General features: G+C 43.8%; 1 protein-coding gene and 3 long non-coding RNA genes across 4 annotated transcripts; 2 read left to right on the top strand and 2 right to left on the bottom strand.

Moving 5' to 3' along the window:
* Positions 1–17,326: 17,326 nt before the first annotated feature.
* LOC120026313 lies at positions 17,327–17,902 on the top strand. Its single transcript, XR_005473076.1, has 3 exons — positions 17,327–17,365; positions 17,477–17,551; positions 17,864–17,902. It is a non-coding gene; the product is annotated as an uncharacterized LOC120026313 (long non-coding RNA).
* A 14,870-nt stretch (positions 17,903–32,772) lies between these two features.
* Positions 32,773–34,789, bottom strand: LOC120025450. The gene is made up of 3 exons (XR_005473016.1): positions 34,737–34,789; positions 33,551–33,682; positions 32,773–33,217 (listed from the first exon to the last, which is right to left on the bottom strand). It is a non-coding gene; the product is annotated as an uncharacterized LOC120025450 (long non-coding RNA).
* An 18,653-nt stretch (positions 34,790–53,442) lies between these two features.
* LOC120025658 lies at positions 53,443–53,866 on the top strand. Its single transcript, XR_005473028.1, has 3 exons — positions 53,443–53,541; positions 53,648–53,704; positions 53,809–53,866. It is a non-coding gene; the product is annotated as an uncharacterized LOC120025658 (long non-coding RNA).
* Positions 53,867–57,630: 3,764 nt separating this feature from the next.
* Positions 57,631–67,124, bottom strand: LOC120025644 (solute carrier organic anion transporter family member 1B1-like). Its single transcript, XM_038970190.1, has 5 exons — positions 67,056–67,124; positions 59,493–59,591; positions 58,476–58,611; positions 58,040–58,172; positions 57,631–57,751 (listed from the first exon to the last, which is right to left on the bottom strand). The coding sequence occupies exons 1-5, from the start codon at positions 67,122–67,124 to the stop codon at positions 57,709–57,711; spliced, it is 480 nt and encodes a 159-aa protein (XP_038826118.1). The 3' UTR covers positions 57,631–57,708.
* Between the last annotated feature and the right edge of the window lie 4,965 nt (positions 67,125–72,089).

The raw sequence follows: 72,089 nt of genomic DNA, 5'->3' as shown, positions 1-72,089 counted from the left end.
TTTAAATTGCAGTAACTATTCAGTCATTGTGCCTTGTTTTTCATCGGTTCATTAAAGAATAGGTCTTTGATTAAGTCGTGGTAAACTGTAAAAATGGTGTTCCTTTGAACTTTTTCTCTTGCATTACTGATATCGAATAACGTGTTCCATCATGACCTGTTACATGACTCTTACCACTTGATCCAGTTGTTTATGCAAAATAGCTATTTGTATATAAACAGTATAACTTGAAAACATGCATTTGTAAAGAAATAATAATCATTGATTTGCTATACTTAGTCTTGGTTGTAATTTATGGCTTCTCTTTACTGTGCACAACGACCAATTATTATTTACTTATTTTTTGTACTTTTATAAATTTTTTCTCTCACAATTTTCAATTGGTAGTTACAGTCTTGTTCCATCGCTGCAACTCCCCTATGGACTCGGGAGAAGCGAAGGTCAAGAGCCATGCATCCTCCGAAACAGGACCCTGCTAAGCTGCACTGCTTCTTGACACACTGCTCGCTTAACCCGGAAGCCGCACCAATGTGTTGGAGGAAACACCGTCCAACTGGTGACCAAAGTCAGCGGGGCCATTTGTGCGCCGCCTCATGGGACTCAGCCTGAGATCGAACCCGGGTCTGTAGTGACACCTCAAGCACTGCGATGCAGTGCCTTAGACCGCTTCGCCACTCGGGAGGCCTGACTACCTCATTTCAACATATAACAAATGAGAGAGCTCTGTCATTCAATGAGTTTTCTATGTCATCAATCTGTCAATGAAGACACAGGTGCCCCTGGGTGAACCATCACAGACTCGGGCATGTTTGCTGTGAAACTCTGGCGGGCACTGACAGACAGACTGGAGAGAATGTTGAGAATGTAGATGTTGAGCCACTGGAGCCCAGTGACTGCTGGTTTGAGAGGCAGATGTCTGCCAATGACTGTGTCCGTGACTATGTCCATGACCTTGACTGTGGCTGCAGCTGTGTTCATGTTTGTGACTTTACCCAAAGCTATGCTTGAGGGCATATCCATGGTTGTGAACATAATAACCTGAGAACTGAACAGGGCTCCCCTGTGTACAGTAGGAGTGGGCCTAGCCTTCAAATGTCTTTGGTGTGGTCTCGGTAGCCTGTAGGTTGGAGGAAACGTAGGCTTGGAGGAGCGTAGGCTTGGACTGGGTAGAAATGATTCTGCAACCAATGAGAATGTGGAGAGATTACAGAGAGCTTATCTAACTAAACAGTGATTCTCTATCTAATAATGGGGGACCACAAGGTGCCTATTGTACAGTATTCAATTACAGCTGAGGATCATCTATTGAAACTGCTCCTCATTATAATGTAGTACATCATGTACTCTGGCTTGCACCCAGCAACCATGTTAATTAATGCCCTCTCGTCTTGTAGGATAAATGATGCGTCTAGTGCTTTCTCAGTACTCAGTCTGGGTGGACCATCTTCCTTCTCTTGCTCTTCTCTCTATTGATGCAGGGTCATACAGGGCATCAATATTCAGGGGTGCAACTTTCACTGGTGATGGAGGGGACATTTTGTCCCCCCCCAGATTTATCATTGAAAGGTGATACAAAACGAGGCAAAAGTGTGCTTTAGGGCCATGAGGACGCGGTTGGGTAGGCTGTTTGGAGTATTTATCCAACCGGATGAAAAAACAAACACTTCTAAAACCAAAGTTGTCCCTCAGCAGCCTGAAAGGCATCTTCTTGTCCAGCACTGATGCTCTAGCATCAGACATGTCTAGAAGTGGGTGCCAGCCCTTTCCGTATGTTTCACCAGAGCAAGATAAGGAGAATGTGTGACACAGTAATGGTAGAGTTTCCTAACCAAACATCCCATTATGTTCAGCATGAGGACTCAACACACATTTCAAGCATATTATTTATTTTTATTTAACTTTTATTTAACTAGGCAAGTCAGTTAAGAACAAATTCTTATTTACAATGAAGGCCTTCCCTGGCCAAACCCAGACAGAGCTGGGCCAATTGTGCACCGCCCTATTGGATTCCCAATCACGACCGGATGTGATACAGCCTGGATTCGAACCAGGGACTGTAAACTGAGATGCAGTGCCTTAGACCACAGTGCCGCACATAAACACATTACCACTCAACTACACTACTAAGCACACTTAAAGATGTGACATACTGCAGTGTATCACGGTTATTTTCAACCACAATAAGGTTGGAGTAAGGATAGAGATCCCCCCTGCGATGATTGGGTTGCAGAGGAAGACAGTGTGTGGGACCAAAAGTGTTACGATGACCAGAAACAGCCATTTCAGGCCTAACATGGGTACACTGACCCCAAAAAGAAAGCCCTTAACCATAAGTGAGTACACTGTGGCCATACCCATATGGGAGAGGGATACAGGAACTAACACCTCCACTTGATTCTGGGCAGATGCACCAAACAGTACCAGCCCCAGGATTGTGTACAACACCCCTGTGTACAACACCCCAAACAGTGTCCACACTCTAATCAATCCCACCAGAACCCCAAATGCTGAGGAGTAGCTGGGTCACTGTCTTGTGGTGGAAGGAGTATGTGATGAGCTTGTGTACCACAAAGGAAGAGGAGAGGATTAAAACTGAAATAAACGGGGTGACAGACATCCGCGGCATTGATGTGTTGTGCTCTAGCTTGCTGCTGTAGCCTACTGGCACCATCTGTTACAACATTAACGTTAGCTACGAGTTGTAGCAAGATAGATAACGTTACAACAGTCCCATTCAAAGTAGCTAGCTACAGTAGCTACCGAGCATATGATTCTTAAATCACGCTGTCCCTCCTTGCTAACGTACCATGCCCATTGGCAAAAACTGTAGTTCCAAGACTTTAGACATCCTCTGATAAACCGAAATATGTAGTGACAGTAAACAAAACAAATTATACTATAACGACAGCAACAATGACACTTGTTAGCCTGAACTCAGGAGTACAACTCTTGAACCTCGGGTAATCATTTTGATGCTCAGTGCATACTTGTCAAACTACTAGAGGATAATCAAGCACAACACAAAATGTCAGTTACGACACTTTTCCTCCAATATTGCACAACACTTGAGCCAAGACTTGAGTAGCTAGCTTGCTAAACCAAAACAAAAGTACTGGACCTCCGCATTTGGACGAATCACTTTCACAACCACACTGTTGCGCAGATCATGAAGTGCGCTAAGGCAGTGCTGCATTTAAAGACATTTCCACCTGCTGGCTTGTGCCTGAAATGTGATGACCAAAGAGTCCTCAACAGCTCATTTGAGTTAGATAGAAAGCTAGATAGATATATTTGATTTGACAGTTTAATAAAATAATAAAAAACGTTTAATTAAATAAAACATGACAGGCCAGGGACAACACAATAAAGTAAACGGCTTCCATTGTGGTCCCTTAATGTTACTCAAAGTAAAACAATAATACAAAAAATATTTGGCAAGGAATGGTTTCTTTCTATTGATATCATGTTGGCCTATCTATGTAAAACGTCCAACCAACCATCGATACAACCATTACTCAGGCAGTAGGTTATAATAGGCACATCACGTTCGTTATTGAGCTACAACCAGTGAGAAGATGATACCACCAGTCCGGCTCCAAACAGGCCTTTTTCTTGTGACGTATTATGCGCAGTCATAAAGTAGTGGCCTAAAATGACGTAACCATGCATTCATTCACTACATAAACTGTGTTCAGATTTTATTTAATCTGTACAATAGTTTTCTTCACTCAGGTTGTTGCAGGTAATCTTTGGCCTTTTGGGGCACCTCCTTCCCAACATAAATATACATATATAGGGAATAGGGTGCCATTTGGGATGCCAACTTTGTGTGTGTGTCTGTGTGTGAGTCAGGGTGTGTTTTGTGTCAATTAATTGATGGAAATCACACCTGTGTTAACGAGAGAATCACTGACATGATGTCAGCTGGTCCTTTTGTGGCAGGGCTGAAATGCAGTGGAAATGTTTTTGGGGGATTCAGTTCATTTGCATGGCAAAGAGGGACTTTATTTCATCTGATCACTCTTCATAACATTCTGGAGTATATGCAAATTGCCATCATACAAACTGAGGGAGCAGACTTTGTGAAAATTAATATTTGTGTCATTCACAAAACTTTTGGCCACGACTGTATTTACAAAAGTCAACATGGCTGCCTATTCAGATGCCCTAGAAAGGTTGTGTAAATACAGAGAAGAGTAAGATTAGTGTAAAATATACATACTTGTAGCACATTCATATTGTACCATGTATTGTTAAATTCGTACATTTAAATTGCAGTAACTATTTAGTAATTGAGCCTTGTTCTTCATCGGTTCATTAAAGAATAGGTCTTAGATTAAGTGGTGGTCAACTGTAAAAGTGTCCTGGTGTTTTTTTTTTCACGCTCTCTGACTTTAAGGCTTAGTGCCAACTAGTTACGTTTAAATGGACACTACCACAGCATATAGGCAATGCAATATGTGTTGGTTGTATGTCCACTTTCAGTACAACATGAATACGTCTATTAACTGTCATTTATGTGTGTTCTGATAATCACTACCTCTGGTGTGTAGTATACAAAACATTAGGAACACCTCCCCAATATTAAGAACAGCCTCAATTCGTCAGGTATGGACTCTACAAGGTGTTGAAAGCGTTCCACAGAGATGCTGGCCCATGTTGTCTCCAATGCTTCCCACAGTAGTCAAGTTGTCTGGATGTCCTTTGGGTGGTGGACCATTCTTGATACACACGGGAAACTGTTGAGCGTTAAAAACCCAGTAGCGTTGCAGTTCTTGACACAATGAACCCGATGCACCTGGCACCTACTACTTTCTATGCTGATGGTTGGAGGTCCAATACAAAATATTTACTTCAACTTGAGGTTCTGCTGAACATTAACTGTATGAAATGGAATGAAGTGGATGATATAAGGGTGATGTTCAGCAGTCCTTTTGGTCTTTCTTTTAATAGAGAAACCCCTAAACTATTGTAGTGATATGGCAGGGTTCATGTTTTCATTTGTGTGCCTTTGAACTTTTTCTCTTGCATTACTGATATCGAATAACTTGTTCCATCATGACCTGACTTGATCCAGTTGTTTATGCAAAATAGCTATTTGTATATACACAATGTAACTTGAAAACATGCATTAGTAAAGAAATAATAATCATTGATTTGCTATACTTAGTCTAGGTAGTAATTAATGGCTTCTCTTTACTGTGCACAACGACCAATTATTATAAAAATGGTTTGATACTTTTATTCATTTTTCGTGATATCCAATTGGTAGTTAGTCTTTTCCCATCGCTGCAACTCCCCTACGGACTTGGAAAAGGCAAAGGTCGGGAGCCATGCGTCCCCCGAAACCCAACCCTGCCAAGCCACACACCATCTGTTACGTCATTAACATTAGCTACAAGTTGTAGCAAGCCAGATAACGTTACAACAGTCGCTCGTTAGCCTCAACTCAGGAATAAAACTCTTAACCTCTGAACCACAGTTGTGGAAAATTTCATTCAAAGATTAAGGCAGAGACTAATTACTTACTGACTTTATTGTCCCCATGGGGAAATGTTGTTGCAGTGTCATGTACACGTTTAAAGTGGCGTTTAAATACAAAACAAAATTTACAACACAACTTTCATACCAATTAAACATTAATAAAAAAATGACTAGCCTGCTGGCCTTACTGATTCAATAGGAACATCAGCCCGAGCTATTTAGGAGGGATATCACACCTGGCACAAATGATTGTCTAGTTCTGTTTTTCTTGCTGAGGGGTGCCCTATACCTGTGCCCAGAGGGGAGTAGTTCAAAGTCCAGGTACAGGGGGTGGCTTGGGTCTAAAATGATTTTGTGAGACTTGAGGAGGGCCCTGACCTTAAAGACGTCATCCAGGCCTGTCTGTTTGACTCCAAGTACCTCCAAGACACTGCCACCTGCTGGCTTGTGCCTGAAATGTGATGATCAGAGTTCTCAACAGCCCATTTGAGTTAGATAGAAAGCGAGATATATATTTCACAGTTTAGTAAAATAATAAAACAGTTTAATAAAATAAAACATGTCAGGGACAACACAATAAAGTCAACGAATTCCATTGTCGTACCTTAATGCTTGTTACTCAAAGTGCAAAAAAAAATTGGGCCAAGGAATGGTTTCTTTCTATTGATATCCTGTTGGCCTATCTATGTAAAACGTCCAACCATCGATACAAGTGAATAGGATATATGCACATCACTTTCGTTATTCAGCTAGCTACAACCAGTGAGAAGGCAATACCACCAGTTAGGCTCCAAACAAGCCTTTTTCTTGCAATGTATTATGCGCAGTCATTAAGCTGTGACGTATTATGACATAATCAAGCATTAATTTACTTCATAAACTATGTTCAGATTTGATTTAATCTGTACAATCTCTTTCTTCATTCAGGTTGTTGCAGGTAATCTTTGGCCTTTTGGTGCACAGCCTTCCCAACCTGTATAATATTTACAGGGTACCACATATACACTTCTGGAATGTGATCAAGAGGAAGATGGATGGTCACAAGCCATCAAACAAAGCCGAGCTGCTTGAATTTTGAGGCCAGGATGGCAAAAAGCCACCCAACATCAATGTGAAAGACTGGTGGAGAGCATGCCAAGACGCATGAAAGCTGTGATTGAAAATCAGGGTTATTCCACCAAATATTGATTTCAGAACACTTCCTAAGTTAAAGTATTAGTATTATTCGAGGTCTGACAACATTGCATCTTTTTTGTTATTTTGACCTGTTGTCATTTTCTGCAAATAAATGCTCTAAATGACAATATTTTTATTTGGAATTTGGGAGAAATGTTGTCAGTAGTTTATAGAATAAAACAAAAATGTTCAGTTTACCAAAACACATACATATAAATAGTAAAACCAGAGAAACTGATAATTTTGCAGTGGTCTCTTAATTCTTTCCAGAGCTGTGTATATATACATATCCAAATAGATGGAAATATTTCCCTCAGAAAGCTATGGATCGTAATAATGAGAGAATCAAAAGAGCGTTAAGATGCCGCCCTTATTTGGTAAATATAAAATACACATTTGTTTTGTCCTGTTTTTGTTATATTAATCACCTTTTAAATTGAGTGATGTGTTGACGGATGAATCCAATGAGGGTTAACACCCCTGATTCTGTGATGTGGCCAACCGGCAAGGTGCACAGAAGAACAAAGCCTGTAAGTCATTTCAAACTGAAATCAGTAACACATGCACATTAGTTATGCATTCTGCAATGAGCAAAGCAGTGTTGAATTCATTATTTACTGTTTACAGCCAATCATCGTGAGCTGTGGGCAAGACCAGACATCTAGGGACAGATGGAACATCAATCCAGAGCCTCTCAGCCAGGTCAGACATCTCTGCTGTTCCCATAAAGACACAACAGATAATGTAAATCAAACTGTTGATTCATATGGCCATTTTGGTTGGCTTGGTTGAATTGACAATCATCCATTTGAGATGCTAAAGAATCCTATACTATGGAAGGTCTTTAGCCCCACCCCTAATGTTATGGGAGTTGCATTTATTGCATTTTCAGTTACCCATGTACTGCTCACTACTTGTACAACCATGTTGGATTGCCTACGTATTCTACATTTCCTTGAGGGTCAATGCCAGTGTATTCTATGGCTGCCATGAGTACATGCCTTTCTCTGTCTACTCAGTCTGGAAGGGTGACTCGGCTGATAGAGAGAAAAAATGATGACGTGATCTCATCCTCCAGTTCGGATGACTTTTCGATCTACACCTTCACTGGCTGTGAATCGGAGGTAAAAGAGTTGTACCCTATCGTCCATGTCTTTGTTGAGTGACATCACTGTGAGGAGGATGGTCTCTGACTAGTTGACTCTGATACAGTGTGATGATCAGGATCATGAAAGGAGGACACCACCGCTGAAAGTTAAGGATGGAAAGGTGACAAAGTTTGAAGTGAGGGATATGGACGAGGATGATGACCTGTCTATCTCCTCCCCCCCCCACACACACACATTTTTGAGTAACTCTTCCATTGAATGTGGAGAATAGACTATGACTAGCTAGCTCTCTGACACACTACTTGATGATGGCAATGATGCCTCTACTGAGGACAGTCCAGAGCCTCCAAAGGAACCACAAGGACCACTGAAGGACCATCGACTGGTAGGCATCTTTTAAATTTGTGTGTGTGTGTGTCACATCTCAAAGGTTTGACACTATGTCTGTTGAGATTGTGGCCAAGCCCAACATCCTCCTCCCTGCCTCTGTGAGTGCCCTGAAGAAGGTGTCACGCCAGATGGAGGTGGTCCCCACTGTCCGGCCCTGCAGGCAGCAGCTGGACAAGAAGACACAGTGGACCAACACCAACGAGGAGAGCCTGAGGAGGATCAAAGAGAACCTGACCTCAATAGAACTCAACCTGGAGGAAGGCCTGGAGACGCACAATGACAATCAGGACATCAACCAAGAGAGGCAGAAGAAGAATGAGGGATGCTGTAGAGGATGGATTGCGAAGTGGATAGGGAGGAGGAAGGAGAGACTGACGGATGAAGACGTGGCTAGGGAGATCAAGAGGATGGGCAAGGAGGTGAGGGCACTGATCCAAGAGATGAAGAGAAACTGCAGCGAAGGTGATCTTAAGGCAGTAGACCTGGACAGTTGGCTGAATGACTTGGAGGTTGAAAGTGGCGTTCAAGAAATGCACTGGAGATGGACGAAATTATAGACAGCATGGCAGAAATGCAGACCAGTATAGCCGAGAACAGACTCCTCAAGTCATAAAAAATAACAATGTCCAGAGCTTTGTAAGTTACTCTTACTTATTGAGTGTAGTCATGTATCTGTAATGTGTTTAGTTATAAAGTATATCTACAGATTGTTTTTAACATAGCACTTTCCTGATATTTGACTTGTTTCTGGTCCTACAGAGCCCAGGGAAGGTCTCTGGTCCTGTGTCTGGCAAGACTGGCCTCTCTCCTCTTGTGACCTCAGCACCCCGGACACTGGCTGAAGCCCTACGGGCCCTGCCCTCTGCTGTAGGCTCTCCCTACCCAGTAAATGTCCCAAGGCCTCTGACTCATCTCAGCCCTGTCATTATCGCTCCGCCCCGAACAGAGAACTTCCCATACCGCCACAGCCCTCAGCTGGCCCCCATAACCATCCTGAGTGTGACCGCCCCCATAGGTGAGAGGAAATACAAGAAGGGAATATTGGCCGTAAGTCCTTCTATAGTATAGCATAGCTCTAGATATAGTAGCTCAAGAGAAGAGAAAACCCATAAGCTTACATTACTTTATCTCCTTGTCCAAAATATTCAGGAAGGGAAGGTCAATAAGAAAAAGAGCAAGGCCAAAAAAGTAGTGAAGCAAGAGAAGGCCAGTAAGATTCAACAGATGGGAAATGTTGGAGAAAGTAAGGAGGAGGACAAGAAAGAGGAAAAGAAGAGTCTGAGGAAGAGGTGAGGAAATAGAGGAGGGAGAAGTGGAACATAACCAGGGAATACTAGACTAGGGAATTAGAGAAATAGAATGAGGTAGCAGAGAAAGAGAAGCTATCTGATGTGTAAGTGCAAACTTAAGCAATAAGGCACGAGGAAGTGTGGTAAATGGCCAATATATCACGGCTAAGGGCTGTTCTTTAGCACGACGCAACACGGAGTGCCTGGATACAGCCCTTAGCCGTGGAATTTTGGCCATATACCACAAACCCCCGAGGTGCCTTATTGCTATTGTTAACTGGTTACCAACGTAATTAGAGCAGTAAAAATAAATGTTTTGTCATACTCGTGGTATACGGTCTGTTATAAACTATGTGGTTCGAGCCCTGAATGCTGAATGGCTGTCAGCCAATCAGCATTCAGGGCTCGAACCACCCAGTTTATAGTACTATGTATTCTGTTGTTTTTGATTGACAGGTTTCTTCAGTGGCTGCTGCACAAATAAATAATGGCCAACTATTACTACTACTACTGCTACCACACACACAGCTTTTGAGTATTGGTTACTCCTACAACACACACAAATGTAATTTCAGAGACAGGAACTATGATTAGCAAATACTTATATTGGTCTCATTCTTATATTTTGAGACATGCAGCATTCTTAAAAAATAAAATGATATTGATGCCCATACAGCCTATGATAATGAGTTGGATTTACATGTTTAGGCTTGGAAATATAGCCAGGAGAAGCAGGGTCAACACCTCTACTCATGCCATAAGTGCCATGACATCTTTACAGAGAGATAAGACCTCTGTCTCCACAGTCTCATCCAAAGGACAGCACCAACCTTAGGGCAGTGTCACTGGTATTGGGGTCTTAGGTCTCCTTTGGCCAAAGTGAAGAGGTGAGGGCCCCTTACTGGTCTCCTTGCAATATCTGGTCTCCCACACAGAGATGGAAATCTACACCTGTTTAGACCCTGGAGGATATGGCTTCAGATGAAAGACAGCAGAGAGATGCAGGACGTAAAAGCTTGAAACACTGATATGCAAGTTCAGGACCATTGTACACTGAAGTGTAGCATGCATCTGGTCTGAAGCATGTCAAAAGAGTGCAAATGAACTGGGACTGGAGGACTGCATCACATTTAAACTAAATTAGCATGTATCTGATTTAGCTACATTCATCTGTACTTGAATTGTGCTGTTTGAAACGTGTATTTCCAATAAAACTTTTTAAATTCCAATTATTTGTGTCAGACAGATTTGTCTTAATTAATTACATCGGGGGTTCTTAAACTTTTTACAGCAAGGGAATATTATTGTACTGACATTACCTAAATGTTATCAGTGGGGGGGTTTATTCTGCTGTTCTGGACTGTATCCCACAGTAGGTGGTGGTAGTGAACCAATACATAGTTGGATTTTCCACCAGAAACCCAAGAAGGCAGGCAGAGACTTTTGTTACCATGCAACGAGGAGATGCTTGTGAAAAGTACTAGTTCCAAAATTGGCTGCTGTATGTGTGTGTGTATGTTGCTGGTACCTGTACTGTACTGATGGCGCAAAAGGCATGACATGGAGACGTAGTGGAGTGGTAACGCGCATGTAAGTAGTTGCACCCGACGCCACTTGGGTACACTGCAGCATCCACCGAGAGGCTCTTGCTGCCAAAGGAATGCCTGACAGCTTGAAAGACATTTTGGACACTATAGGGCAAATGGTTAACTTTGTTAAAGTAAGGCCCCTGAACTCTCGTGTATTTTCTGCATTATGAAATGATATGGGCAGCGACCATGTAACGTTTGTACAACAAACAGAAGTGCGCTGGTTATCAAGGGGCAAAGTATTGACACATTTTTTAGAATTGAGAGACGAGCTTCAAGTTTTCTTTACTGACCATCACTTTCACTTGACTTGACGACTGACCTATCTGGGTAAAGTTTTTTCTCGCCTGAATGATCTGAATCTAAGATTACAGGGACTCTACGTAACTATTTTCAGGGTGCGGGACAAAATTGATGCTATGATTAAGAATTTGGAGCTCTTCTCTGTCTGCATTAACAAGGACAACACACAGGTATTTCCATCATTGTATGATTTTTTTGTGTGCAAATGAACTCAAGCTTACGGACAATGTCAAATGTGCCATGCACGACTCCAACACCATCATTAAGATTGCAGACGATGCAACAGTGGTAGGCCAAATCAACAACAACGACGAGACAGCCTATAGGGAGGAGGTCAGAGACCTGGACGGGTGGTGCCAGAATATCAACCTATCCCTCAACGTAACCAAGACTAAGGAGATGATTGTGGACTACAGGAAGAGGAGGATCGAGCACGCCCCCATTCTCATCAATGGGGCTGTAGTGGAGCAGGTTGAGAGCTTCAAGTTCCTTGGTGTCCACATCACCAACAAACTAGAATGGTCCAAACACACCAAGACAGTCGTGAAGAGGGCGGCAAAGCCTATTCCCCCTCAGGAAACTAAAAAGATTTGGCATGGGTCCTGAGATCCTCAAAAGGTTCTACAGCTGCAACATTGAGAGCGTCCTGACTGGTTGCATCACTGCCTGGTACGGCAACTGCTCGGCCTTCAACCGCAAGGCACTACAGAGGGTAGTGCGCATGGCCCAGTACATCACTGGGGTTAAGCTGCCTGCCATCCAGGACCTCTACACCAGGCGGTGTCAGAGGAAGGCCCTAAGAATTGTCAGAGACCCCAGCCACCCCAGTCATAGACTGTTCTCTCTACTACCGCATGGCAAGCGGTACCTGAGCGCCAAGTCTTGGACCAAAAGGCTTCTCAACAGTTTTTCCCCACAAACCATAAGACTCCTGAACAGCTAATCAAATGGCTACCCGGACTATTTGCATTGTGTGCCCCCCCCCCAACCCCTCTTATGCTGCTGCTACTCTCTGTTTATCATATATGCATAGTCACTTTAACCATACCTTCATGTACATACTATCTCAATTAGCCTGACTAACCGGTGCACCCGCACATTGGCTACCCGGACTATCTGCATTGTGTCCCGCCACCCACCAACCCCTCTATTACGCTACTGCTACTCTCTGTTTATCATATATGCATAGTCACTTTAACCATACCTTCATGTACATACTACCTCAATCAGCCCGACTAACCGGTGCCTGTATATAGCCTCGCCACTGTTATAGCCTCGTTATTGTTATTTTTCAGTGTCTTTTTTACTGTTGTTTTTATTTCTTTACTAATCTACTGTTCACCTAATACCTTTTTTTTACTTAAAAATTGCACTGTTGGTTAGAGCCTGTAAGTAAGCATTTCACTGGGTCTACACCTGTTGTATTCCGCGTACGTGACAAATAAACTTTGATCTGATTTGTAAGTGAAAGTAGGCAAAAACAGAGATGATTATGATATGCAATATTGCGTCAGGACATCTATCATGCTGTGAAGTTCCTTCTTGTATATTAACTCATTTCAAATGTAAGGTATTGAAAGCATTCTATTTTTGCTGTCTGTAAATGTATTTACAAAATTCAACGTGGCTGCCTATTCAGATGCTCTAGGAAGGTTGTGTAAATACAGAGAGCAGAGTAATATTAGAGTAAAATATCCATACTTGTAGCACATTCATATTGTACCATGTATTGTTCAATTCGTACATTTAAATTGCAGTAACTATTCAGTCATTGTGCCTTGTTTTTCATCGGTTCATTAAAGAATAGGTCTTTGATTAAGTCGTGGTAAACTGTAAAAATGGTGTTCCTTTGAACTTTTTCTCTTGCATTACTGATATCGAATAACGTGTTCCATCATGACCTGTTACATGACTCTTACCACTTGATCCAGTTGTTTATGCAAAATAGCTATTTGTATATAAACAGTATAACTTGAAAACATGCATTTGTAAAGAAATAATAATCATTGATTTGCTATACTTAGTCTTGGTTGTAATTTATGGCTTCTCTTTACTGTGCACAACGACCAATTATTATTTACTTATTTTTTGTACTTTTATAAATTTTTTCTCTCACAATTTTCAATTGGTAGTTACAGTCTTGTTCCATCGCTGCAACTCCCCTATGGACTCGGGAGAAGCGAAGGTCAAGAGCCATGCATCCTCCGAAACAGGACCCTGCTAAGCTGCACTGCTTCTTGACACACTGCTCGCTTAACCCGGAAGCCGCACCAATGTGTTGGAGGAAACACCGTCCAACTGGTGACCAAAGTCAGCGGGGCCATTTGTGCGCCGCCTCATGGGACTCAGCCTGAGATCGAACCCGGGTCTGTAGTGACACCTCAAGCACTGCGATGCAGTGCCTTAGACCGCTTCGCCACTCGGGAGGCCTGACTACCTCATTTCAACATATAACAAATGAGAGAGCTCTGTCATTCAATGAGTTTTCTATGTCATCAATCTGTCAATGAAGACACAGGTGCCCCTGGGTGAACCATCACAGACTCGGGCATGTTTGCTGTGAAACTCTGGCGGGCACTGACAGACAGACTGGAGAGAATGTTGAGAATGTAGATGTTGAGCCACTGGAGCCCAGTGACTGCTGGTTTGAGAGGCAGATGTCTGCCAATGACTGTGTCCGTGACTATGTCCATGACCTTGACTGTGGCTGCAGCTGTGTTCATGTTTGTGACTTTACCCAAAGCTATGCTTGAGGGCATATCCATGGTTGTGAACATAATAACCTGAGAACTGAACAGGGCTCCCCTGTGTACAGTAGGAGTGGGCCTAGCCTTCAAATGTCTTTGGTGTGGTCTCGGTAGCCTGTAGGTTGGAGGAAACGTAGGCTTGGAGGAGCGTAGGCTTGGACTGGGTAGAAATGATTCTGCAACCAATGAGAATGTGGAGAGATTACAGAGAGCTTATCTAACTAAACAGTGATTCTCTATCTAATAATGGGGGACCACAAGGTGCCTATTGTACAGTATTCAATTACAGCTGAGGATCATCTATTGAAACTGCTCCTCATTATAATGTAGTACATCATGTACTCTGGCTTGCACCCAGCAACCATGTTAATTAATGCCCTCTCGTCTTGTAGGATAAATGATGCGTCTAGTGCTTTCTCAGTACTCAGTCTGGGTGGACCATCTTCCTTCTCTTGCTCTTCTCTCTATTGATGCAGGGTCATACAGGGCATCAATATTCAGGGGTGCAACTTTCACTGGTGATGGAGGGGACATTTTGTCCCCCCCCAGATTTATCATTGAAAGGTGATACAAAACGAGGCAAAAGTGTGCTTTAGGGCCATGAGGACGCGGTTGGGTAGGCTGTTTGGAGTATTTATCCAACCGGATGAAAAAACAAACACTTCTAAAACCAAAGTTGTCCCTCAGCAGCCTGAAAGGCATCTTCTTGTCCAGCACTGATGCTCTAGCATCAGACATGTCTAGAAGTGGGTGCCAGCCCTTTCCGTATGTTTCACCAGAGCAAGATAAGGAGAATGTGTGACACAGTAATGGTAGAGTTTCCTAACCAAACATCCCATTATGTTCAGCATGAGGACTCAACACACATTTCAAGCATATTATTTATTTTTATTTAACTTTTATTTAACTAGGCAAGTCAGTTAAGAACAAATTCTTATTTACAATGAAGGCCTTCCCTGGCCAAACCCAGACAGAGCTGGGCCAATTGTGCACCGCCCTATTGGATTCCCAATCACGACCGGATGTGATACAGCCTGGATTCGAACCAGGGACTGTAAACTGAGATGCAGTGCCTTAGACCACAGTGCCGCACATAAACACATTACCACTCAACTACACTACTAAGCACACTTAAAGATGTGACATACTGCAGTGTATCACGGTTATTTTCAACCACAATAAGGTTGGAGTAAGGATAGAGATCCCCCCTGCGATGATTGGGTTGCAGAGGAAGACAGTGTGTGGGACCAAAAGTGTTACGATGACCAGAAACAGCCATTTCAGGCCTAACATGGGTACACTGACCCCAAAAAGAAAGCCCTTAACCATAAGTGAGTACACTGTGGCCATACCCATATGGGAGAGGGATACAGGAACTAACACCTCCACTTGATTCTGGGCAGATGCACCAAACAGTACCAGCCCCAGGATTGTGTACAACACCCCTGTGTACAACACCCCAAACAGTGTCCACACTCTAATCAATCCCACCAGAACCCCAAATGCTGAGGAGTAGCTGGGTCACTGTCTTGTGGTGGAAGGAGTATGTGATGAGCTTGTGTACCACAAAGGAAGAGGAGAGGATTAAAACTGAAATAAACGGGGTGACAGACATCCGCGGCATTGATGTGTTGTGCTCTAGCTTGCTGCTGTAGCCTACTGGCACCATCTGTTACAACATTAACGTTAGCTACGAGTTGTAGCAAGATAGATAACGGTACAACAGTCCCATTCAAAGTAGCTAGCTACAGTAGCTACCGAGCATATGATTCTTAAATCACGCTGTCCCTCCTTGCTAACGTACCATGCCCATTGGCAAAAACTGTAGTTCCAAGACTTTAGACATCCTCTGATAAACTGAAATATGTAGTGACAGTAAACAAAACAAATTATACTATAACGACAGCAACAATGACACTTGTTAGCCTGAACTCAGGAGTACAACTCTTGAACCTCGGGTAATCATTTTGATGCTCAGTGCATACTTGTCAAACTACTAGAGGATAATCAAGCACAACACAAAATGTCAGTTACGACACTTTTCCTCCAATATTGCACAACACTTGAGCCAAGACTTGAGTAGCTAGCTTGCTAAACCAAAACAAAAGTACTGGACCTCCGCATTTGGACGAATCACTTTCACAACCACACTGTTGCGCAGATCATGAAGTGCGCTAAGGCAGTGCTGCATTTAAAGACATTTCCACCTGCTGGCTTGTGCCTGAAATGTGATGACCAAAGAGTCCTCAACAGCTCATTTGAGTTAGATAGAAAGCTAGATAGATATATTTGATTTGACAGTTTAATAAAATAATAAAAAACGTTTAATTAAATAAAACATGACAGGCCAGGGACAACACAATAAAGTAAACGGCTTCCATTGTGGTCCCTTAATGTTACTCAAAGTAAAACAATAATACAAAAAATATTTGGCAAGGAATGGTTTCTTTCTATTGATATCATGTTGGCCTATCTATGTAAAACGTCCAACCAACCATCGATACAACCATTACTCAGGCAGTAGGTTATAATAGGCACATCACGTTCGTTATTGAGCTACAACCAGTGAGAAGATGATACCACCAGTCCGGCTCCAAACAGGCCTTTTTCTTGTGACGTATTATGCGCAGTCATAAAGTAGTGGCCTAAAATGACGTAACCATGCATTCATTCACTACATAAACTGTGTTCAGATTTTATTTAATCTGTACAATAGTTTTCTTCACTCAGGTTGTTGCAGGTAATCTTTGGCCTTTTGGGGCACCTCCTTCCCAACATAAATATACATATATAGGGAATAGGGTGCCATTTGGGATGCCAACTTTGTGTGTGTGTCTGTGTGTGAGTCAGGGTGTGTTTTGTGTCAATTAATTGATGGAAATGTTTCCCTCAGAAAGAAAGATGGATCGTAATGATGAGAGAATAAAAAGAGCTTTAAGACGCCGCCCTTATGTGGTAAATATAAAATATTTGTTTGTTTTGTCCTGTTTTTGTTATATTATCACATTTTAAATTGAGTGTTGTGTTGACAGTTGAAACCAGTGAGGGTGAACAGCCCTGATTCCGTGTTGTGGCCAACCGGCAAGGTGCACAGAAGGCCAAAGTCTGTAAGTCATATCTGACCTGAAACAAAAACACATACACATTAGTTATGCATTCTGCATGTACAAACTGCAGTTATCAGAAATAAAGCAAATGCATATATCCCTATCTAACCTCATTGAATGCTGTCTTGACAGTCTACTTCAGTGCAGACCCCTCAGATCCACAAAAGGCCTGTAAGTCACATTCAAATTCAACCACATAACAGTACTTATATTATTTATTGATACACAATTCAAGGCCAAAATGACCAAAGCAGTGTTGAATTCATTCTTTACTGTTAACAGCCAATCATTGTGAGCTATGGGCAGGACCAAACATCTGGGGATGGATGGAGCGTCAATCCAGAGCCTCTCAGCCAGGTCAGACATCTCTGCTGTTCCCATAGAGACACAACAGATAGATCAATCTGTTGATTCATATGGCCATTTTGGTTGGCTTGGTTAAATTGACAATCATCCATTTGAGATGCTAAAGAATCCTATACTATGGAAGGTCTTTAGCCCCATCCCTAATGTTATGGGAGTTGCATTTATTGCATTTTCAGTTACCCATGTATTGCTCACTACTTGTACAACCATGTTGGATTGCCTACGTATTCTACATTTCCTTGAGGGTCAATGCCAGTGTATTCTATGGCTGCCATGAGTACATGCCTTTCTCTGTCTACTCAGTCTGGAAGGGTGACTCGGCTGATAGAGAGAAAAAATGATGACGTGATCTCATCCTCCAGTTCGGATGACTTTTCGATCTACTCCTTCACTGACTGTGAATCGGAGGTAAGAGTTGTACCCTACCGTCCATGTCTTTCTTGAGTGACATCACTGTGAGGAGGATGGTCTTTGACTAGTTGACTCTGATACACAGTGTGATGATGAGGGTCATGAAAGGAGGACACCACCTCTGAAAGTTGAGAATGGAAAGGTGAGAAAGCTTGACGTGAGGGATATGGACGAGGATGATGATCTGTCTCTCCACTCCTTCGATGAGTTAGACTTCCTGGTAAGTTCTGCATATTATTTTTTTTACATATATACATGGGGGATTGGAAATGATGCAGATAATTACTTATTGAGTGTAGTAATGTATCTGCAATGTGTATAGAGTAGTTAGAAAGTATTTCTACAGATTGTGTTGAAGATAGCACTTTCCTATATGTTACTTTACTTTCTGGTCCTACAGAGCCCAGGGAAGGTATCAGGTCCTGTATCTGTCAAGAATGGCCTCTCTCCTCTTGTGACCTCAGCACACCGGACCCAGGCTGAAGCCCTACAGGCCCTGCCCTCTGCTTTAGGCTCTCCCTACCCAGTAAATGTCCCAAGGCCTCTGACTCCTCTCAGCCCTGTCATTATCGCTCTGCACCGAACAGAGAACTTCCCATACCGCCACAGCCCTCGCCTGGCTCCCATCACCAACCTGAGCGAGACCGGCAGGAAGCTGCTCCAGGAAATGGCTGGAGTGGCCCCACAGGTGAGAGGAAATACAAGAAGGGAATATTGGTCATAAGTCCTTCTATAGTATAGCATAAGTCCTTCTATAGTATAGTATAGCTCAAGAGAAGAGAAAACCCATAAGCTTACATTACTTTATCTCCTTGTCCAAAATATTCAGGAAGGGAAGGTCAATAATAAGAAGAAGGGCAAGGCCAAAAAAGTAGTGAAACAAGAGAAGGCCAGTAAGATACAACAGATGGGAAATGTTGGAGAAAGTAAGGAGGAGGACAAGAAAGAGGAAAAGAAGAGTCTGAGGAAGAGGTGAGGAAATAGAGGAGGGAGAAGTGGAACATAACCAGGGAATACTAGACTAGAGAATTAGAGAAATAGAATGAGGTAGCAGAGAAAGAGCAGCTATCTGATGTGTAAGTGCAAACTTAAGCAATAAGGCACGAGCAGGTGTGGTATATGGCCAATATATCACGGCTAAGGGCTGTTCTTTAGCACGACGCAACACGGAGTGCCTGGATACAGCCCTTAGCCGTGGTATATTGGCCATATACCACAAACCCCCCGAGGTGCCTTATTGCTATTATTAACTGGTTACCAACGTAATAAGAGCAGTAAAAATAAATGTTTTCTCATACTCGTGGTATACGGTCTGTTATAAACTGGGTGGTTCGAGCCCTGAATGCTGATTGGCTGACAGCCGTGGTATATCAGACCGTGTACCACAGGTATGACAAAGCATTTCATTTTACTGCTCTAATTACGTTGTTAACCAGTTCATAATAGCAATAAGGCACCTTGGGGGTTTGTGGTATATGGCCAATATACCACGGCTAAGGGCTGTATCCAGGCACTCCGTGTTGTGTTGTGCTTAAGAACAGCCCTTAGCTGTGGTATATTGGCCATATACCACACCCCCTAATGCCTTATTGCTTAAATATACCACGGCTTTCAGCCAATCAGCATTCAGGGTTCGAACAACCCAGTTTATAATACTATTTATTCTCCTGTGGTTTTTGATTGACAGGTTTCTTCAGTGGCTGCTGCCCAAACTGAGATGTTCAAAGAAATAATGGCCAACTATTACTTCTACCACACACACACACACACACACACACACACACAGAGATTTTGAGTATTGGTTACTCCTACAACATACACAAATGTAATTTCAGAGACAGGAACTATGATTAGCAAAAAAAAGATATTGATCCCCATACAGCCTATGATAATGAGTTGGATTTACATGTTTAGGCTTGGAAATATAGCCAGGAGAAGCAGGGTCAACACCTCTACTCATGCCATAAGTGCCATGACATCTTTAGTAACCACATAGAGATAAGACCTCTGTCTCCACAGTCTCCTCCAAAGGACAGCACCAACCTTTGGGCAGTGTCACTGGTATCGGGGTCTTAGGTCTCCTTTGGCCAAAGTGAAGAGGCGAGGGCCCCTTACTGGTCTCCTTGCAATATCTGGTCTCCCACACAGAGATGGAAATCTACACCTGTTTAGACCCTGGAGGATATGGCTTCAGATGAGAGATGCAGAACGTAAAAGCTTCAAACACATTGATATGCAAATTCAGAACCATTGTACACTGAAGTGGAGCATGCATCTGGTCTGAAGCATGTCAAAAGAGTGCAAATGAACTGGGACTGGAGGACTACATCACATTTAAACTAAATTAGCATGTATCTGATGTAGCTACACTTATCTGTACTTGAATTGTGCTGTTTGAAACGTGCATTTCCAATAAAACTTTTTAAATTGCAATTATTTGTGTCAGACAGATTTTTGTCTTAATTAATTACATCAGGGGTTCTTAAACTTTTTACAGCAAGGGAATATTATTGTACTGATATTATTTTACCTGTTATCAGTGGGGGGGTTTATTCTGCTGCTCTGGAATGTATCCCACGGTAGGTGGCGGTAGTGAACCGGTAAATAGTTGGATTGTTCGCCAGAAACCCAACCAGGCAGGCAGACTGTTGTTACCATGCAACGAGCAGACGCTTGTGAAAAGTACTAGCTACAAAATTGGCTAAATGCCTTCTGCTGTATACATAGCGCGCGTGTGTGTATGTTGCTAACATTGGCTAGTTAGCTAGCAATCAATAAAGTTCCTAACGTTACAACATGGCAGACGGCTGGAGCACCGACACCGGAGAGGCAGACTATCGTTCCCGGGATGCTGTCAAAAAACTTACAATTAAGTAAGTTGCAGTTGGCCTTTGTGTGGCTTTTATTCCTTGCATTGCCATATAAGCAAGACACTGTCTTTAGCTAATGTTAGCTCTCAAAGCAGATGATGATAAACACCCAGTATATTTCAGGTGAGTCCGATGAAGCGCTGATGCGCGTAACGATGGTGGCAGATGTGTGTAATGATGAGCAGCCTGGCGACCTCGTGCTCCAGAGAGGGGGAGCGGGAGCAGACGTGACAATTTCATTATTCAAAACAAAGCATTTACCTAATTTCTGTCCCAAAGAAACGTGAGTGTTTTAAAGCTGTTTTTGATATACTCATTACAGGATTCCCAGAGTATGGTGACGCAGGTCAAGTCCAACCCTACCTTCCTGGCACATAGGATGGCCAATGTCAGACACAGACGACATGACAGACACCCAGTGTAGGTCCCTGTTACTCACCAACGTGAATTATTATTAAAGTGAATGTAATTGAAGCAACATTGATGTGTGATGTGCTGCTTTGAAGACAAACAGTGTACCGGTATGTTCACATTACACCATACCCTTGTATGCAAAATGTGTTTGTGGTATTCTGTTGGTCTGCAGTGACAGCACCGTCCCCAAGTCCAGGCTGATTACCTGGGAGCCCTCGGAGGACTTTATGAAGACCAGCCACGTGGTCAACACACCTGTACAGACCATGCACATCATGGGGGACCTGGGACCACCAGGCAAGTGAGTAGCACAAGGGGGAAAACCACTATGTAGCCTATGCACTTATTACACTGCTTTGTATGTAATAACTTTGAAGTACATTCCAATTCAGGAATTGAAAAGTGGCATTGTATTCTTGTATTCCTCAGACTTGGCCAAAACGAGAAGGAATGCTTGTTGTGCACGATAAGAGCAGATGGAAATGGAGTGATTACCATCAAACCAGACTTCAACAAAGTTGTTTCATCAGCAAAGGTCATCTCAAATCTGATTTTATTTGTCACATGCCGAATACAACAGGTGTAGTAGACCTTACAGTGAAATGCTTATTTAAAAAAAATAAGTGTTAGGTAATTATTTTTTATTTTGGACCTAGACTTGGCGCTCCGGTACCGCTTGCCGTGCGGTAGCAGAGAGAACATTCTATGACTAGGGTGGCTTGAGTCTTTGACAATTTTTAGGGCCTTATTCTGACACCACCTGGTATAGTGGTCCTGGATGGCAGGAAGCTTGGCCCCGGTGATGTACTGGGACATACTCACTACCCTCTGTAGTGCCTTGCAGTCAAAGTCCGAGCAGTTGCCATACCAGGCAGTGATTCAACCAGTCAGGATGCTCTCGATGGTGAAGCTGTAGAATTTTTTGAGGATCTGAGGACCCATGCTAAATCTTTTCAGTCTTTTGTGGGGGAATAGGCTTTGTCGTGCCCTCTTCACGACTGTCTTGGTGTGTTTTGACCATTATAGTTTGGTGATGTGGACACCAAGGAACTTGAAGCTCTCAACCTGCTCCACTACAGCCCCGTCGATAAGAATGGGGGCATGCTCAGTCCTCCTTTTCCTGTAGTCCACAATCTTCTCCTTTGTCTTGATCACATTGAAGAAGAGGTTGCTGTCCTTGCACCACATTGTCAGGACTCTGACCTCCTTATAGGCTTTCTCGTCGTTGTCGGTGATCAGGCCTACCACTGTTGTCATCGGCAAACTTAATGATGGTGTTGGAGTTGTGCCTGGCCATGCAGTCATGAGTGAACAGGGAGTACAGGAGGGGACTGAGCATGCACCCTAGAGGTGCCCCCGTGTTGAGGATCAGCGTGGCGGATGTGTTGTTACCTACCCTTACCACCTGGGGGCGGCCCGTCAGGAGGTCCAGGATCCAGTTGCAAAGGGAGGTGTTTAGTCCCAGGGTCCTTAGCTTAGTGATGAGCTTTGAGGGCACTATGGTGTTAAACGCTGAGATGTAGTCAATGAATAGCATTCTCACATAGGTGCTTCTTTTGTCCATGTGTGAAAGGGCAGTGTGGAGTGCAATAGAGATTGCATCATCTGTGGATCTGTTGGGGCGGTATGCAAATTGAAGTGGATCTAGGGTTTCTGGGATAATGGTGTTGATGTGAGCCATGGCCAGCCTTTCAAAGCACTTCATGGCTACAGATGTGAGTGCTACGGGTCGGTAGTCATTTAGGCAGGTTACCTTAGTGTTCTTGGGCACAGGGACTATGGTGGTCTGCTTGAAACATGTTGGTATTACAGACTCCGACAGGGAGAGGTTGAAAATGTCAGTGAAGACGATTGCCAGTTGGTCAGAGCATGCTCGGAGTACACGGCCTGGTAATCTATCTGGCCCTGCGGCCTTATGAATGTTGACCTGTTGATCACAGTCATCCGGAACAGCTGATGCTCTCATGCATCTTTCAGTGTTACTTGCCTTGAAGCGAGCATAGAAATTATTCGTCTGGTAGGCTCGTGTCACTGGGCAGCTCTCGGCTGTGCTTCCCTTTGTAGTCTGTAATAGTTTGCAAGCCCTGCCACATTCGACGAGCGTCGGAGCCGGTGTAGTATGATTCGATCTTAGGCCTGTATTGACACTTTGCCTGTGTAACAGTATAACTTTAGACCGTCCCCTTGCTCCGGGCGCGAACCAGGGACCCTCTGCACACATCAACAACAGTCACCCACGAAGCGTCGTTACCCATCGCTCCACAAAAGCCGCGGCCCTTGCAGAGCAAGGGGAAACCCTACTTCAAGTCTCAGAGCAAGTGACGTAACCGATTGAAATGCTATTAGCGCGTACCCGCTAACTAGCTAGCCATTTCACATCCGTTACACCTGTTTGATGGTTCGTCGGAGGGCATAGTGGGATTTCTTATAAGATTCCGTGTTAGAGTCCTGCTCCTTGAAAGCGGAAGCTCTACCCTTTAGCTCTGTGCGGATGTTGCCTGTAATCCATGGCTTCTGGTTGGGTATATACGTATAGTCACTGTGGGGACGACGTCATTGATCCACGTATTGATGAAGCCAGTGATTGATGTGGTGTACTCCTCAATGCCATCGGAACAATCCCAGGAACATATTCCAGTCTGTGCAAGCAAAACAGTTCTGTAGTTTAGCATCTGCTTCATCTGACCACTTTTTTATAGACTGAGTCACTGATGCTTCCTGCTTAAATTTTTTCTTGTAAGCAGGAATCAGGAGGATAGAATTATGGTCAGATTTGCCAAATGGAGGGCGAGGGAGAGCTTTGTACGCATCTCTGTGTGTGGAGTGAAGGTGGTCTAGAGTTCGTTTTTTTCCCGCTCTGGTTGCACATTTAACATGCTGGTTGAAATTAGGTCAAACTGATTTAAGTTTCCCTCCATTAATGTCCCCGGCCACTAGGAGCGCCGCCTCTGGATGAGTGTTTTCCTGTTTGCTTATGGCGGTATACAGCTCATTGAGTGCAGTCTTAGTGCCAGCATCAGTCTGTGGTGGTGTGTAGACAGCTATGAAAAATATAGATGAAAACTTTCTAGGTAGATAGTGTGGTCTGCAGCTTATCATGAGATACTCTAGCTCAGGCGAGCAAAACCTTGAGACTTCCTTGGATATCGTGCACCAGCTGCTGTTCTATCCTGCCGATAGTGTATAACCCGCCAGCTGTATGTTATTAATGACGTCGTTCAGCCACGACTCTGTGAAGCATAAGATATTACAGTTTAAGGTCCCGTTGGTAGGATATATGTGCTTTTAGTTCGTCCCATTTATTTTCCAGCTATTGTACGTTGGCTAACAGTACGGATGGCAAAGGCAGATTAGCCACTCGTCGCCTGATCCTCACAAGGCACCCCGATCTCCTTCTGCGAAATCTACATATTTTTTTCCTACGAATGACAAGGATGAGGGCCTGTTCAGGTGTCTGGAGTAAATCCCTCTCGTCTGACTCATTACAGAAAAAATCTTTGTCCAATTCAAGGTGGGTAATCGCTGTTCTGATGTCCAGAAGCTCTTTTCGGTCATAAGAGACGGTAGCAGCAACATTATGTACAGAATAAGTTTCAAACAATGCGAAAAAACTAACAAAATAGCATGGTTGGTTAAGAGCCAATAAAACGTCAGCCATCCTCTCTGGCGCCAGTACAACTTTATAAGTCCATGTTACGGGGAACAAAGGGAATTTGTTTTTCTGAAGGGTTTGGTCACAGATCTGCCAGTTCAGATCAAATCCCACGTTTTGTTGCCTGACTCAGGACTCAAACCAGTGACCTTTCAGTTACTGGACTAATTCTCTATCTTCCACCTTCTAACACAATTTAATTTTTTTATTTCACCTTTATTTAACCAGGTAGACAACAAGTTCTCATTTACAACTGCGACCTGGCATGGGCGTCCTAGGCAAAGTTCCCTTTACACTATCCCATGTGCGTGTCTCATGATCTGGTAATGAGGTAGTCCTGCCTGTAAGTTTAAAATCAGTGTCACCCTCAGCTCAAGAGGGCATTACATCTTGGTCTAATGGTCAAGACACTGGTTTTTCCCATGGGAGGCCCAGGTACAGATCCTGCCCATGAAATATGCACACCTCTCCCAAAGCACAATTCCACTACCACCAATGTAGTGTTTTTTTTGCAAACAGCAATGGTGTAATGTCCCTTTTGTCTCAAACCCGGGTCTCCCTGCCCGTAGGCAAACAAATATATTTTAGTGAATTTAGTGAACACTGTGCACAATCCAGGTGTGGAAAGCTCTTAGAGACTTACCCAGAAAGACTCACAGCTGTAATCGCTGCCAAAGGTGCTTGTACAAAGTATTGGCTCAAGGGTGTGAATACTTATGTAAATGAGATATTTCTGTATTAAATGTTCAATACATTTGCAAACATTTCTTAATAAGTTTTCACTTTTTCATTATGGTGTACTGTGTGTAGCTGGGTGAGAGAAAGACATATATTTAATCAATTTTGAATTCAGGCTGGAACACAACGAAATGTGGAATTAGTCAAGGTGTATGAATACTTTCTGAAGGCACTGTAGACAAGGATGGGGGCTTGGGGTTTTGATGGGAAAGGTCTAGACTTTACAGGGCAGGACTATGGTTAGCAGGGTTGGCCTTCATTCCATTTCAACTCAATTAACTCTGAAAATGAAGTTCAAATGCAGTTCACTGAGTTCAGGAAACAACAATATCAATGAATTGGATTTTTCAAATGACCAATTACTACATTTGCTGAGCTGAGCCAGACTGGAAAGGAATCAGAGTTTTGCAGGCAGATCACCCGAGATACAAGTCAGTATTTGACATCCATCCATGGCTGAGGATGTCAGGATATGACGTGGAAACCGGCCACTAGGGGCAACAGTGAGCGCTGTTACCTTTAAGTAAGTTTTGGTTTTTCTAGGACATTGTGGATGTGGATAAGCATCTGCCTCTGATTCCAAAGGTTTCATGGTTGAATCCAGCGATAGAAAGTCATTTTTGATAGTTTGGTATTAAGCCTATCCCAAACCTTAACCATTTGGAGTTAATGCCTAAACTTAACCCTAACCTTAAAATCTGGAGTTAATCCCTAAATGTAACCTTAAACACTTTGAGATTTTACATTTGGAACAACTTTGAAATTTGAGAAACATGGACGAACGTCTAATTCTGATGTGAGACTGTGATACCTTGCAGGAAATTTGACTCTCGCTGATAGATTTGTGGATCCAGGACCACATTTTGGGATGTGGCTCCCTCTAGTGGTGCTTTTCCATATAGACTTACCTACACTCCAGGGTTTCGCTAGTGTTTTATGTTAATGTCAGCTCGAAAGACTTATGGCGAGGGCATCAACAATCTCCGCATCATTCAAGTCTGTTGCTTTGTGAGAAGGTATTAAAGTTCAGTTAGTCATTGTTATGTAAAAGACATCTGAAAAGAAAACGAGCATTGCCTTGGCCCCACTTGAATGAGAGCAGGTCTACCAGATCCATGGGTAAAATACTGGGGTAAATCCTGTATGTAAATGCACCATTAGAAGCTGTATGTAGAAACCAATGGTTTAAACTCTGGGTGGTCGAGTTTGTGAGGCACCATCTCTTACTTGAGCATTATTTAGGTCACTGTAAACAAGGGCAACAAAGCCAGTGATAATCAAACAGAACAGAAAATACAACCACTGTTGTAATGTGTGATGGAAAGAAGCAAACATTATTTTTGTCCCCACCAGTGACTACGCTTCTCCACTTGTGCTCTAACTAGCTATCCTCCTTTCCTTTTCTTTACATTTTCTCATGAATTATTGGTTAGTCCCATCTATGCAAATGGTATGTCCGGCATCTAGTGGTGTTTTGCAGTATGACATGACTGGAGTCCTGTCTATCTCTAACATGCTGACCAGACCAGATGGGTCGCGTGCGCGAGCGTTGCAAAATAAATGTACACATGTTATTCAAACATTGCACCCACACTGAGCATCTGCTTAGCCAGGTGCTAATATAGAACTTGGTTCTATTTGTGACACTGGACGCGCTGCAAGTCCTGCATCTTCCATCTCCTCGTTGGTTTTAAGGAGCATATATCAAATCAAATTTCAAATCAAATTTATTTATATAGCCCTTCTTACATCAGCTGATATCTCAAAGTGCTGTACAGAAACCCAGCCTAAAACCCCAAACAGCAAGCAATGCAGGTGTAGAAGCACGGTGACTCGGAAAAACTCCCTAGAAAGGCCAAAACCTAGGAAGAAACCTAGAGAGGAACCAGGCTATGAGGGGTGGCCAGTCCTCTTCTGGCTGTGCCGGGTGGAGATTATAATAGAACATGGCCAAGATGTTCAAATGTTCATAAATGACCAGCATGGTCAAATAATAATAATCACAGTAGTTGTCGAGGGTGCAGCAAGTCAGCCCCTCAGGAGTAAATGTCAGTTGGCTTTTCATAGCCGATCATTAAGAGTATCTCTACCACTCCTGCTGTCTCTAGAGAGTTGAAAACAGCAGGTCTGGGACAGGGAGACCATTCCATAAGAATGGAGCTCTATAGGAGAAAGCCCTGCCTCCAGCTGTTTGCTTAGAAATTCTAGGGACAATTAGGAGGCCTGCGTCTTGTGACCGTAGCGTATGTGTAGGTATGTACGGCAGGACCAAATCGGAAAGATAGGTAGGAGCAAGCCCATGTAATGCTTTGTAGGTTAGCAGTAAAACCTTGAAATCAGCCCTTGCCTTAACAGGAAGCCAGTGTAGGGAGGATAGCACTGGAGTAATATGATCACATTTTTTGGTTCTAGTCAGGATTCTAGCAGCCGTATTTAGCACTAACTGAAGTTTATTTAGTGCTTTATCCAGGTAGCCGGAAAGTAGAGCATTGCAGTAGTCTAACCTGAAGTAACAAAAGCATGGATTAATTTTTCTGCATCATTTTTGGACAGAAAGTTTCTGATTTTTGCAATGTTACGTAGATGGAAAAAAGCTGTCCTTGAAACAGTCTTGATATGTTCGTCAAAAGAGAGATCAGGGTCCAGAGTAACGCCGAGGTCCTTCACAGTTTTATTTGAGACGACTTTACAACCATCAAGATTAATTGTCAGATTCAATAGAAGATCTCTTTGTTTCTTGGGACCTAGAACAAGCATCTCTGTTTTGTCCGAGTTTAAAAGTAGAAAGTTTGCAGCCATCCACTTCCTTATGTCTGAAACACAGGCTTCTAGCGAGGGCAATTTTGGGGCTTCACCATGTTTCATTGAAATGTACAGCTGTGTGTCATCCGCATAGCAGTGAAAGTTAACATTATGTTTTCGAATGACATCCCCAAGAGGTAAAATATATAGTGAAAACAATAGTGGTCCTAAAATGGAACCTTGAGGAACACCGAAATGTACAGTTGATTTGTCAGAGGACAAACCATTCAGAGACAAACTGATATCTTTCCGACAGATAAGATCTAAACCAGGCCAGAACTTGTCCGTGTAGACCAATTTGGGTTTCCAATCTCTCCAAAAGAATGTGGTGATCGATGGTATCAAAGGCAGCACTAAGGTCTAGTAGCACGAGGACAGATGCAGAGCCTCGGTCTGACGCCATTAAAAGGTCATTTACCACCTTCACAAGTGCAGTCTCAGTGCTATGATGGGGTCTAAAACCAGACTGAAGCATTTCGTATACATTGTTTGTCTTCAGGAAGGCAGTGAGTTGCTGCGACAACAGCTTTTTCCAAAAATGTTGAGAGGAATGGAAGATTCGATATAGGCCGATAGTTTTTTATATTTTCTGGGTCAAGGTTTGGCTTTTTCAAGAGAGGCTTTATTACTGCCACTTTTAGTGAGTTTGGTACACATCCGGTGGATAGAGAGACGTTTATTATGTTCAACATAGGAGGGCCAAGCACAGGAAACAGCTCTTTCAGTAGTTTAGTTGGAATAGAGTCCAGTATGCAGCTTGAAGGTTTAGAAGCCATGATTATTTTCATCATTGTGTCAAGAAATATAGTACTAAAACACTTGAGTGTCTCTCTTGATCCTAGGTCCTGGCAGAGTTGTGCAGACTCAGGACAGCTGAGCTTTGGAGGAATACGCAGATTTAAAGAGGAGTCCGTAATTTGCTTTCTAATGATCATGATCTTTTCCTCAAAGAATTTCATGAATTTACTACTGCTGAAGTGAAAGCCATCCTCACTTGGGGAATACTGCTTTTTAGTTAGCTTTGCGACAGTATCAAAAATACATTTCGGATTGTTCTTATTTTCCTCAATTAAGTTTGAAAAATAGGATGATCGAGCAGCAGTGAGGGCTCTTCGATACTGCACGGTACTGTCTTTCCAAGCTAGTCGGAAGACTTCCAGTTTGGTGTGTCGCCATTTCCGTTCCAATTTTCTGGAAGCTTGCTTCAGAGCGTAGGTATTTTCTGTATACCAGGGAGCTAGTTTCTTATGACAAATGTTTTTAGTTTTTAGGGGTGCAACTGCATCTAGGGTATTGCGCAAGGTTAAATTGAGTTTCTCAGTTAGGTGGTTAACCTATTTTTGTCCTCTGACGTCCTTGGGTAGGCAGAAGGAGTCTGGAAGGGCATCAAGGAATCTTTGTGTTGTCTGAGAATTTATAGCACGACTTTTGATGCTCCTTGGTTGGGGTCTGAGCAGATTATTTGTTGCGATTGCAAACGTAATAAAATGGTGGTCCGATAGTCCAGGATTATGAGGAAAAACATTAAGATCTACAACATTTATTCCATGGGACAAAACTAGGTCCAGAATATGACTGTGACAGTGAGTAGGTCCAGAGACATGTTGGACAAAACCCACTGAGTCGATAATGGCTCCGAAAGCCTTTTGGAGTGGGTCTGTGGACTTTTCCATGTGAATATTAAAATCACCAAAAATTAGAATATTATCTGCTATGACTACAAGGTCCGATAGGAATTCAGGGAACTCAGTGAGGAACGCTGTATATGGCCCAGGAGGCCTGTAAACAGTAGCTATAAAAAGTGATTGAGTAGGCTGCATAGATTTCATGACCAGAAGCTCAAAAGACGAAAACGTCATTTTTTTTTTTTGTAAATTGAAATTTGCTATCGTAAATGTTAGCAACACCTCCGCCTTTGCGGGATGCACGGGGTATATGGTCACTAGTGTAATCAGGAGGTGAGGCCTCATTTAACACAGTAAATTCATCAGGCTTAAGCCATGTTTCAGTCAGGCCAATCACATCAAGATTATGATCAGTGATTAGTTCATTGACTATAACTGCCTTTGAAGTGAGGGATCTAACATTAAGTAGCTCTATTTTGAGATGTGAGGTATCACGATCTCTTTCAATAATGGCAGGAATGGAGGAGGTCTTTGAGATTGCTAAGGCGAACACCGCCATGTTTAGTTTTGCCCAACCTAGGTCGAGGCACAGACACGGTCTCAATGGGGATAGCTGAGCTGACTACACTGACTGTGCTAGTGGCAGACTCCACTAAGCTGGCAGGCTGGCTAACAGCCTGCTGCCTGGCCTGCACCCTATTTCATTGTGGAGCTAGAGGAGTTAGAGCCCTGTCTATGTTGGTAGATAAGATGAGAGCACCCCTCCAGCTAGGATGGAGTCCGTCACTCCTCAGCAGGCCAGGCTTGGTCCTGTTTGTGGGCGAGTCCCAGAAAGAGGGCCAATTATCTACAAATTCTATCTTTTGGGAGGGGCAGAAAACAGTTTTCAACCAGCGATTGAGTTGTGAGACTCTGCTGTAGAGCTCATCACTCCCCCTAACTGGGAGGGGGCCAGAGAGAATTAATCGATGCCGACATCTTTCTAGCTGAATTACACACTGAAGCTATGTTACGCTTGGTGACGTGGATAACAATATCTCTATACTCACTACACTCGCAAGTTTTAGCTTTAGCCAGCACCATCTTCAGATTAGCCTTAACGTAACCGGTTGAAAGTTTCTGTCCGCTGAATGAGCGACACCGGTTGAGCATTCCTACAGCATTTCCCTCCAGAAGCCATGAGAAAGTTGTCCGGCTGCGGGGACTGTGCGAGGGGATTTATACTACTATCTGTACTTACTGGTGGCACAGACACTGTTTTATGCTTTCCTACACTGAAATTACCCTTGCCTAACGATTGCGCCTGAAGCTGGGCTTGCAGCACAGCTATCCTCGCCGTAAGGCGATCATTCTCCTGTATATTATGAGTACAGCGACTGCAATTAGAAGGCATCATGTTAATGTTACTACTTAGCTTCGGCTGTTGGAGGTCCTGACGAACCATATCCAGATAAAGCGTCCGGAGTGAAAAAGTTGAATGAAAAAAAAGTTGAGGGAAAAACTAAAAATATAAACGGTAATTAAAAAGTAAAAACCGTTAAGTTATCTGGTAGCAAAGTAAGGTTGGCAACAAAACGCACAGCAACACGTAAACAAGTCTGCAAGTTGAGACAGGAGAAATACTCCAGATATAACAGACTGACCCTAGCCCCCCGACTGTCATGGCCGTCGTCGGAAGGAGACCAAGGTGCAGCGTGGTGAGTGTACATTTTCTATTATTATTGTAAATGTCGCCAACAAAACAAGAAACGAAGAAACAACCGTGAAGCTTAACAGGGCAATAGTGCCACTAACAAAGATAACTACCTACAAATGCGAAAGGAAAAAAGGCTGCCTAAGTATGTATCCCAATCAGAGACAACGATAGACAGCTGCCTCTGATTGAGAACCACACCCGGCCAAACACAAAGAAATAGAAAACATAGAAATAAAGAAACTAGAATGCCCACCCAAATCACACCCTGACCAAACCAAATAGAGACATAAATAGGCTCTCTAAGGTCAGGGCGTGACACCGACACATAAACTACTGCAACATAAATACTGGAGGCTGAGACAGGAGAGGTCGGGAGACACTGTGGCCCCATCCGACGATACGCCCGGACAGGGCCAAACAGGCAGGATATAACCCTACCCACTTTGCCAAAGCACAGCCCCCACACCACTAGAGGGATATCTTCAACCACCAACTTACCATCCTGAGACAAGGCCAAGTATAGCCCACAAAGATCTCCGCCACGGCACAACCCAAGGGGGGGCGCCAACCCAGACAGGAAGATCACGTCAGTGACTCAACCCACTCAAGTGACGCACCCCTCCTAGGGACGGCATGGAAGAGCACCAGTAAGAAAATTGATATAAAACATCCCCACTACATTTTTTTAAATGCTCACGAATTTCTACAAAATGAGCACAAATTTATATTAAACATGGCTACAAATTATGAAACGAGCTCACGAATTGTACAATGTCCACATACTGTAATATACATCCACTATACTTTTAGTTTTGGATGTTATGATGATATTCCCTGGAGGTCGGGGCCCACAGGGCAGGTGCCCTGCGTGACCATTCGGTAATCTGGCCCTGATCATCAAGTTAAACCACAGGTATTGTTGTTACACATCCTCTCACTGTCTTGTAAGATAAAACTGAGACTGGAGCCAGCTTCCATTTTACCAAATTTTATTGTCCAAAGAATGTTCTCATAGTCCAGAAGTATTGGATGAAAATCCACAATGTTGGTGCCATACAGGAGCACTGACCAATCTGCCTCCAAAAGAGGACTGCTGGTTTTGAGGATGGTGTGGAGGTCAGTGGTTGATGATCTGAGCACCCCCTGAGATGGTGAGTATGGTTTCAGTAGACCACTATTGAGCTGGTAGATCAGATAGGAGCTTTGAGGAAAGGTAATTTAGTGCTTTGAATGTGGTTCATATTGCCTTATAGTGGATTCAGGACTTGGACAAGGATTCAATGCAGTTTAAAGATGTATTTACATGGGGGTTTGGATGATAGTGTCAAATTTCTTAAAATGAGCGAAAATATTGGAGTTTGGGGACTGGAGGGGAAAATAGTCAGGTTGGGAAATGTGCAAATATTTAGATACAAATATATAGTCAAATTGGGGATTATTCAGATATTCCTGTTGAAAAAGAGAAAAGACAGAAAGATATAATCTTACAGTATATTAAATTCATCGCATTGGGCCAAAACTGGTTGAATAAACGTTGTTTCCACCTCATTTCAACAACAATAAAATCTATGTGATGACGGTGAATCAACGTGGAAAACACAATTGGATTTTTTTCACCCAACCTTTAACCAACATTTTTGGTTGATTTCACATTTTGGTTGATTTCCCAAATTTAAATCAAAACTAGACATTGAACTGATGTCTGTGCCCAGTAGTATTGGATTTCTGTAATCATATCAGCTCATTTGTCACACTTCTTCAAATCATCCAGAGAGAATGTACCTTTCTTTGAGGTTAACCTTTGAGATGACCTCCCTCAAGGATTCTCGCTCTTTCCTCGGAGCGAATTTGTCCCACATTTTAGCAAAGTCGCCATTGGTGGCCACGTTTCTCAAGATATTGCGACCATGATGCCTGTGGACAAAGATATTAATACCATCTTAAACGTGCAACATATCAAATCATTTCTGCTGTCTGTGATTAAAAACAGTACTCAATTGATGGCAACCTGAGAAAAAATATCCCATCAAAATAAGACATACATTAGGTAGAATTTGCAAGAGGGTCGGTTTGAGTAATGCACCGCATTACCTGATCTACAAATCATCTCAACTATCTAACACCTGGGTATTAACCGTTAGTTATTATGAAAATCTTAGCGAATCTGCACAGCGCTTGGCTCAGGCCGACCATTGTGATCAACTAGGGTTGTCTTCATTAGGCACCAAACAGAAGGAAGGAAACTGAATCAGGTACTGACTATTTGGACTCATTTACATTTGACATTTTTACCCCAATTTCGTGGTATCCAATTGGTAGTTACAATCTTGTCCCATCGCTGAAACTCCCGTAAGGACTCTGGAGAGGCGAAGGTCGAGAGTCGTGCGTCCTCCGAAACACAACCCAGCCAAGTCGCACTGCTTCTTGACACAATGCCCGCTTAACCTGGAAGCCAGCTGCACCAATGTGTCGGAGGAAACCCCATACACCTGGTGACCATGTCAGCGTGCACTGCACCCCGCCCACCACAGGAGGTCGCTCGTTGGCGATGGGAGAAGAACATCCCTGCCGGCCTTTGGCTTTGGCTAAGCTTTTGGCTTTTTAACTTTCAAACCCACATGAGTGCCTGGACTTGGATTTTTCTATGCCACGTAGCACTTATTTGTGTTTATAATTTTTCCTTTTTGTTTTCAATTACTATTCCCCTCCAAGAGAACCTGTGGTTGTTTTGGAATACCTCAAATCTGCAATTCAATCCATGACACCCTTTAGCATAGATGCTGTAGACAATGTGGCTTTTAAAGGCAATTTCAATTTGTATTCGTGGTAAACGCTGCAGATGTTGACTCGAGTAAATTACCTTTAAAAGCTGCATTGTCGGCGATCTAGTGCTATAGCGAGCCATGGATTGAATCCCGGCCTTAACTGTTATGTTGAAGCAAGCTACTTTACAGGAGGAACTTCCCACCTGGCTTCCTGTGCAGGGTCCACAGCCAGTTTACTGACGGCAATCAAGAAGCGGTCAGTGAGGTCTTTCTTCCCCGACAGGAGATGAGCCATCCCCATGACCTCAGCCAGTCTCTCCAGGTGCTGAGCAGTGCAGCTCCTCACCGCAGCGTTACGGTGGCTGAGGAAGGAAAAACAGAGCACATCAGTTACATGTCATAGAGATACATGAGTTAGGAGACAAATGATAATGGATTGTATTGATGAAGTCTCATCGATGGATCAAAATGTTCGGTAAGACTTTATATTAAGGTCCCTTAATATACCATTTATAAACTGTTTGTAAAGAGTTTACTTACCATTCATTATTCCTACATTTGTAAATGTCAATAAGAAATCTATAAATAGTTATTTACACATTTATAAACGCTATTTTAAATGATTTGTTCATGATTTATCAGATAATTAATAAGGTGTTTGATCATAGTATGTTCACAATTTATAAATGATTAATAATGTACTACTAATGTACTATAAACTAGTTATAAAGGAGGTGTTGTCAAGGCATTTGTTAATGGTTGATTAATGGTTTGACTCACCATTTATATACATATTTTTAAATGTATTTATAAATGTCACGAATGGTGTATTTATTAATGAGTGCATTTATGAATGTGAGTACATGCACTTACTAATACCTCAGTGCCTCACGAATAGCCCCTAATCTAAAGTGTTCACTATATATACTTTATAAATGTTTATAAATGACTTGTTACTCCCCAAAGGCTAGCACACATCAGTAGACAGTACCTCTCCACCAATGGCTAAAAATAATCTAAATAACGCATTGGTAAAATAAGAAGTACACAACACAAGGAGGTATAAGACATAACAAAAAAAATGTGATTCCATTAAAATGTGACATCTAACGTTGGGGTGAGTTGCTGCCGGAAGTGTTGTGGAATAACCTAGCATGCTGATGAAAAAGGCAGTTAATTAAAAACTAGCAGTATTTCAATCTTCTCGATTTCGAGGCTTGGATAATGGGATAATTTGTGGAAGTCCGGATCTACCCCTTAGTGAGTGTTAATTGACCCCTCTCCCTCTTTACCTCAGCCCACCGACCAGCAGGGCATTCATGACACGGGTAGGGGTGCAGCTCTGCACCATGTGACCCAGGGCAAAGTTGGCGCCCTGCCGGATGAAGGTGTTGGCCTCGCTGGCTTTGTGCAGCAGCACGCGTGCCGTCCCCTCCACCTCACTGTCCATGGCCCTCTGGAGGTGAACGTACATGTCACCCAGTGTGGCCATGGCAGCACAGGACACTGCAGAGCGCAGGTTCTTCACCTGAATCATAATAACACGCACAGGACCAGCTATTAATGTTGAGCAGTACAACCCACGAACATCAGAAACGTGACACAATCATTTGACTTGTTCTCCAAATGTAGCAGATTTGTGCAGATGAATGAATAGGGCAGTGAATGAATACAGCTACCTCATTTATAATGGCAAGGCAGATATCATGGAGTTTAGGCATCAGTATGTCCATGTGGTTCTGAGCCATCACACGGAGAGAGGTCAAGCCCTCGATCTTCTTCTCCCTGCAATTCAGTGAAAGAAACGTAAGCAATTTCTACAACATTTTCCAAAAACATTATAATGATGTTCATCAATTAGGACTCTGGTCTCTTAATTTCAGAAGTTTCTACGCTCTGTAGCTCAAATCTACATTTCCAAGGACACTACACTGTGCTTCCTTTAGCCTAGCTCCATTGGTCTTGTCTACAGTGAATGCTCACCAGTCATCAGAGGCAGAGTGGAGCAGCTTGAAGGTCTTAGTCAGGGCCTGCTCTGGGTTGGACAGGGGCTGCAATCTGGCCTGGTCCTGACTATTCTTCATTTGGCCCTTTGGCTCACTGGCTGCCTTCTTGTCTATGGGTTGACAGCAGACATCCATCTCTCTGTGAACTGTATGCATTTACTAATTTCCATATCTGTTTGTAGCTTTTAACACTAGAACATCTTAATTCATTATGATATCATTTTAAATTTAGCACACATTTTTTTGGTGCTCCCCCTGCTCAGAAGCAGGGTCCAATTAACCTTGAGTAAAGGTTATCTCACTGTGAAACAGGCAAAGCAAGTGTGGAAAAATGTCTTAGCCCTGGGCTAAAGCCATTTGTGTCCCTTCGCTTCCTACTGTTTTTCTATCAATCTACCTAGCTTCGTCTCCCTGTCTAATTTACATTAGTGTGAGTACATGAGAGGGACTGACCTGAGCCGGTGGCAGCCTTTGGCAGGCTAAGGAACCTTATAGGCCGAGGCAGTTTGCTCCTGGGCTTGGTAGGAGGGGGAGCAGGCCTGGTTGGGCTGTCACGCGACTTGACCGGGGTCCCGACATCCAGGTAGTCACGGACCTCCGCAGGGGTGTTCATATCCCCTGAGCTCAGGCTTCCCAGAGAGCTGGTGGCTATTTCCCCCATGGACATGGCCGAGCCCAAACTTCTCCTGCCCATGGCCTTCACCTCATGTACCACCTTTGGCGTAGACCAGAAAAGAATGCTCCCATCATAGAAATACATATAGAACTTGTATATACATAAACTAATACACAGAGATCCTGTATTCTAGGATCTATTCTATCATGCTGTCAAAGAGAGTATCCTTTCTAACCTGTACCCCCGCACACTGACTCGGTACCGATACCCCCTGTATATAGCCTCGTTATTGTTATGTCATTGTGTTACTTTAAATATTATTATTTTTTACTTTAGTATTTGGTCAATATTTTCTTAACTCTTCTTGAACTGCACTGTTGGTTTCACGGTAAGGTCTACACTTGTTGTGTTCGGTGCACGTGACAAAGTTTGATTTGATTTTAAGACATGGAACCACTATCTGTTTTGGCAATTTATCAGTCCAAGTATAATTCTGAACTGCAATTTTTCACATTTACTATAAATTCGAAGTCCATCCTACCTTCCAGGCATCCTCATTCAGGGGAGTCTCGATGTCCGTCACCTCCTCAATCAGGTCAATGGGTCCGTTGTTGTCAGCACAGCCCTGGTCCGACTGGACTTTCAGGGCTTTGACTCCCCGCCTGCCCTTCTTCTTCTTGCCCCTCTTGGAGGGAGCTCCAGTGGGAGGGACGGGAACACGCTACTGCTGCTGAATGACTTATTTACCTGGATGGACTCCAGAGAGTGAGATCCGGGTCGAACTTGGGCTCCGTCCACCCCCACCATGTTCTTCAGTGGGGCCAGAGCTATGTGTTCAAGCCTTCGTGGCAAAGGCCTCGGTGGAGCTGTCGGGCGCGGAATGCACTGAATAGAGGGGACGAAGTGGTGCGCGAAGGTGCTGCCAACCCCGATGAGAGCAGTCCGGACATAATTCTCATGGATAGCACTTATCTTTCTTTGCTTTACTTCCATGGCCTCTCTCTCAGCTCTCTGCATCTGCAGAAGTCTGGCATCACTGATGAAGCCACGATGGCCCTCTGGGATTGGGTAGCTCTCCTGATAGCCCTGGATCACAATGGGACAGTATGAAATGAATAGCAGAAGTGAAGTAGGCAAAATAGTTTCTACAGTGTGTCATAAAAAGCTTTTATGCTAAAGATTTTATGGATGTAGGCCTACTGTATGTCTATGAAACCACAAAATTAACAGTGATATTTTTGAAAAACGTTTGAAAAATTGATGAGCCTTACAAAACTTGAAAACTTGTCCTGGTCATCCTGTTGGTTTAAAGCCATGTTTTGCTTCCTCAAGTTTTCGATGACGCTCTTCATCTGAGAATTCTCCTTCTGGAGTTTGTCAAACTCACTTGAAAATCAAAATTCCTCGATAAGCCATTGATGATAAATATTAACACTCTCAAAATAAGAACTTAACCTATCTCTGTGAGAGATCTATCATGAAATGAGTGGAAATGAAATCTTGCTTGTCAGATGGAACCAGCCATGATATGATGGCAAGGCTTCCGTTACATTGTGATGTCATAATGGGGTCTGTTGACAGTGCTGAGCACATCAGCACATGGTGAACATTCATGAAAGCTTTTTGATTCCCATATAAAATCATAAATACTATATATATATATATATAAACTCAGCAAAAAAAGAAACGTCCCTTTTTAGGGACCCGGTCTTTCAAAGAGAATTCAAGTAACTTCACAGATCTTCATTGTAAAGGGTTTAAACACTGTTTCCCATGTTTCCCACGCACAATCCCTCCATCAGTGCTCAGACTGTCCGCAATAGGCTGAGAGGGGCTGGACTGAGGGCTTGTAGGCCTGTTATAAGGCAGGTCCTCACCAGACATCACCGGCAACAGCGTCGCCTATGGGCACAAACCCACCGTCGCTGGACCAGACAGGACTGCCAAAAAGTGCTCTTCACTGACAAGTCACGGTTTTGTCTCACCAGGGGTGATGGTCGGATTTACGTTTATCGTCGAAGGAATGAGCGTTACACCGAGACCTGTACTCTGGAGCGGGATCGATTTGGAGGTGGAGGGTCCGCCATGGTCTGCGGCGGTGTGTCACAACATCATCGGACTGAGCTTGTTGTCATTGCAGGCAGTCTCAACGCTGTGTATTACAGGGAAGACATCCTCCTCCCTCATATGGTACACTTCCTGCAGGCTCATCCTGACAGGACCCTCCAGCATGACAATGCCGCCAGCCATAATGCTCGTTCTGTGCATGATTTCCTGCAAGACAGGAATATCAGTGTTCTGCCATGGTCAGCAAAGAGCCCGGATCTCAATCCCATTGAGCACATCTGGGACCTGTTGGATCGGAGGGTGAGAGCTAGGGCCATTCCCCCCAGAAATGTCCGGGAACTTGCAGGTGCCTTGGTGGAAGAGTGGGGTAACATCTCACAGCAAAAACTGGCAAATCTGGTGCAGTCCATGAGGAGGAGATGCACTGCAGTACTTAATGCAGTTGGTGGCCACACCAGATACTGACTGTTACTTTTGATTTTCACCCCCCCTTTGTTCAGGGACACATTATTCCATTTATGTGGAACTGGTTCAATTTATGTCTCAGTTGTTTAATCTTGCTATGTTCATACAAATATTTACACATGTTAAGTTTGTTGAAAATGAACGCAGTTGACAATGAGGACGTTTCTTTTTTTGCTGAATTTACATTTACATTTTACATTTTAGTCATTTAGCAGACGCTCTTATCCAGAGCGACTTACAGTAGAGTGCATACATTTTTATTACATTTTTACATACTGAGACAAGGATATCCCTACCGGCCAAACCCTCCCTAACCCGGACGACGCTATGACAATTGTGCGTCGCCCCACGGACCTCCCGGTTGCGGCCGGCTGCGACAGAGCCTGGGCGCGAACCCAGAGACTCTGGTGGCGCAGCTAGCACTGCGATGCAGTGCCCTAGACCACTGCGCCACCCGGGAGGCCTGGGTGTATACACCGTATACAGTTGAAGTCGGAAGTTTACATACACCATAGCCAAATACATTTAAACTCAGTTTTTGATTTCGTAGATGTTATCTTCTCTGGTACCGTCCCACCTGGCCAACATCCAGTGAAAACGCAGAGCACCAAATTCAAATAAATTACTATAAAAACAAAACTTTTATGAAATCACATATGCAATACACCAAATTAAACCTACACTTGTTGTGAATCCAGCCAACGTGTCAGATTTCAAAAAGGCTTTACGGCGAAAGCAAACGATGCTATTATCTGAGGACAGCACCCCAGCAAACAAACACAGACAATCATATTTCAATAAAGAAAAGAAATAAAGATATAATTCATGCCTTACCTTTGACGAGCTTCTTCTGTTGGCACTCCAATATGTCCCATAAACATCACAAATGGTCCTTTTGTTCGATTAATTCCGTCGATATATATCCAAAATGTCCATTTATTTGGCGCGTTTGATCCAGAAAAACACCGGTTCCAACTCGCGCAACATGACTACAAAATATCTCATAAGTTACCTGTAATCTTTGTCCAAACATTTCAAACAACTTTCCTAATACAACTTTAGGTATTTTTTTACGTAAATAATCGATAAAATTTAAGACGGGATAAACTGTGTTCAATACCGGAGGGAAACAAAGTGTAGCGAGCTTTCAGGTCATGCCCCTCTAACAAAGAGTACACTTCCCTCGAGCCTCATTCTGAACAGTGCTACTTCTTCATTGCTCAAAGGAAAAACCTCAACCAATTTCTAAAGACTGTTGACATCCAGTGGAAGTGATAGGAACTGCAAGCAAGTCCCTTAGAAATCTGGATTCCCAATGAAATCCCATTGAAAAGAGAGTGACCTCAAAAAAAAAAAAATCTGAATGGTTTGACCTCGGGGTTTCGCCTGCCTAATAAGTTCTGTTATACTCACAGACATGATTCAAACAGTTTTTGAAATGTCAGAGTGTTTTCTATCCAAATCTACTAATGGTATGCATATCTTAGCTTCTGGGCCTGAGTAGCAGGCAGTTTACTTTGGACATGCTTTTCATCCGGACGTGAAAATACTGCCCCCTATCCCAAAGAAGATAAACGTCTTAATTTTAATTAGGGATGTGTTGGAGCCTATTTCTTCCTATTTAAGAAATAAGAGGTAGGCCTACCCATTAGACAGATGAAAAGAGGCTTTAGGTTGCTATATCCATAGATATGTTAGTCAATTCCTCCACCCGCCATTCACTCTTTAAATAGCCAACCTCTGTGTAAATACACAATAATTAATGAGGGAAATGAAAACCAGGTGTGTAGGAAAACTATACAAAACAAATGGAAAATGAAAAGTGGATCGACGATGGCTAGAAGACCGGTGATGCCGACCACCGAACGCCACCCGAACAAGGAGAGGAATCGACTTTGGCGAGCGGTTCCAGCAGCGCGCCGACACCGGCCTCGGGGACGACCCAGAGGGCGAGGTGCAGGGCGATCCGAACAGAGACCTTGGAACTCCTGCAGCAGTGACAGGTCCAAAACGTCCTCTACCGGAACCCAGCATCTCTCCTCCGGACCGTACCCCTCCCACTCCACGAGGTACTGAAGGCCCCTCGCCCGACGCCTCGAATCCAGTATGGAGTGAATGGAATACGCCGGGGCCCCCTCGATGTCCAGAGGGGCGGAGGAACCTCCCGCACCTCAGTCTCCTGGAGCGGGCCAGCCACCACCGGACTGAGGAGAGACACATGGAACGAGGGGTTAACTTCACTAGGTTAGGGGGCAGCATTCGGCTAGAAGACCGGTGATGCCGACCACCGAACGCCGCCCGAACAAGGAGAGGAATCGACTTTGGTGGAAGTCGTGACAGTATCCCCCCTTGACGAGCGGCTCCAGCAGCACGCCGACACCGGCCTCGGGGACAACCCGGAGGGCGAGGTGCAGGGCGATCCGGACGAAGACCTTGGAACTCCTGCAGCAGTGACGGGTCCAAAACGTTCTCCACCGGAACCCAGCATCTCTCCTCCGGACTGTACCCCTCCCACTCCACGAGGTACTGAAGGCCCCTCGCCCGACGCCTCGAATCCAGTATGGAGTGAATGGAATACGCCGGGGCCCCCTCGATGTCCAGAGGGGCGGAGGAACCTCCCGCACCTCAGTCTCCTGGAACGGGCCAGCCACCACCGGACTGAGGAGAGACACATGGAACGAGGGGTTAACTTCACTAGGGTAGGGGGCAGCATTCGGAATTTTGGATGAAAAGCGTGCCCAAATTAAACTGCCTGCTACTAAGGCCCGGAAGATAGAATGTACATATAATTAGTAGATTTGGATAGAAAACACTCTAAAGTTTCCAAAACTGTTAAAATAATGTCTGTGAGTATAACAGAACTGATATGGCAGGCGAAAACACAAGGAAAATCCAACCAGGAAGTACTATTATTTTGAAAGGCTGTTTTTCCATTGTAAGCCTATCCACCATACAAAGACTTAGTACCCAGTTCATGAGCTCCGTGTCTTCCTCTACACGTGGCCAGTCTTTAGGCATTGTTTCAGGCTTTTACTCTGAAAAATGAGGGAGATACAGCACTTTCAATCAGTGGCCAGTGGAAATGTCCATTCATCAGCCATGCGCCCTGATCGGGAATGCGCCTTTCTTGTTTCTCCTTTCCTATTGACGAAGCTTTTGTCCGGTTGAAATATTATTGATTATTTATGACTGGATTACTGGACAAAACGCGTGAACAAAAAGGAGGAATTTGGTCATAAAGAGGGACATTATCGAACAAAACTAACATTTATTGTCTAACATGGAGAACTGGGAGTGCCACCAGATGAAGATCATCAAAGGTAAGTGATTAATTTTATTGCTATTTCTGACTTTTGTGACACTCTCCTTGGCTGGAAAATGGCTGTATGTGTTTCTGTGGCTAGGTGCAGACCTAACATAATCGCAAAGTGTGCTTTCGCCGTAAAGCATTTTTAAAATCTGACACAGCGGTTGCATTAAGGAGAAGATTATCTTTATTTCCATGACTAACACTTGTATCGTTTATCAATGTTTATGATGAGTATTTCTGTAATTTGACGTGGCTCTCTGCACTTTCACCGGATGTTTGTTTGAGACAATGCATTTCTGACCATAATGCGCCAATGTAGACTGAGATTTTTGGATATAAATATGAACTTTATCGAACAAAACATACATGTATTGTGTAACATGATGTCCTATGAGTGCCATCTGATGAAGATCATCAAAGGTTAGTGATACATTTTATCTCTATTTCTGCTTTTTGTGACTCCTCTCTTTGGCTGGAAAAATGGCTGTATGGTTCTGTGACTAGGTGCTGACCTAACATAATCACATGGTGTGCTTTCGCATTTTAATGATGGGATTTCTGTTGTTTTGAATTTGGCGCCCTGCAATTTCACTGGCTGGTGTCGAGGTGGGACGCTACCGTCCAACTTGTACCAGAGAGGTTAATACGGTAATCGGGGGGAAGCTGTAACCTGTAACTCAACTCGTTCAGTCTCCTGAGGACTTTAAATGGCCCCACAAACCGCGGCCCCAGGTTCCGGCGGGGCAGGCGGAGGGGCAGGTTTCGGGTCGAGAGCCAGACCTGGTCCCCCTGTGCGAACACCGGGGCCTCACTGCGGTGACGGTCTGCGCTGGAGTTCTGGCGCAGCACAGCCCGGTGAAGGTGAACATGGGCGGCGTCCCATGTCTCCTCCGCGTGCTTGAACCAGTCGTCCACCGCAGGAGCCTCGATCTGACTTTGATGCCAAGGCGCCAGAACCGGCTGGTACCCCAATATTCACTGGAAGGGGGAGAGTTTAGTGGAGGAGTGGCGAAGCGAGTTCTGAGCCATCTCAGCCCAGGGCACGAACGCCGCCCACTCCCCCGGCCGGTCCTGGCAATAAGACCGCAGAAACCTACCCACATCCTGGTTCACTCTCTCCACCTGCCCATTACTCTCGGGGTGAAAATCCATATCAAACCCCCAGACGTTCCATGAACGCCCTCCAGACCCTCGACGTGAACTGGGGACCCCGATCAGACACTATATCCTCAGGCACCCCGTAGTGCCGGAAGAAGTGTGTAAACAAGGCCTCCGCAGTCTGTAGGGCCATAGGGAGACCGGGCAGAGGAAGGAGACGGCAGGACAATTGACCAACAGGTGCGACCATGGCCACTGTGGAACGGGTAAGGGGTGTAGCTTACCTCTGGGCAGGTGCCTAGGTGCCTTACACTGGGCGCACACCGAGCAGGAGGAAACATAAACCCTCACGTCCTTAGCCAAGGTGGGCCACCAGTACTTCCCACTCAGACAGCGCACCGTCCGACCGATGCCTGGATGACCAGAGGAGGGTGACGTGTGGGCCCAATAGATCAGCTACGTACAGACACCCAGCAGGACACTGGAGGGGAGCGGGCTCTGCACGTAACGCCTGCTCAATGTCCGCGTCCAGCTTCCATACTACCGGCGCCACCAGGCAGGAGGCTGGGAGTATGGAGGTAGTATCCGTGGGCTGCTCCTCTGTGTCATACAGCCGGGACAGTGCGTCTGCCTTCACATTCTGGGAACCTGGTCTGTAAGAAAGGGTGAAAACAAAACGTGTGAAAAACATGGCCCACCTTGCCTGACGAGGATTCAGTCTCCTCGCTGCCCAGATGTACTCCAGGTTGCGGTGGTCAGTCCAGATGAGAAAAGGGTGTTTAGCCCCCTCAAGCCAATGTCTCCAAGCCTTCAACACCCTGACAACAGCCAACAACTCCCGGTCCCCCACATCATAGTTTTGCTCCGCCGGGCTGAGCTTCCTCGAGAAGAAGACACAGGGGCGGAGCTTTGGTGGCATGCCCGAGCGCTGAGAGAGCACGGCTCCTATCCCAGCCTTGTACGCGTCCACCTCCACTGTGAACGCCAAAGAGGGATCCGGGTGGGCCAGCACGGGAGCCGAGGTAAACAGAGCCCTTAGGTGACCAAAAGCACTGTCCGCCTCAGCCGACCACTGCAAACGTACCGGGCCCCCCTTCAGCAGTGAGGTAATGGGAGCCGCTACCTGACCAAAACCCCGGATAACCTTCGGTAGTAATTGGCAAACCCTAGAAACCACTGCACCTCCTTTACCATGATGGGAGTCGGCCAATTACGCACGGCTGAAATGCGGTCACTCTCCATCTCCACCCGAGGTGGAAATGCGGTACCCTAGGAAGGAGACTGCTGGAAGAACAGGCATTTCTCAGCCTTTACGTACAGGTCATGCTCCAACAGTCGACCAAGCACCCTGCGCACCAGGGACACATGCTCGGCGCGTGCAGCGGAGTATATCAGAATGTCATCAATATACACCACTACACCCTGCCTGTGCAGGTCCCTGAAAATCTTGTCTACAAAGGCTTGGAATACTGATGGAGCATTCATCAACCCGTACGGCATGATGAGGTACTCATAATGCCCTGAGGTAGTACTGAACGCCGTCTTCCACTCGTCTCCCTCCCGGATACACACCAGGTTGTAAGCGCTCCTGAGATCTAGTTTGGTGAAGAAGCGCGCCCCGTGCATTGACTCAATCGCTGTGGCTATGAGAGGTAGCGGATAACTGTACTACACAGTGATCTGGTTTAGGGCTCGATAGTCAATACACGGGCACAGACCTCCCTCCTTCTTCTTCACAAAAAATAAACTCGAGGAGGCGGGTGAAGTGGAGGACCGAATGTACCCCTGACGCAGGGTTTCGGAGCTATGTTCCCATAGCCGCCGTCTCCGCCTGTGACAGGGGATACACGTGACTCCTGGGAAGTGCGGCGTCTACCTGGAGGTTTATCGGACAATCCCCCCCGACGATGAGGTGGTAATTGAGTTGCCCGCTTCTTAGAGAAGGCGAGAGCTAAATCGGAATATTCGGGAGGAATGTGCATGGTGGAGACGTGGTCTGGACTTTCCACCGTAGAAGCACCAACGGAAACCCCTAAACACCTCCCCGAGCACTCTCGCGACCACCTCGTGAGAGCCCTCTGTTGCCATGAAATAGTGGGGTCATGACAAGCTAACCAGGGAAGGCCCAGCACCACGGGAAACGCAGGAGAGTCAATGAGGAAGAGACTGATTCTCTCCTCGTGATCCCCCTGCATCACCATGCCCAGATGAGTAGTGGCCTCCCTAATCAACCCGGACCCTAATGGTCAACTGTCCAGAGCGTGAACTGGGAAGGGCCTAACCACTGGAACAATAGGGATCCCTAAACTATGGGCGAATGCTCTGTCAATAAAGATCCCTGCCGCACCTGAATCGACGAGTGCCTTATGCTGGGAATGTGGGGAAAACTCAGGAATGTTAACATGCAAGAACATGTGTGCAACAGAAGGCTCTGGATGAGAATGGTGCAGGCTCACCTGGCGTGACGCCAGAGTGCCCTGCCTGCTGCCTCGACCCACAGAGGAACCAACCCGACACCGACCGGCAGTGTGACCTCTGCGGCCACAGATGGTGCACGTGAAGGCCCCTCCTCTGGCCCCCCTGAGCGCAGCACCTCCCAGCTCCATAGGTGGTGCTGGAAGAGGGAACTGACAGAGCCCTCTCTGAATGTCCGCGGGTGGCCAGCAGGTTAAAGGATGCGGCTGTATCGACAATCTTGGAACTGAAAAGTCAAAGGACTAAGCCTAAACCAACAGAATGTCAACAAGAGTAATACAAAGTCAAACAGTTACTGCAAGAGTGGAACAGGCTCCATGTCTCACCAGATGGATTATTACAAAGGAAAACAGCAAAAAGGACACAAGTTGTGGTACCAAGTCAGTATAGAACACTGATTTACAAGTACTTACACACTGAAATGGCCCATCTCGGAACAGAAAGAGTGTTGAACTTAGCACGAGAACACTTTTATTGGCCGCGCATGCAACATGACATTGAACACTTTATCACCAAAGTGTGTAAGTGTATCAAACAAAAGAAACCCAGTGTAATAACTAGGGCCCCAATGCAACATGTACGAGCTACAGCTCCATTCCAGATGATTTCAATTGAATATGTGCATTTGGAGAAAAGCAGAGGGGGCTACGAGTACATTTGAGTTATTTCAGATAACTTTACAAAACTTGCACAAGTCTACCCCACCAGAAATAAGTCAGGGAAAACTGCAGCAAAAAAGCTTTTTGATTATTTTTTCCCAAAGTTTGGCTTTGTGTCAAAAATCCATCATGATCAGGGAAGAGAGTTTGAAAATCAGTTATTCAGAGCCTTGCAGAACTGTACGGGAATAGCCTATTCCAGAACCTCTCCATATCATCCACAGGGGAATCCGAGATTTAACCATACACTGTTGTCAATGTTGCGCACACTAGATGAAGAGAAAAAGGCCAACTGGGGTGATTATCTGAACAAGGTCATTCATGCATATAATTGTACCACCAGTGATGCTATTGGGTTCTCACTGTATTTCCTGCTATTTGGAAGGGCTCCACTGCTACCTGTTGACCTTGTCTTTGGGTTACAGATAAAGGAACAGGAGAAATCATACCAGGATTATGCTAAGAAGTGGCAGCAACAGATGGCTGAAGCCTATGACATCGCCAGTAGAAACATGGAGAAATCAACAGCAAAAGGAAAAGCCTACTACGATCGGAAGAAAATGAGTTCGGTTCTGGTCTCAGGGGATCGTGTACTGGTGAGGAACATGTCAGAACGTGGGGGGCCGGGAAAGATAAGATCACACTGGGAGGACCAAATACATGTGGTGGAAACCAGGAAAGGTGATGACAGCCTTGTCTATGAGGTCAAACCCGAGAGGGGTACAGGCAGGGCCCGGGTTCTGCATCGCAATATGCTCATACCATTTGAGGAACCTGTTGAAACACCCAGTAGAGGTCTGTGGAGAAGGGAACCACCCCAGCAAAAACAGCAAAATGGAGAGAGTGCTGAGTCTGAGAGCTCAGATGACGATTCTTATCCAGTATTCATCAATAGGCCACGTAGGGAGGAAGAGAGCAGACAGAGTAGCACACAACTAGTATCAGATAATAGTGAGGAACGGGGTCAGACTGATAGAAACTTCACTGTGAAGGACTGCCAGCCAGTCCTCAGAGAGAGCCCGGAGAGGACAGAGGTAAATATGGAAAAGGCTGAGGGCTCAGAGACTCAATCATCTCATGATGAAGTGGACACTGATTCATTGGGGTCACCCATGACCTTGCCCTGCCGTTCAGCCCGGCAGAGGAGGCCCAAAGACATTCTAACCTATAACACTTTAGGGCTGCCAAGCTCTTATCAGGATACCAACTAGAGATGTTCTGATGTGTATATATTTTCTCATTTACCTTTACTAATCACAGTGTGATAATGTTTAGTGGGGGTTGCGTCTTTGCCCATAAAGGCAGACTGGACACGTCTAGATAGTTATATGGCTGTTAGGCCAGTTTTTTCCATTGTTCTCATGACCAGTACTTACATCTTCTGTTTGTTTTGAGGCCAGTGAAATGTTTGGGGGTGTTGTAAGGGGCTTAATACACGTGTATTCCAGCCACTAGGGGGTACTCTGGTGAAGCCCATGGGAAATAAAGAAATATAGTTTAAGTGAATTGGGAAGAGTAAGAATGAAAAACTAAAGAAAGACTGTAAATGGCTGTTACCTGTGCTGACATGATTAAAAGTGAAGTAAACCGTACTTTTCGCCTTGTAGTTTATATGATAAGCTCATTGGAAGGGCCGAAAACTATAAACTTTGTGAGAAAACCCAAAAATTGTTCCTCAGCTAGAAATGTTACACCCTCTCATGTCGCCATCTTGACCATGTCACTGATTTCACGGAACTCTCCTGCGCATCATTTACTTCACAAAATCGCGCAAACGTGAAAGCGCCAGAAATAAAAGTCGCGAGATTGTAAATATGTGTGAGAGTCAGAGATTTGAAAGCAGACACTTTCATGCAAAACGATGTACAGTAATACGTACATACATTTTAGGGTGGCCCAGGGAAATGAGACTTTTTCGAAGCAATTTTTTAAATCTCTTTCTTTGTAATACTGTATGTATTTGTCACGCCCTGGCCTTAGTATTCTTTGTTTTCTTTATTATTTTAGTTAGGTCAGGGTGTGACATGGGGAATGTATGTGGTTTTTGTAGTGTCTAGGGTGGTTGTAAGGTTTAGGGGGTTTATTAGAGTAGTTGGGTTTATGTTTAGTATAGAAGTCTAGCTGTGTCTATGGTTGCCTGAAGGGTTCTCAATCAGAGACAGATGTCATTAATTGTCTCTGATTGGGAGCCATATTTAAGGCAGCCATAGGCACTAGGGTTTTGTGGGTAATTGTCTATGTCAGTATGTAATGGTCAGTGTCAGCACCATTTTGTTATTATAGCTTCACGGTCGTCAGTTTGTTATTTTGTTTGTTTAGTTGTATAGTGTTCGTTTCGTGTTTTTTTCCCTCTTCTGAATAAAAGAAGATGTACTTTCCACACGCTGCGCCTTGGTCCAATCTCTCACCCAAAGACGATCGTGACAGTATTCAATCATTATCGAATTGATCACTTCCCAACGGGTACATACATCAATTCAACTTTTATTCCACGTTGGTTCAACGTATTTTCATTGAAATGAAATGGAAACAACATTGATGCCCAGTGTGTTTATTGTGTCACAGTGAATTTTATAATCTGCAGTCAATTTAATTATGTTTTCATGTGGCATGATTCTGACATTTCACATGTGATCCTCATAGGATTAGGCTACATAATTACAGTGGTGCAGTAAATGTAATCTCAATTCAATACAATGTGCATATACTGTACATATAGCCAATATAGCTATTAAACCCATGTTCAGTGACTGTAATCTGTGACGCAAGTGGCCTAATATGTTTGTGACGTTCCATGGAACCCACGGTATTGTTTAAAACTAGATTCTGATTGGCTTGCAGGTCATTCTACAGTGTAAATTATAAATGAAAACGTGCTTTTATATTAGTGTTACAGATTCACATTACCGAGCGTGTCTCAACCCGTACCGCGCTTTTATCTGCCTAAAGGTATCTTCACGCACGACTGGATAGGCCTTTTGGATATGCGTCAAGCTATAGCCTACTTTTAATGTTTTAGTTCCGAACTCAAGTTACTCCAGTCAAGTGATTAATCATAAAAGTTAGTTGTTTTGACTGAGCAGTCCAATGGCCAATAACATGCATAGATTATGCATTAGGCATTGCACAAGTCAGTGTCTAGGTCAGAATATGAAGCTGCTATTTCCGTCAACTCAAGTTACTCAAGTCAAGTGATTAATCGTAAGAGTTAGTTGTTTTGACTGTCAAAACAAATAACTTTTATGGAATATTCCAAATTACAATGGCAATTATGCATCACAAATTCACAATATTACTTGTATTTCAATGATTCATCCAGGCCCAAGACATAAAGTCGCCTGAAAGCTGTGTAGCAATCATTCCATTGCTGACCCATAGGATGGTAATCACATACATGATTGGCTTAATCTAGAATCATGGATACCTTTCATGTGAGTACTCACACACCAGATTTTTTTTTACATACCTCAGAAGAAAGATACCTCAATACCTGGAAGCACTGTCTCATGTACAATTGTTAATGCTATCTTTGAAATGTCTAACAAAATGTTGACCTGATGATTTCATCAAGACCTTCTCATCACAAGTTGGAACTAGTGGTCAACATTGGGACAATGCAGCCTAAAAAAACAGGGGCCAATATTTTCATGGAGGTAAGCACTACACTTCTGATGGGTTTAAAGATTGTATTACATTATATAAAAGTGAGAAAGTAAACCCCAGCTGTTGTTATTCTTTTCACAGGGAAGGACAATCCCCATTATGCCATGAATGTTTCATTGCTGAACAACCATAGATATTTTTCCTCTAATTTGGCTCCCGTTCCTCCAACAGTGAGCAAGACCTGGCAGCAGAGCTCACTGGAGCAGGGAGACATCCCGTCATCCTTTTGGCGCCTGACAAAGTACACTTTTCTTCTTCTAAATAACACTATAGTAACATCTTCTGCACAAAGTTACATTCCTAATACGATTGGTGTTAAGTGAGAAAGAATCCTAAAGATGGTCCAATGGGCATGGTCTGAAGCCTCTCGTCATCTCAGTATGTTGAACCACCTGATTTCTTGCAGGCTTGAGATTCAGATCCTGCTGAACGATGTTAAGCAGTCGATTAACCCCATGCAGGGGACACTGAACACCATGCAGGGGCAGTGTATTGAGTTGCAGACTGCCATATCTAAGGTAGTGTCAGATGAGTCTCAGATACAGAAGAATCAGTCTATGATGGTATGGTGATAATGATTGAGATGGTGATTATAATGATGATGACTAGCGGTACCCCACCCTACGGGCGGTAAATCATTGGATCTGATTAATTCAGTTCAATGCAATTCAATCTTTGAGGACTGCAACCATAGAAATACAATGTATTTACACTAATAATAAGCTATAGTCAACTTCCCGTCTATGCTTATCTTGCTCATTGCTCACTGTCAATTGCTCACTATTACCCTATGTGTGCAACTATTATTGATTTCTCACAGAAAAATAATTTGGTTGCAAATGTAACTGGGGCCATGTAAATAATTGTTAGGCTACTCATTTTGAATCCACCGGTGGCAACTTGTGTGACCATAAAAGTCTATGTGCGACTGGGTACAGTAAAATTATTTGGTTACTGACCTGCCCTACATCATAGAAGGCCCTTCAAGACGGAACTAGGAAATTCTGACATTTCTGACTCGCTAACTCGTTATGGAATGATGATTTCAAGTTTCCCACTTGTGAAGTATCAGAATCAACCAGAAGGATGCTCTACACTAATAACTTACATTCATTTTAACTCTGAGGTTCCAAGTTTCCGATGGCATGTGAATGCGTCAATAATTGCCATGGTAATTTTGAATGTTCAGTCAGTGAGCATTATGGGTAATTGTCCTACATACTTACATCAAATGCTGTAGTAACAGTGCCATTCCAAACACAATAAATGTGAAATTTAACAAAGATACAAAATATTGCTAAAGTGAAGAAAATCAGCTCAAAATTGTAGGAGGAAAAGCCCCTGCAGCAGGGAGGCTTACGGTATTACAATATATTGTAGATAACATAAATATAATTTGTATTTACAGTATCAGTACACATACAAATGAAAGTATATGCTAGGGATTGATCTACACTGAGTGAATAAAACATTAAGAACACCTTCCTATTGAGTTGCCCCCCTTGGTGGTGAACCATTGTTGATACTCAGGGAAAACTGTTGAGCGTGAAAAACCCAACAGCATGGCAGTTCTTGACACAAACCGGTGCGCCTGGCACCTACTACCATACTCTGTTCAAAAGGACTTAAATCTTTGGTATTGCTCATTCACCTTCTGACTGACACACATACACAATCCATGTCTCAATTGTCTAAAAATCTATCTTTAACCTGTCTTTTCCCCTTCATCTACACTGAGAAAAATATTTAACAATTAACATCAATAAGGGATTATAGCTTTCACCTGATTAGTCTATGTCACGGAAAGAGAAGGTGTTCTTAATGTTTAACACATTCAGTGTATGTGTCAATGATGTTACAGATTCCAAGTGGTTGATTTTTTAGGGAATGACTATATGCTCTATATTATACCTGCAGATCATCACAGCAGCCGAAGTTGCTTTGCAGAGGGAGGAGATCGTCCGAGCATCAGGCCTCATCCCATCACAGAGGGAGGGTATCCTCCGAGCATCAGGCCTCATCCCGTCACTGAGGGAGGGGATTCTCTCAGCAGGTAGCATCACTGCGCAGAGGAAGGAGATCCTCCGAGCATCAGGCCTCATCCCATCACAGAGGGAGGGTATCCTCCAAACAGCCAGTGTCTCTGCACAGACGGAGGGGATCCTCCAAACATCCAGTGTCCCTGCACAGAGGGAGGGGATCCTCCAAACAGCCAATGTCCCTGCCCAGAGGGAGAGGGTTCGCCCAGCAGCTAGCATCACTGCACAGAGGGAGGAGATCGTCCGAGCATCAGGCCTCATCCCTGCACAGAAGGAGGGGATCCTCCGAGCATCAGGCCTCATCCCTGAAGAGAGGGAGGACATCCTCCTCACAGCCAGTGTCTCTGCACAGAGTGAGGGGATTCTTCCAGCAGCTACTGTCACTGTGCGAAAGGAGATCCTCCGAGCATCAGGCCTCATCCCTGCACAGAGGGAGTTGATCCTCCTGATGGACGAGGCCAACCCTCAGTGCCAGACTGGCAGCCGGCCGGTGGCTGAACCCGAGACCCCTGCTGTTCACAATAACAGTGGAGGCTGGCTCAGCTGGGTCTTTGGGAGTGGAAGAGTTAATAAGAAGGAGGTTCATCTACCTGAGGACAAAGACAGATCTGTAAGGAACAGGTTATTAACACTATATTCTATGTAGAGACAATTTAGTGGATTAAAAATAATAATAATTGTGACTTGCTTCACATTGCTAATATCTTCTTCCTCAGATTGTCTGGGATCCAACTCTGCACAGATGGGTTAACAAAACTGAGCCCAAGGCTGAGGTACACACTTAAATTCAATGAAATTAAAAACAGTGAACAACCATTGTATTTCAACTGTGATAATATTACTAACAATTTGGGAAATGTGTTGATGTGTTTTACAGAACAAGTGTGTACCACCACCTCCACCGATGGGGACATATGGATATCAGGGGAACACTGAAAGTGTCCCCAAAGGAGTGAATCCATACTTTTGAAAGCAGGTGAATATTGCTTTAGAATACATGTGGTTGAACCAAGACTGTTTCAGCCGATCATAGATGTCCCTGGTGGTCTCCTGCTAACACCTTTCCCACTACCAGCAGGTCTATGGGGCAGCAGATACCCTACAATGCAATGATGGGACCAACTCAAAGCCTCCAAGCCATGGGCATGGACTGCTTCCTAGACAGCTCTCTGGCTTGCTCCCTCCTTCACACTTTGACCTCATGGCACCAATGGTTGTGCCACCTGACACTCTACCCTACTGAGGTATGACTCTGGAAAATCCTTCCAAATTGTATCCATTCATCATTAACTGAGATTTTACTTTAACATAGCAAATGGCTGAAGTAGCAAGGATGTTAACTATTTTTGTCCAACAGGCCATTTGCCCAGAGTGAATTTGCCATACATAGATTTTTTCAGCATTAAAAATGTATTAAAAGATAATTAATTATATGTCTCCTTTGTGTCCTCATATTCACATTCATTTGATGTGTTCTATCATCATTTACAATGCTTATTGCTTCTGCATTGCTTTAAGTTACAGAGAAGTATATATTATACACATATATTTTAGACATTACAAAAACATATTTTTGTGCATTTTGGATTTCCTACATTTACTTACTGTACAGACAAGTATATTTTATACATATATCTTAAAAAACTTTTTTTACATTTAAAAAAAATGTATTCCATAGACAGAACGAAATATATTTAGATGCATTTTGAATTCCTAAATGTCAAAATATATTTTTTCTGTGTCACGTATTTATGCCCATTTATGTACATCCTGTATATATGTTACCCTTCCAATGAGTTTATCATATAAACTAGAACTTGAAAAGTACGGTTTACTTCACTTTTAATCATGTTAGCACAGGTAACAGCTGTTTACAGTCTTTCTTTAGTTTTTCATTCTTACTCTTACCAATCCACTTAAACTATATTTCTTTATTTCCCATGGGCTTCACCAGAGTACCCCCTAGTGTCTGGAACACAACTGTATTAAGTCCCTTACAACACCCCCCCTGCAAAAACGAAATGTTTGTGAGTTTGGAGGGAGTTATCCTGTCCCGGCTCCCTCTAAGGGTGTGCACCGTAATCTCTTTCGGTGTGTTTAGGGGTTCAGTGGTTTTGGAGGGAGTCTGAAGTTCGATCTCTAGCGATGAGTGTGGGGTCTGTCCCGTGGTGGTGTCCCCCTCCCTCCTCGGGAGGAGCCACTGAGACATGTGATGAGGCCAAGGAAGATCACTCTGCAAGGACGGGATAGGACACATCACAACACTGCTGCTCATTCATATTCAAACACACCTCAGAGTACGGACACAAACATGGACACCCCCCCACACACACACAATGAACTAACCTGTACATATCAGAATCATACATTCGACAGCCACCTCTTCCCCCACATGTATTGATCCCACAACTCAAACATGTTGAGTCAATTCCAGATGCTGGAATGCAGGTGCAGTAGGGCCTAGTATGTAATGATGTGATACCATGTGTACCCCATATCCTGTGTTTGTGTTAATGTTTTTTTAATTTTATTTAACTTTTATTTAAACAGGGAGTCACATTGAGATTAAACATCTATTTTACAAGAGTGCCCTGTAAAAGTTGAACTACCAGAGAAACTTCTCTACATAGGAATTGCATACCATATTTTTTCCATACATCAAAATAATACTTTGTCAATCAGCAATTACTTACATACATAAGGCCTCAACAAGACCCCAGTTAATGGTTGAAAATAACTTATGTCAGTGCCAATGGTTACACTGAGTGTATAAAATATTAAGAACACCTGCTCTTTCCATGACACGCTGACCAGGTGTATCCAGGTTAACACTATAATCCCTTATGGATGTCACTAGTTAAATCCACTTAAATCAGTGTAGATAAAGAGGAGGAGACATGTTTTAAAAAATATTGTAAGGCTTGAGACATGGATTGTGTATGTGTGCCATTCAGAGGGTGAATAGGCAAGACAAAATATTTACGTGCCTTTCAACGGGGCATGGTAGTAGGTGCCAGGGGTACCAGTTTGTGTCAAGAACTGCAACGCTGCTGGGTTGTTTACGTTCAACAGTTTCCTGTGTGTATCAAGAATGGTCCACCACTCAAAAGACATATAGCCAACTTGATACAACTGTGGGAAGCATTGGAGTCAACATGGGCGAGAATCCCTGTGAATGTTTTGTACACGCAGTACATTAATAGTATTGGTACCGTGTTCTTGCCGTAACCTGTAAAGTTGGAGCAGCCTGCGAGGCAGGGGGAGGTGTAGGTGATGCCGTTGTCTGAACACACAGGGTCCCACTCCCCAGCCAAGCAGGAGCAGTCTCTGTTACAGGCTGCCATCGTACACCAGGGGACCTGGGGGACAGAGAAAATGGCTGGTAATAATGATGTTTAAATAATTGTTGCTGAACTATCATTGACATAGGCACAGTGACAAAACAGCCAGGAATCCTGGCTCAGTAACAACCATACTGTATATTCCCACAAGAGGGAGCCCCGGCACAAGCCCATGTGTGTTTTGGTCTAACTCTCCCTCATATTCCACTGATCAAAACGTTTGTTTTTATCAACCCACCCACCAACCAACCAACCAACCAATCAGATGTCATAATTACCTGTTGTAGGACACGGTCAGACCAGCCACCTGATCGTTGTCACACTTAGTGCCAGATTGCAGAGGGAGGAGGAGGTAGGCCATGAAGGAGTTGACGAAAGACAGCTGGGCTCCAGACACAACGCCAAGCTTATACCTCTTCATCAGTAGACCTCCCAGGAATATCCCCACCGCACCCACAGGCAGGTTCAACTCACCTGGAAAAGTTATACTCGCGAATCTATAGTGCTACCAGTGTGCTGGAGTTTCATTTCCACTCATGTTCAACAAACCTACAGGGGATGGGAGAGAACAAAAAAAAATGTATTTAATGCCATTCAACATCAATACTGACAGGATGGAAAATTTCAGTTGGAGCATGTCCAGGTTTCTATGGCTTCGTTGAGACAGGCAGCCCAACTCAGTAATTTTTTGGAGTAATTGGTCTATTGACTAATCAGATATGCTCTAAAAAAGAGCTGATGCAAAAATATCTAATGTGATTGGTCAAAAGACCTATTAGTGGAAAAAATATAATAATTGGGCTGCCAGTCTAAATGCATCCCTTGTCTCTCTGTCTCTGACCCAAACTTCAGTCCTTGCATCGATTACAGAAGGCTGAAAAGGATTACGATCAAGAATCGTTACCCCCTACCCGATCTCCGCCGCCCTAGGAGCCCAATTCTTCACCAAACTGTACCTCCGCAACGCTTAAAATCTGGTGAGAATCAGGGAGGGAGATGAGTGGAAAACTGCCTTTAGCACCCCTAGTGGTCACTGAGTATTTAGTCATGACCTTCGGAATATCGAACTCACCGGCAGTCTTTCAAGCATTGATCAATGACACTCTTAGGGATTTGTTGAACCGGTTCGTCTTTGTTTACCTCGACAACATCCTGATCTTCTCCAAAAAACCCTTCCGGAACACATACAGCCCTGTCCCACCTCACTCAAGCAGGTTTTTGCTGGAATCCCGAGGCTGACAGGGCATTCATAGCTCAAGGGACGTTTCACCTCCGGACCCATCCTCGTTCATCCTGATCCTACTCGTCCCTTTGTGGTAGAGGTGGACGCCTCGGACACCAGAGCTGGTGCGGTCCTTTCACAGCGGAACGAGGAGGACAAGAAACTGCACCCATGCGCCTTTCTCTCCAAGCGGTTCTCGACCAGCGGAAGGCAACTACGATGTAGGCAACCGGGAGCTCTTGGCAGTTAAGTGGGCCCTTGAGGGGTGGAGACACTGGTTGGAACCACTGCTTCATCTTCTGGTCTCTTCTCTGCACCTGGGTCCAACCTTACCACGTCAGTTATAGCATCTCTTAATCCCTTCTCTTACCATGTATGGCCCCAAAACATAATCAAGCAGCTGACCAATTACGCAAGACTTTAGTTCTAAGTTAACTGAGATTAATCAACAACTGGATACATTTCTTTATTTCTAAAGTGAAACTATCCTCCGCATTGGAGTATCTCTACAAGTACAAGTTTAACCAGTATTTCAGTTGTTTTACCGTCCCATGAAGAAGTGTGGCAGGCCTGTGAGGAAGGATCCTACAGCCATGTGGAAACAGCCCATAGCAATGAGCCTGGGCTGGTGCAGCTTCGCCCCAAAATGGCTGACCACAGCCAGGAACAGCAGGTTACCTGCAAGAAACCACAACACTACAGTAATCAGGAATCGCAAATTATAAACACTGTTTAAAAAAAAATATATATATCAGTTTGGATGCTAGGCTGCAACAACATAGCATCAAATAAAACAATGTTAGGGGTTTGACAGTAGAGTCATGGACAAATGCCAGTCAATCAATTAATAGGAACAACTAGAAAACTGGACAGTATTGAGAGCAGACTCTGATTGAACCACAAAAAAAATGGATCATACTGTAGTCTGTATCTGGTTTTTACTACATGAATTCTCAAGCAACTCAATGTTATTGTTGATACCCATCTCAAAGCTGCCGTCTATGAGTCCGATGAGAGAGCTGGACAGGTCAAAGTGTCTCTCTGAGTGATGGCACTCTTCATGTAGGTCCCTGACAGCTTTGGTGAAGGAGGTGAATGACAGGGCCACGATGAACTGCTGACAAACACAAGAGAGAGAACATTAGTGTGTGTTTGTCCATGTGTATGCGCATGCGTGGATGCTTGTGCAGACAGAGTGCATGTGTAGCTGAGGTGGCCTGCAATAGTAAAAAGAACGGACACAAGTTTACGTCTGCAAAGTTCTGGTGCTTTCTTTATTCTGAAGAATGTTTTTTTTCTCTTGTTCAATTGTCTATTTTCTTGTTAGTACTTTGAAAATATTCACATCAAACAAGTGCACACTTTAAATTACACAACATAAATGCACTTTACCTAAAGCAGAATTCAAAAGTGTTCCACAAATAACCCTGTCTTAGTGTATGGTTTCACATGAAAACCACATGTATTTCACATTCATACAATAGAAACACCTATATATGAAAACATAAATAACTGAATGTTTTTCTATATACCGCTACCTCTATAGAAAACTGACAACAATACATTCAGCTTTAAGATAGTGGCACCTCCAGAAAATCATCTCTCTCACTGTATGCACTAAAAGTCCACCAGACTGAGCGTGCTCGGCCAGTTTACCAGCTAGTGAGCACAATTTTACACAAAACCAATAACATGGAAAACGAACTCAGAAATCCCTAACAAATGGATTCTTTATAAAAAAAATCCTAGACAAAATCCAGCACAAGTAAGCTACTCAGTAAACATAGTCTCTGTGACTCGTAAATCGTTTTTTACCTCAGCTAGCATCAAGCTAACATATACTCTCACTCAATGTAAATCACGTTCTTCGCTCACTCAGTTCGACACAAAGCCAAAGCAAAACCTTTCCTAACGTGATAATATCTTGACAAAGTTGTTAAATAGCATGTTATTACATATTGTGTATATATTTGAACGTTTGGAAGTTCTGTTACATACCTGTAATAGTAAAAAGAACAGACCGTTTACCTCTGTAAAGTTCTGATCCTTATTCTGCAGAATGGTGAGCGCTTGGCCAGAACTTGCTGTTTCTCCTGCCTCAACAGTGCAACACCGCCATCTATTGGCCTGATGGACTGCTAACACTAAAGTATGTAGAAATTACAATTTAGATTAATTAAGACAAATTGGGGGGGGGGGGAATAAATAGTAAATGGGTGTCTGTTTTTAGTGACTTTGTTTTCAACCCATTACGCATGCACAATCGTACATGTGCATTTTAAAGCATTATTAAGAACCTTGATTGTGGAACTGCAGGGCGTTTACGCAAAAACCACATGAATTTCACATGTGAACAACACGGGAAGTGTTCCAAAAACATGTTTTCATGTAATCTTATTTGAAGATAATTTGATAACATGTAAAGCAACATGTGATTACATTAAACTACACATGTGAAAATGTGATCACGTTGTGTTCCAAAACATGTTTTCACATGATTTCAAATCAAATGTAAGTTGAAATCATGTGGTTTTTCTGTAAGGGCAGGAATATAAGATGCATTTTGATGTTATGTTTGATGTTACATGATCTTGAAAATGCAATGTTCTTTGAGGTTCTTCCATGTTCCTTTCCATGTATTATCCATTTTGCTGTCCCTCAGTCCTTTTCACTTTCCTTGGCAAAACAAGCTCTGTCTCCGTCAAGACTTATTCAGCGCCACCATGAATTGAAAGCAGCTTCTGACGGATTTTAGACCATTCAACAAATAGTTTTATAATGAAGCGTAGACCCAACTAAACACCCTGGATTCTTTACACACACATTGAAAGCCAAAAATCTCAAATTTGGACTCATCAGACCAAAGGACACATTTCCACCAGTCTAACGGTCCATTGCACGTGTTTCTTGGCCCAAGCAAGTCTCTTCTTATTATTGGTGTCCGTCCTTTAGTAGTGGCTTCAATGGAGCAATTCGACCACGAAGGCCTGATTCACGCAGTCTCCTCTGAACAGTGCATGTTGAGATGTGTGTGTTTCTTCAACTCTGTGAAGCATTTATTTGGGCTCCTATCTGAGGTGCAGTTAACTCTACTGAACTTATCCTCTGCAGCAGAGGTAACTCTGGGTCTTCCTCATGAGAGCCAGTTTCATCATAGCGCTCCATGGTTTTTGCGACTGCACTAGAAGAAACTTTCAAAGTTCTTGACATTTTCTGTATTGACTGACCTTCATGTCTTAACGATGGACTGTTGTTTCTCTTTGCTTATTAGAGCTGTTCTTGGCATAATATGGACTTGGTCTTTTACCAAAAAGGGATATCTTATGTAAATCATCCCTACCTTGTCACAACACAACCTACTGGCTCAAACGCTTTAAGAAGGAAAGAAATTCCACAAATTAACTTTTATGAAGGTACACCTGTTAATTATAAAAGCATTCCAGGTGACTACCTCATGAAAAGGTTTGAGAGAATGTAAAGCGGTCATCAAGGAAAAGGATGGCTACTTCGAAGAATCTCAAATATAAAATATTATATATTAATATATATATATATATATAACACTTTTCTGCTTACTACATGATTCCAATTGTGCTATTTCGTAGTTTTGATGTGTTCACTATTATTCTAAAATGTAAAACATTGTAAAAATAAAGAAAGAAAAACTCTTAAATGAGTAGGTGTGTCCAGACTTTTGACTGGTACTGTATATATTGTGTTGCTGTGCGTTTTGTTGCTGTGCGTTTTGTTGCCAACCTTACTTTTTTAGCTGACAACTTTACGTTTTCTTTTTTTCTTTTTACTTTTTAATTACCGTTTATATTTTTAGTTTTTCCAACACAACTTTTTTCCCTCACTCAACTTTTTCACTCCGGACGCTTTATCTGGACATGGTTCGTCAGCACCTTCAACAGCCGAAGCTGAGTAGTAACATTAACATGATGTCTTCTAATTGCAGTCGCTGTACTCATAATATACAGGAGAACGATCGCCTTACGGCGAGGATAGCTGTGCTGCAAGCCCAGCTTCAGACGCAATCGTTAGGCAAGGGTAATTTCAGTGTAGGAAAGGATGAAACAGCGTCTGTGCCACCAGTAAGTACAGACAGTAGTATAAATCCCCCCACACAGTCCCCGCAGCCGGACAACTTTCTCATGGCTTCTGGAGGGAAATGCTGTAGGAATGCTCAACTGGTGTCGCTCTGTAACGGCTTTCTTCCTGGGATGAAGGAGAGGACCAAAAGGCAGCGCAGTTAGTGTTCAACATGTTTAATCAGACGATAAACGGTGAACATTAACAAATAACAAAATAACAAAACGTGAAAGCCGAGACAGTCCTATCTGGTGCAGAACACAAACACAGAGACAGGAAACAACCACCCACAATCCCCAACACAAAACAAGCCACCTATATATGATTCTCAATCAGGGACAACGATTGACAGCTGTCTCTGATTGAGAACCATATTAGGCTGGACACAGAAACAGACGAACTAGACACACAACATAGAATTCCCACCCAGCTCACGTCCTGACCAACACTAAACAAGCAAAACACATAAGAACTCTGGTCAGGACGTTACAGTACCCCCCTCCTGAGGTGCGGACTCCGAACGCACCCCTAAAACTCAAGAGGAGGGTCTGGGTGGGCATCTGTCCGCGGTGGCGGCTCCGGCGCAGGACGAGGACACCACTCCACCACTGTCTTTGTCCCCCTCCTTAGCGTCCTTTGAGTGGCGACCCTCGCCCACGACCTTGGCCTAAGAATCCTCCCCAAGGCCCCCACATGATTTAGGAGGTAGCTCAGGACTGAAAGAGCTGCTTCATGTGCTTGGCCCTCCTATGTTGAACATAATAAACGGCTCTCTATCCACCGGATGTGTACCAAACTCACTAAAAGTGGCAGTAATAAAGCCTCTCTTGAAAAAGCCAAACCTTGACCCAGAAAATATAAAAAACTATCGGCCTATATCGAATCTTCCATTCCTCTCAAAAATTTTAGAAAAAGCTGTTGCGCAGCAACTCACTGCCTTCCTGAAGACAAACAATGTATACGAAATGCTTCAGTCTGGTTTTAGACCCCATCATAGCACTGAGACTGCACTTGTGAAGGTGGTAAATGACCTTTTAATGGCGTCAGACCGAGGCTCTGCATCTGTCCTCGTGCTACTAGACCTTAGTGCTGCCTTTGACACCATCGATCACCACATTCTTTTGGAGAGACTGGAAACCCAAATTGGTCTACACGGACAAGTTCTGGCCTGGTTTAGATCTTATCTTTTGGGAAGATATCAGTTTGTCTCTGTGAATGGTTTGTCCTCTGACAAATCAACTGTACATTTCGGTGTTCCTCAAGGTTCCGTTTTGGGACCACTATTGTTTTCACTATATATTTTACCTCTTGGGGATGTCATTCGAAAACATAATGTTAACTTTCACTGCTATGCGGATGACACACAGCTGTACATTTCAATGAAACATGGTGAAGCCCCAAAATTGCCCTCGCTAGAAGCCTGTGTTTCAGACATAAGGAAGTGGATGGCTGCAAACTTTCTACTTTTAAACTCGGACAAAACAGAGATGCTTGTTCTAGGTCCCAAGAAACAAAGAGATCTTCTGTTAAATCTGACAATTAATCTTGATGGTTGTAAAGTCGTCTCAAATAAAACTGTGAAGGACCTCGGCGTTACTCTGGACCCTGATCTCTCTTTTGACGAACATATCAAGACTGTTTCAAGGACAGCTTTTTTCCATCTACGTAACATTGCAAAAATCAGAAATTTTCTGTCCAAATATTATGCAGAAAAATGTATCCATGCATTTGTTACTTCTAGGTTAGACTACTGCAATGCTCTACTTTCCGGCTACCCGGATAAAGCACTAAATAAACTTCAGTTAGTGCTAACTACGGCTGCTTGAATCCTGACTAGAACCAAGAAATTTGATCATATTACTCCAGTGCTAGCTTCCCTACACTGGCTTCCTGTTAAGGCAAGGGCTGATTTCAAGGTTTTACTGTTAACCTATAAAGCGTTACATGGGCTTGCTCCTACCTATCTTTCCGAGTTGGTCCTGCCGTACATACCTACACGTACGCTACGGTCACAAGACGCAGGCCTCCTAATTGTCCCTAGAATTTTTAAGCAAACAGCTGGAGGCAGGGCTTTCTCCTATAGATCTCCATTTTTATGGAATGGTCTGCCTACCCATGTGAGAGACGCATACTCGGTCTCAACCTTTAAGTCTTTACTGAAGACTCATCTCTTCAGTGGGTCATATGATTGAGTGTAGTCTGGCCCAGGAGTGTGAAGGTGAACGGAAAGGCTCTGGAGCAACGAACTGCCCTTGCTGTCTTTGCCTGGCCGGTTCCCCTCTCTCCACTGGGATTCTCTGCCTCTAACCCTATTACAGGGGCTGAGTCACTGGCTTACTGGTGCTCTTTCATGCCGTCCCTAGGAGGGGTGCGTCACTTGAGTGGGTTGAGTTACTGACGTGATCTTCCTGTCTGGGTTGGCGCCCCCCCTTGGTTTGTGCTGTGGTGGAGATCTTTGTGGGCTATACTCGGCCTTGTCTCAGGATTGTAAGTTGGTGGTTGAAGATATCCCTCTAGTGGTGTGGGGGCTGTGCTTTGGCAAAGTGGGTGTGGTTATATCCTTCCTGTTTGGCCCTGTCCGGGGGTATCATCGGATGGGGCCACAGTGTCTCCTGACCCCTCCTGTCTCAGCCTCCAGTATTTATGCTGCAGTAGTTTATGTGTCGGGGGGCTAGGGTCAGTTGGTTATATCTGGAGTACTTCCCCTGTCTTATCCAGTGTCCTGTGTGAATTTAAGTATGCTCTCTCTAATTCTCTCCTTCTCTCTTTTTTTCTCTCTCTCGGAGGACCTGAGCCCTAGGACCATGCGTCAGGACTACCGGGCATGATGACTCCTTGCTATCCCCAGTCCACCTGGCCTTGCTGCTGTTCCAGTTTCAACTGTTCTGCCTGCGGTTATGGAACCCCTACCTGTCCCAGACCTGCTGTTTTCAACTCTTAATGATCGGCTATGAAAAGCCAACTGACATTTATTCCTGATTATTATTTGACCATGCTTGTCATTTACGAACATTTTGAACATCTTGGCCATGTTCTGTTATAATCTCCACCCGGCACAGCCAGAAGAGGACTGGCCACCTCTCATAGCCTGGTTCCTCTCTAGGTTTCTTCCTAAGTTTTGGCCTTTCTAGGGAGTTTTTCCTAGCCACCGTGCTTCTACACCTGCATTGCTTGCTGTTTGGGGTTTTAGGCTGGGTTTCTGTACAGCACTTCGAGATATTAGCTGATGTACGAAGGGCTATATAAAATAAACTTGATTTGATTTGATATTGCAAATATGGTACAATCCAGGGGTGCAAAGCTCTTGGAGACTTACCCAGAAAGTCTCACAGCTTTAATCACTGCCAAAGGTGATTCTAACATGTATTGTGAATACTTATGTAAATGAGATATTTCTGTATTTCATTTTCAAGACATTTGAAAAAATAAAATAAAACATGTTTTCACTTTGTCATTATGGGGGATTGTCTGTAGCTGGGTGAGATGATACAAAAACTATAATTTAATCCATTTGGAATTCAGGCTGTAAGAAAACAAAATGAGGAATAAGTTAAGGGGTATGAACACTTTTTGAAGGCACTGTATATCTGCAAGAAAGTGATAAATGAGCGACTCTTTGAAAGGGGGTCACATATACATTGCCTTATTAAAAAAAAAAAAATAGCTATCATGCAATAATCGGCATAGTTTCTCAGACCAAATCTTCATTCTGGTTTAAACAAAGCAATCTGGTAAAATACAAGCTACAGGGAATGCAAAAAAATGGCTTCTGCAAAGTACATATACATTGTCCAATCAACATCCACTCATTGATTTCATTCTTCGGGTCTTTATTCAAACACAAACACACTTGGAATAAAATGCTCTTTCAGTGTCTTGTTGCAGGTTGTGCAATGTTCAAAAGTGTGTGAGAGATTAGCATTAATGTGTGTGTATGTGTGTGGGGTCAAGTTTGGACGGTCGTACATATGCAAATAGCCAAGATTGTATATTTCAGGACCATGGACAGCAGCGATATCTGTCATCCAGCCCCACATGACAGTAGACAGCGGCCATCTCATGTGAAGTTGGCACTGGGGAAATCCCATGTAATGAGAAACGAGGCCTAAGAGGCAAAACGACTGAAGGAGAAGACTCCCACAGGAACTCTATTAACTGTTCTGCCACATTCATTTCAAATGTTACATCTTTCGATTTGTAAATAATAGGGAATACATCTGCAAATAATTGAAACTGACTATTCAAACTACACTGTACAGCTTTAGTGTGTCTGTGCATCATAGGTACAACTGTAAGCAATTCCGTTCTCAAATGTCTGTTTAATGTGAGAAACAAAATGAAAAACACCTGTTAGACCATTACAATGCGGACTGTCATGCATTTTTACTATTACCAACAAGACAACGAAGTGATACGTGCCATGGAGACTTATAACGGATACTTTCCAAAAGTTCCCACGCTGAGCGATATTGTTTACTACACTATTATGCATACAATCCAAGTCATACGTTTATTGTCATTCATACTCTTATTTTTAACCGAATATCTTTGCAAAAGTGTTCATTGTGTCAATTCAGAGCTCGGAAATATTGGAATAATGTGCTTAAGGGGACTGACACTCAAGGCGCACAACAGGATAACACAACAACCACATTTTCAATTGACAATCATTGCTTTAAATGGAAGTGGTCGATTGTTTATAAATGCCTATACAAATCTATGTATTTAACTTGTAAACCAAGGTTGGATTAGTAGGTCTAAGCAACATGCACCTGGATAATCGCGCCATGAATCGGGACGGGTTCCTACATCCTCATATACACATTATGACAAAATAAAGAGTTTAATCTTTCACGAAATAAAGACATAGAATCATACCCATTTATACAGGTTCTACACATTCCATTTCTCCATGGCAATAGAATGTAAACGTTCTATTTTGCGCCAAACATCGCCTACAACTCAATTCTAAGTGCAGCATATTGGACGACTCCACAGTCATTGATCATTCGCGACTAATTCCTGTTATCTCTAGAGCATCCCGTATATCTATAGCGCTGCATTTCTTCCCCATCTTACCATGGATAGGGTTTGGTGCATTCCGGAGTTCACTTATGGTCCCACAAAGGTAATCTTAGGAAAAATTCATTTTAGCATACTGTAAATGCCTGTGCATAATGTGCATAACAAAGCATTATTATTTTCATTATCTTCAAAGGAATTCTGTAGAAGCAGCCTTTATTTTCAGACTCTGCAGGCCTGCTGGGAGGAAACATATTACAATAAACAGGCAAGATTCATCCCACAAAAACATAAACAACAGAAAGAGAGTTGTATTTCAAGACAGTTTAGAGAAGTTGGTCATAAGAGTTCTTAATATCACTTGCAAATTGTCAGGCATGAGCAGTTGTGAAATGTTGCGAGAGGCCCTTCTGAAAGGACATGATGTGGCATGGTCTCACACCTTACCTCATCTTGCAGAAGAAGCTCATGGTCCACTATCTGCTGCTCCAGAATCAAGGCCAGGTCCCTCCCCATGTCAACACAGAGCACATGAGCAACTGGCTGGTGTCTCAGGCCAAAAATCCCTTAGGGAGAGGTGAGTACCACGTCACTCACCTTCACTGCAATTCCTTGCCACCAGCAGCACTCCAGGAGGTGTGGGTAATATAAACAGAAAAATCAGAAGCCAGGAAAGTTGAATTGCTCTGTGTTTTATTTGAAGGGTGTGGAAGGAAACCCTGGAGGAGGGAAACGACCTCGCTCGGCTGGTAAGAGAATGAGAGTTAGAGACATACTACAAGTCAGTGAGCTCTTTTACTGGCCTTTCAACAGCGAGATAGCACAGCAGAATAGATCTGTTGTGAAATTACACTAATGGGACTTCCTGTTTCATACTGCAGGCCTGGGAAGTAAACACTTGCCTAAAAATGATGGACATAGAGCACAAGGCTTTCTGCAAGCTCCGCCTCTCCATGCACTCCACCTCGCCAGCTGACATGTGAGTTCCATGTACTGCCCTGCATATGACTTGATCCATTTATCTGGAACTACGCAGAAACAGACTAAGACAGTGTTCTCTGTGAGCACATTGCACATCGTTTAGCTTTGTCTTCTCCTTTTTGTTGATGTCAGCGATCCTAAAGTACACAGCATCGTGGAGAGAGCTTTGAGGAGCATTCTGGGCGAGCAGTCCAATGAGCCCCTTAGCAACCTGCTTAGCCCATCTCAAGTGGTGGTGGAGGTGGTGCCCAGGCTCCTCCTGGCCCTGTGGCTTCAGCCAGAGGAAGGCCATTCAGAGCACCCAATCCTAATAAGCGGGATGGCCGTGGGCATGGTGGCGGCCGTAGTGGAGAAGCTCTTCTGCATGTTAAAGGACCCTTCCCCTCACATACCTTTCTCCCGGGCTGCTGCTTTTGACTCTGTGTGGTCGATCCTCGGGAGAATCAGTCAGTCCTTCTCCACGGATGACCTCCAGAGCCCTTTTTATATGAGCTCTGTCTGTGCCTTTGTGGCGGACGAGGTGCAGAGCTGCTTCCAGCCCGCTCCAGCCACCCTACCAGTCTCCCCTGTCCTCGCGGTGGCCGTTTCCACCACACTACCAGCTGACATCCAAGCAGGTGAGTAGCAATGATAGAGAGCAGTCTGACAGATGCTTGTTGTGATGACATCTTGGTGCCTTGTAGTAGTAGAGCTCATCAGGGTTGTTGTTGTCACCCTTAACACAGACCAGGCTTCTTCCCACCTGAATGTTGTGGACATCACCCCTAATACAGAGGCAGATCCGGCTTCTTCCCACCTGAATGTGGTGGACATCACCCCTAATACAGAGGCAGACCCGGCTTCTTTCCACCGGAATGTTGTGGACATCACCCCTAATACAGAGGCAGATCCGGCTTCTTCCCACCTGAATGTGGTGGACATCACCCCTAATACAGAGGCAGATCCCATCTCTTCCCTCTTGGAGGTTGTGGACGTCACACCTGAAGAAAGGACTCTCACGATGGCCGTCTTCGCCACTCTGCCAGCTGACATCCAAGCAGGTGAGTAACACTTAGACAGCACTCTGACAGGTGCCGTTTGTCATGACATCTTAGCAGAACCTTTCAACTGGCCAGTGTTTAGAAGCTACGGTTTGCATGTTTACATTCTGTTCCTCTTTTTTCCCTTTCCAGAGGATGTTGCTGTGGTCATCCCGGATGTCACCCCACACGTCACCAAGGACGTGACCCTGGATGTTCCATGCAGAGCTAGGAAAGGGGCAGTCCGGCGATTATTTTGCAGGCTTTGGAGGGCAGTGTGCTGCTGCGCCTGCCACAAGGAAGAGGAACAATATTAATTATTCATCAGACCTTCAAAAATGGGATTGAATCATAGGCTATTAAATAATTGGACTCAATTCTGCTTTTCTTCTGTTTACTACTTAATTTCAGAACTTTTCTATAAACTTTCACTTTGCAAGTGTGGAGTAGGTTGTGTAAATAAGTGGGAAACATCCCAATTTTAATGCTTTTAATAATTTACTTTGTACATTTAAAAAAAAAAAAGTATTATTTGACAACAAAAAAACAGAGGGCGCTCAACCAACATTGAGTTGGGGTGCAACCAAAAATTTGAATCATCATAGAAAAGGAAAAAGCGTATCTCTTGCTCACTATAAAAAAAAAATGCATTGTTTTAAGATTAAAGTTCCGGCCTAGTCTATGACGATATGCAAGTTGTTTGCCCAGTAAAAGGGTGACCCAGACTCACCCTGGTTCTTGAGGGTTGAAGACAGTGAAAAATGATCATTAAGTAAATGGGACTTTTCAATTCTTGAATAAAAATCTTTAACGAACATGAATTTAAATACAATTAACTCGAGGATCAGAGCAGGCAGGCTGACTGGCTAGCCCTGAAGGCCCTCTGCCTCTGTGTGGTTCATCTCAACCAAGAGGTTGTGTGGGTTGTCTTTCACTCTGTGGGTGTGAATCACTATGACCTCTCCCTCTGCCTGCCATTTGGCTGATCAGAAGCCTTCTGCTCTTTCTTGCTCACATGAACAGGAGGAAGGGCCTCTGGGGTAACCTCCTCCTCTATCTAACGCCTCTTCCACCTCCTCTTTCTGACTGTGTTCGACTAAGGTCACTCGTTCTCTCTCCCTGGGTGTTGGATAGTTCCTCCTCCTCTGTGTCTTTGTGAGTTTGGAGGGAGTTATCCTGTTCCGGCTCCCTCTAAGGGTGTGCACCGTAATCTCTTTCGGTGTGTTGAGGGGTTCAGTGGTTTTGGAGGGAGTCTGAAGTTCGATCTCTAGCGATGAGTGTGGGGTCTGTCCCGTGGTGGTGTCCCCCTCCCTCCTAAGGAGGAGCCACTGAGACATGTGATGAGGCCAAGGAAGATCACTCTGCAAGGACGGGATAGGACACATCACAACACTGCTGCTCATTCATATTCAAACACACCCTCAGAGTACGGACACAAACATGGACGCCAACCGCCCCACACACACAATGAACTTACCTGTACATATCAGAATCATACATTCGACAGCCACCTCTTCCCCCACATGTATTGATCCCCCACCTCAAACATGTTGAGTCAATTCCAGATGCTGGAATGGTGCTGGAATGCAGGTGCAGTAGGGCCTAGTATGTAATGATGTGATACCATGTGTACCCCATATCCTGTGTTTGTGTTGATGTTTTTTAAATTTTATTTAACTTTTATTTAAACAGGGAGTCACACTGAGATTAAACATCTATTTCACAAGAGTGCCCGATAAAAGTTGAAGTCATATTGAACAACTACCAGAGAGAACCTCCTCTACATAGGAATTGCATACCATATTTTTTACATACATCAAAATAATACTTTATTGTCAATCAGCAATTACTTACTTAGATAAGGCCTCAACAAGGCCCCAGTTAATGGTTGAAAATAACTTATTTCAGTGCCAATGAGTTACACTGCGTGTATAAAATATTAAGAACACCTGCTCATTCCATGACACGCTGACCAGGTGAATCCAGGTTAACGCTATAATCCCTTATGGATGTCACTAGTTATATCCACTTAAATAATTGTTGCTGAACTATCATTGACATAGGCACAGTGTCAGATCTCCCCAAGGAGATGTAGGCGCAGGAGAAACAAGTTCCAAAGAAAAGGGCGTGTTATTCAACTATCTCAAAAAAGAACAGGAACACCGGACTACAGCAATAGCCACGAAAACCCCACTCAGACACAGTCTCGGGAAAAACACCTGTAAAACATGAGCTAATAAAAACGAAAACAATCCCACGCAAAACCCCAAAGGAAATGTCGAATTAAATACCCCCCTTATTAACCAAAATGAAATCAGGTGAAACACAAAACAGACATAACCAAAAGAAAAGGAAAAAGGATCGCTGGCAGCTAGTAGACCGGCGACGACGACCGCCGAGCGCCGCCCGAACAGGGAGAGGAGCCACCTTCGGTGGAAGTCGTGACACAGTGACAAAACAGCCAGGAAACCTGGCTCAGTAACAACCATACTGTATATTCCCACAAGAGGGAGCCCCGGCACAAGCCCACGTGTGTTTTGGTCTAACTCTCCCTCATATTCCACTGATCAAAACGTTTGTTTTTATCAACCCACCCACCAACCCACCAACCAATCAGATGTCACATTTACTCGTTGTAGGACACGGTCAGACCAGCCACCTGATCGTTGTCACACTTAGTGCCAGACTGCAGAGGGAGGAGGAGGTAGGCCATGAAGGAGTTGACGAAAGACAGCTGGGCTCCAGACACAACGCCAAAAAAAGTTCAAAAGACCAATTAGTATCATAATTGGGCTGCCTGTCTAAACGCATCCCTTGTTTCTGTCTCTGACCCAAACTTCAGTCCTTGCATCGATTAGAGGGCTGAAAAAGGATTACGATCAAGAATCGTTACCCCCTACCCGATGTCCGCCGCCTTGGAGTTTGCCCTAGGAGCCCAATTCTACACCAAACTTGACCTCCGCAACACTTAAAATCTGGTGAGAATCAGGGAGGGAGATGAGTGGAAAACTGCCATTAACACCCCTAGTGGTCACTGAGTATTTAGTCATGACCATTGGAATATCGAACTCACCGGCAGTCATTCAAGCATTGATCAATGACACTCTTAGGGATTTGTTGAATCGGTTCGTCTTTGTTTACCTCGACGACATCCTGATCTTCTCCAAAAACCCTTCCGGAACACATATGGCCCTGTCCCACCTCACTCAAGCAGGTTTTTGCAGGAATCCCGAGGCTGACAGGGCATTCATAGAGCTAAATGTCACAAAACAAGCTCTGTCTTATTCAGAGCCACCATGAATTGAAAGCAGCTTCTGACGGATTTTAAACCATTCAACAAATAGTTTTATAATGAAGAGTAGACCCAACTAAACACCCTGGATTCTTTACACACACATTGAAAGCCAAAAATCTCAAATTTGGACTCATCAGACCAAAGGACAGATTTCCACCAGTCTAAGGTCCATTGCTCATGTTTCTT

The sequence above is a fragment of the Salvelinus namaycush genome, chromosome 31 (assembly GCF_016432855.1).
Source record: "Salvelinus namaycush isolate Seneca chromosome 31, SaNama_1.0, whole genome shotgun sequence".
NCBI classification, from domain to species: Eukaryota; Metazoa; Chordata; class Actinopteri; order Salmoniformes; family Salmonidae; genus Salvelinus; species Salvelinus namaycush.
This window is presented reverse-complemented; position numbering and strand designations above follow the sequence as displayed.

Bases quoted from the DNA above. Each gene is read 5' to 3' on its own strand.
- LOC120025644 (XM_038970190.1), bottom strand. From the start codon at position 67,124: ATGGGGAGGGACCTGGCCTTGATTCTGGAGCAGCAGATAGTGGACCAT. The intron at 59,592-67,055 runs GTAAGGTGTGAG...TGCACTGTTGAG, and splicing joins AGCTTCTTCTGCAAGATGAG to GCAGGAGAAACAGCAAGTTC. The intron at 58,173-58,475 runs GTATCAACAATA...GGTTTCTTGCAG, and splicing joins AGACGGCAGCTTTGAGATGG to GTAACCTGCTGTTCCTGGCT.